Source organism: Tripterygium wilfordii, chromosome 3 (genome assembly GCF_013401445.1).
Source record: "Tripterygium wilfordii isolate XIE 37 chromosome 3, ASM1340144v1, whole genome shotgun sequence".
Classification (NCBI taxonomy): domain Eukaryota; kingdom Viridiplantae; phylum Streptophyta; class Magnoliopsida; order Celastrales; family Celastraceae; genus Tripterygium; species Tripterygium wilfordii.
This window is the reverse complement of record NC_052234.1, coordinates 6833121-6905209: the sequence shown is the minus strand read 5'-3', so window position 1 is coordinate 6905209 and position 72089 is coordinate 6833121. Positions and strand designations below refer to the sequence as shown.

The 72089-nt window shown below is 37.1% G+C and overlaps 2 protein-coding genes and 1 long non-coding RNA gene across 3 annotated transcripts; 1 reads left to right on the top strand and 2 right to left on the bottom strand.

Annotated features, from left to right (window-relative positions):
- The first annotated feature begins 26662 nt into the window (after nt 1-26662).
- On the top strand, nt 26663-30120 carry LOC119995567 (type IV inositol polyphosphate 5-phosphatase 9-like). The gene is made up of 8 exons (XM_038842081.1): nt 26663-26847; nt 27018-27125; nt 27611-27917; nt 28011-28199; nt 28350-28367; nt 29099-29212; nt 29602-29753; nt 29880-30120. The coding sequence occupies exons 1-8, from the start codon at nt 26663-26665 to the stop codon at nt 30118-30120; spliced, it is 1314 nt and encodes a 437-aa protein (XP_038698009.1).
- Nucleotides 30121-42944: 12824 nt separating this feature from the next.
- Nucleotides 42945-44749, bottom strand: LOC119986961. Its single transcript, XR_005465350.1, has 2 exons — nt 44553-44749; nt 42945-44463 (listed from the first exon to the last, which is right to left on the bottom strand). It is a non-coding gene; the product is annotated as an uncharacterized LOC119986961 (long non-coding RNA).
- Nucleotides 44750-50127: 5378 nt separating this feature from the next.
- Nucleotides 50128-51305, bottom strand: LOC119995566 (cytochrome P450 71D9-like). Its single transcript, XM_038842080.1, has 3 exons — nt 50865-51305; nt 50571-50740; nt 50128-50464 (listed from the first exon to the last, which is right to left on the bottom strand). The coding sequence occupies exons 1-3, from the start codon at nt 51303-51305 to the stop codon at nt 50128-50130; spliced, it is 948 nt and encodes a 315-aa protein (XP_038698008.1).
- Between the last annotated feature and the right edge of the window lie 20784 nt (nt 51306-72089).

The following is a 72089-nucleotide window of genomic DNA, read 5'->3' as shown; positions in this document are numbered from 1 at the left end:
AAAGGCAATAGCCCATGCAGACAACTTTGTCACTTGGCACATTGCTATCTCAATTCGACGGGTAAGCGTAGACCGTGCCTCACGATTCTCTACAAGTCCATCAAGTAATGCCTCATTCTCATCTGCTAGCCTGACCATCTCAGTCCGATTATGGTTTAGCAACTCTTGATGTAACACTCTTAGCCGCTTAATTTCTTCATTCATTCTTCTCATGGCTGCTTCCATTGTGACATTTGCTTGCTCAATTCTTTGGTGTTGGGACTTCCACGCTTTAAGTTCCTCTAATGCATGTGACATCCCCACTTTTGCCCTTTGGAGTTCAAATTGTATTTGTAGGTTATTTTGTTCCAGCTGCTTCCTCTTCTTACTCACCATTTCCAGTTCTTTCATTTCCTCCATCTCTTGTATCTTTGCTTGAGAGAGCTCTTTTTGTGTTAATTCATACTTCCTTTTATAGCTTTCGGCTTCTTGAGTCATCCTCAGTAATGCTTCTTCCAAATTCTGAATCTTCTTCACAGTTAAGTCCTCGACTTCTTCAGTGTCAGGCCCTTTTCTTCTGTGACCCGTATGCTCATTTCCTTGAAACCTCAATTTATTTTCCCCTACTATATTCTGAGGTATCCTTGTTCTTTCCTTATGGGTATTTCCTCCTTGGATATGATCTTCAGAAATAGTTTTGCCCCTCTTCTCATGCCATTTAAAGTAAATTAGGGTACCATCTGATGTGTGCTTGCCTCGATTCGTAATCTTGAGATTTTTCCATGCCTGAAGTATTTTTCGTACCGTAGGTACAATCAACTCCAAATCTTCTCCATCATCATAAGAAAAATCAAGATCTAACAACCCATGTGTTGCTGGAATACAAGGATTAGACCCTATTTGCCTAAATACTAATGATGGTGCTTGACTGACAGCTCCCCACGGGCCTAAAAGAGGGACCCAAGGAAAATCTCCACACCTATATAGAAATGTGTCAGGCAAAAACCGAGGTGCTTTTCCTTCTACACTGCGAACATCCAGGGATTGCAAGATCTTTTCCCATTTTCCAATATTCGGGTGGCCAGGTTTCCACTTTGCCTCTGTGAACTCCAATATCGGTCTCCTTTCTGGCCGCGTATGATCCTTCAAGCCAATCTTTGGAAAATCAAGCTCCCTACAATACTTAATGTGACTTACTAACCAGATTCCGAGCAAAGCTGAACATCCATTGAACCTTGCTTTTATATTGCGACGACAAAAGTTGAGAGAACGAATCGTTTCACATATTATTGCAGGAACTGGGTTCACACCGCGATCTACCTGATTAAAAAGCTTGATCACTCTCCCTTCCACATATCCTTGAGTGCAAGGAAATAATATAGCTCCATATATTGCAAGTGCCAATGCTGACTGTCTCAATGTTGTCTTCGGCTTTCCCTCCACGTATTTCATCAATTCCTCAATTGGAAAACACCACTTGCTCCCTTTGAATGAACCCATCCTCTTGACATTCTCACTCTCACATCCCAACATCTTGGCAATAATTTTTTCAGCTGACATGTTTTCCTGGAAGTAATACATTTTTGTATTATGAGGCTCCAATTGTAGTAACTGAGCATATTCCTCAATTGTGGGTGAGAAATCTATTTGCCCAAATGTGAAGCACCTATATGCGGGATCCCAATATGAAATGGCTGCTTGAAGCAATGTCACTGGTGTATCGACCCTTAGCAGACTCCCTATGAGACCATATTTTTTTGAGAACTCCGGGCTTAACTGCGGACTTTCCTTTGCCCATAAACTTATCAGACGTGGCAATGTGTGACTCTGAAATTCTGTCTTCATTACCCTTGGTAATAAGACATCCTCTTTCAAACTATCTCCATGCTCGGATTGCATTCTGCTCAACTCATCTCTTACGTCATAGATGTCCACCTTTTCATATACGGACACCCTTGACGCCATCCTGTTTCAATTGAAAGATGTTTTGACAATATTATCAAACCAAATTGCAATGACTGTGCCTATGTGAATTTCATGGGAAAGGAAACCAGTAATGGAAATTACAATTAAGAATGTGTACAACAAAACATCAGCCGCAAATGAATAAATCACACAAAAATAAAACATGCCATTATATGGGGTAACCTAACTTTCTGGAGGTTTCGGCCATGGATCTAGGGCTTTATAAAGTGCAGGGGTAAGTTTATCTAACTACTCCGCGAGGTCCCAGATCATGTTGCTTTTAAAATCCCAACTATTGAGACAAAAGCTCCTCCCTTAACTTTTAAGGGAAGTCGATCCGGTGAGGATATCTTCCACTATCCATGCGGAGACGGAATCTCACGAGAATAGTGGTCAACCCTCTCTAATACTAAAGGTAGAGCCCGGGTGGTAGGCTACAGTGAGTGTAAATGTATGAGATGACAAATACTTTACCACAACAAAATAAATCAACATCCCTAACATATAAAGGAAACAAACAATTAATCATACAAAAAGAAGTAACCGTAGCCAATCAATTTAATCATATGGGTTTGACCCTCTTAGGTTTAAAAAACCTGGTCTCCCCAGCAGAGTCGCTAGTTGTCGCAACCGGGGTCACGACGCGGACCGGCGTTTGAGGATGAAAAATGTTTAGAGTCGCCACCAATTGATTTAAGGTGCAATTGGACACCGAAAAGACCTGCGAACCAGAGAAAAGGGTACGGGGATCGATTGAGTGTGGGGAAGGTGTTAGGCACCCCACAACTCCCGTTTGAAAACGGTTACCCGGATTAATCTAATGGCTATCTTATGGAAACTTGCTCTTTGCAAGGTGTAATTGTTAAAGTTTGAATTATTACTTTCAACACACTTATCAACTTATGATAGTGTTTGAAAAAAAGCTTGGAATATTACTATCAATTTATGATGATTTTTATTTGGAAATAGGTTTGAAATAACACTATCAACTTATGATAGTTTTGGGAAAAGATTTGTAAGAATACTATCAACTTATGATAGCATTAAAAAAAAAAATTGTAATATTACTAAAACTTATGATAGTTTTTATTTGGAGCCACACTACCAACTTTTGGTAGATTTAATTTTAAACACCAACTTATGGTGTTAATGATAAAATGTCCTACCAACTTTTGGTAGGTTTAATTTTAAACACCAACTTATGGTGTAAATGATAAAATGTCCTACCAACTTTTGGTAGGTTTAATTTTAAACACCAACTTATGGTGTTAATGATAAAATGTCCTACCAACTTTTGGTAGGTTTAATTTTAGATACCAACTTATGGTTTATTTAATAAAATGTCCTACCAACTTTTGGTAGGTTTAATTTTAAACACCAACTTATAGTATAAATGATTATTTGGAAAAGTGTCATCTATCAACTTAATCTATTATTGCTAACTTATGGCAAATTAATAAATGAAATCAAATAAGGTCCATAATTCGAATAAAGGGAATCAACTCATGATTTTCTTAATTGAAATGACCTATATTCAATTTTAAACTCATATACTTATAATAAATAAACAAAAATCCAAATAATTAATGTCCAAGTTATACATGTTAATGGGGGTGATATACTCAACATAAGGGCCAAATATACATACTTAAACAAAGAATAAAGAATATCTTAAGCAAAATCCTAAAATTATTCAAGTTCTCCTTGATCCCGGCCCAAATGATGTTCAACTCAATCCAAACCCAACAAATAAACACAAAAATGGGGGTCAATATGGGTATTCAAATATAATATCAAACCAAACACATACTTAAAGATTTACATATACATATAAACATATATACAATATATGCATATACACACATCCAAACCATGTATAAATACACACATACCGTACACATATAAACATAAATCTCTAAAAAAACCTATACAACTTATTCCTAATGTTGCCGGGTTTTGAACAAAAAAACATATATTCAAAACATCAATTATACTCAAACCGGACATCAAAATATACTCAAACAAACAACAAATATATTCAGTATATTAGCATGCCATATTGACTGATTATGAATGAGTCAAATCCAAATCCAGTATTGCAAAACCAAGTCCAAATCCCGTACCAATACCACCGATTATCATTCTATATAGAACTTGAAAATTACAAGACCAAATCCGGCACAAAAACCAGCAAATCTATTACAACTAGCAGGGTAAAAACAAGGAATAACCTTAGTCAATCATCATCAATATCGAACAAAACAAAAACCCACATCATGAACCAAATCTATGAGCAAAAGGTTTGAACAATAACGTAAACATATTGGCAACGAGTCCGAACAAACACATAGAATAAAACCAAATTTGAATCAAGGAATTTGAGTCATTACCTTCTCAAGGAGACAAAGAAAACCAAACTTCTTCTCTTCTTTTGCTCGGTTGCTTCTCCAAATCTCCTCCTTTCTTCTTTCTCTTCTTTTTTGTTTTTGCTTCACCAAAAAACCAAAGTCTCCTCCTTTCTTCCTCTCTCTCACGCCTCCTCTCTTCCTCTCTTCTTTTTTTTGTTTTTTCTCCCCTCAAAGTCTCTTCTCCCCTCTTCTTATTCTTTTTCTTTCCCCAATTTGTGCCACATTTCTCTCTTTGTCTCCTTCTTTTTATTCTTTTTCTTTCCCCAATTTGTGCCACATTTCTCTCTTTGTCTCTTTCTTTTTATTCTTTTTCTTTCCCTAATTTGTGCCACATTTCCCTCTTTGTCTCTTTCTTTTTATTCTTTCCCCAATTTGTGCCACATTTCTCTCTTTGTCTCATTCTTTTTATTCTTGGCTTTTTCTTTCTTATTTTTTACTTTTCCATTCTTCTAGCAAAAACAATAAAAAGATTAAAACAATTCTCTTATTTTTAGATATTTTCTAAGATTTGATCTTATCGGGTCAAGATTTGAGTATTTAAGGATCCAAGAAAGGGATTATGAATATCTATGTGCTTATAGGTCAAAGAAATGAGTTTTTGCATTTTTTGTGTTCTTTTCCTATTTTTTCTTTTTCGGATCGGACGAAATCCGGTTACTACACTAGGTTCAATAGTATACCTTAATCCTTTTCTTTTTTTTAAGCAAATGAAGTGGGTCTAGACTCCACTTAACAAAGACTCTTGCCGGTCGGAAATCTTGTCGGGGGCTCGCCGGAGTAGGGACCGTTCGTTCAACTTGAGTAGTGGTGGATGAACAAGGAAAAACTTTTTTTTTTCTTTTTGCAAAATCGATTTATCGGGTGAAGGTCTGACCTTCACTTTTTTTTTTTTTTTTAAAAATCTCAATCTTTTCCCTCTTTATACTTTTGACCCCAAATTGTTTTAAATATCCTTTAAACTCTTTTGAAATTTCTTTCTATCCTTATTTTTATTTATTTCATAAACTAAGTCCTATTTAATATTAATTTAATTTTACTTTTATCTTCTTTTATAGAGACGGGGTATTACATTCTCCCTTCCTTATAAAAATTTCGCCCTAAAAATTTACTTACGTACCCGTGGATATGAACAAGTCGGGATACTTTTCCCGCATCTTGGACTCTAACTCCCACGTCGCTTCCTCCATCCCGTGATGCAACCATAACACTTTTACTAATGGATTACACTCGACCTCGTAACCGTCTCCCGTTTATCCAAGATTCGTAACAGTTGTAAAATTTAATCCCCATCTTTTTATACATCTAAAGTGGACCAATCCAACACATGTAATATTTCCTCAATACCGACACATGAAACACGTTATGAACCTTGGACAATCATGGCGGAAGAGCCAACCAATATGCGATCAATTCAATCCACTCTAAAATCTCAAACGGTCCAATATACCACGGGGCTAGCTTCTCTTGCTTACTAAACCTCTGAATTTCCCTATGTGGACTCACCTTCAAGAACACCTTATCACCCATCACAAACTCCAATGGTCTTTTTCTTCGGTCGGCATAAGACTTTTGCCTATTTTGAGCCGTAAGTAAATGTTTTCTAATCCCCTCCATCACTGCCACCATCCGCCTCCACCACCGCCATCATCTATCTCCACCATTGCTCCTCCACCACCGTCACACCTCCACCACCGCCATCATCTAACTTCTTCGTTTTCTTATTCTTCAAAATGTAACATTATACAATCAAATAATTTGACTTATTTTCTTAATCCTCTATGTTTTGAAACTGTAAAACTATACAATCAAGATATTAGCGTTATTTGACGTAGATGAACTTTTTAATGTCTATGTTACTGTTTAAAACAGTAACATGATGCAAAAAAAGGGGTCAACTTCTGGTCTTCCTTTTCGGTGGTCGTTTGGGATGGAATCTGGCTGGGCATTGTGCATCTCAGTGAGAGGAATCTAATGGCGGAGGCGGTGGTGTAGCGAATAGTCGTCAAAATCGTTCAGATTGGAGACTTTTTCTTTCATGTTACAGTTTCAATGTTATTGTTTTGAAAATGTAACATTATATAATCAAATAATTTGACTTATTTTCTTAATTCTCTATGATTCGAAACTGTAAAATCATACTTCATAAAAAATGTAAAACCATACAATCAAAATATAGCATTATTTGACGTAGATGAACTTTTTAATGTTCGTGTTACAGTTTGAAACAGTAACATTGCGCAAACAAAACGGCCAACTTCGGGTTTTACTCTTCGGTGATCATTTTGGACGGAATCTGGCTGGACATTGTGCATCTCAGTGAGGGGAGTCTAACGACGGTGGTGGCGTAGCGAACCATTGTCAAAATCGTATGGATTTGAGACTTTTTCTTTCATGTTACAGTTTCAAACAGTAAAATGAACTGGTATATAGCGAGGGTAGTGACGTAATTGACATTTTTATGGGTACTTATGTGTCCTTGTGTTTTTTGAGCGGACCTAAATATCCAAAATTCTCCTTAGAAGTATCGGCCAGGAATTTCCCCTATTTAGTCACACCCTAGTTTTTATTAAATACACCCCTTGTTAATAGTAACCCATAAAAACTCTAAAATTTTATAAATACACCCAAACTACATAAATATGAGACATTTTACAAACACACCCCGTAATCAGATCTGTCATTACCGGCCATATTGTCATCTATTGAGGTCACTCTCGAGATGAAGATTGTCAGAAACGTGAAGTTCCTGCTCGTAGTTATCCCAGAGTCGGTATTCGAGACCAAAATCTTCCAAAAATACCTTGTTTGGGATCAAACCCGGGTCGTCAATTTCTGGCAGCGTCACTTTTGAACTTGATTTTGGCGATTACGGTGGACTAAACTCATCGAGGTTGGTCGGCTTTAGTTCGTGATGGCTTGGGTTTCAATTTGGTGGTAGTGGTAACCGGATTGATGCTCAGATGGCGACGAGACCATGGTTGGCCGTGGGTGCTCGTGAGGAAGAAGAAAGAAATGGTGAGGGGGTGGGGTGTAAAGAGCATATGTCTTCACAAAAAGACAAAGTCAAAGTAAAGTCAACAAAGTCGGGGTACACTTAGTAAAAATTAGGGTGTGACAAAAGCTACCCATTTAGTTTTTCTTATTGGGCCTACCATTTTCATTTTCTAATCTTTGTTTAGCCCATATCTCTTTTCCTTAGTACTTAGTGACTTTAATTCAAAGAAATCACTTGTATTATTAATTGGGGAAATTCTCAGTCGGGTTCTCAAGTAGGGATTTTTGGACATCTAAGTCCGCTAGAAAAAAAGTTTAGACATTTGAGTACCCATAAAATGTCCAAGTACATTTCTACCATATTATCATTGCACTGACGAGACTAATGATGAAAATCACGATACACGCCGCACGGCAACCTCAACGAGAAGAATCCGGTGGATCAACTTCATCTCCAAGTGGCGGAGAAGTTGAAAATACACCAGTGTCCCATTTCGATCCTCTTGAGTCAATCTCTGTGCCCTAAATTCCAAGATTTTCAAGAATTACATCTATATTGATTGTTGCCATCTTCTTTTTCTTGAATTTTCTTTGTTTTGAGTGGCTCTAGAAGTTTGTACTTGAACCGACGGTGGATGATGGTCTTTTGTTTCTTTAATGGATCTGTGTGAATTATAGTGACGTGGGGACTCATCATTTAGCCGCCTCCTCTCCATATTCACCATAAAGAAGAGACCTATAATTTTGAATGAGATGATGATGATGGTGGTATTGGTAAGAAACAAAAATATGGGGTTAAGAGAGAGAGTTTTGAGGAGAGACCACTACTGTTTTTTTCTTGCTTTAAGTACTTTGTATCTTCTTTTGTTTGATTGATTCTCTTGTTCTACAATGGATTTTCTAGTTTAAGTTCGGTCTGGATTTTGAGGTTTCTAATATTTTACACACAAATTTTAAGTCCCAAGATCTATTGATTTCCGTCTCCCCAAGTTTGTCCTTACCGGAAAATCACATGTGGGTCTTTGAACACATGTGACCCTCCCTCCCCCCCAGTGACCAAGCATTGTCCATTGTCATTTGACAGTAGCTTTGTCTTATAGATATATGCGAGAATTTATTTCAGGTATTTGTCTGAGTGGGGCATTTTGTCAGTATAGTTTTAGATTGATATTGGAATTAATTACAGATTAATAAGAATTGCAGGAGTGTTTGCTAACTTTGCTTTTATATGGAAAAAGTAACATTAAAAACTCAATTTCATTGACATATAAATGACGTTGAAAAAAACACAATTCCTTGTGGGACACGAGTAAATTTTAGTCTAATGTTATTATTTCAAAACAAATTTTCGTCGTATGTGAGTATAATGCTAATATTTTTTTGACATTGTTTGACAAATGTTAGTCTAATGTTACTGTTAACAGTAACATTAAAACATTATTCGTCCATTTTGAGGCCATATTAAGAGGAATTTGACAAAAATAGAGTGAGGTTAGCTCTTAGTCTTGATTACCATATTGAAACGAGTCACCTAATCAAATTTCTCACGATTCTAACAATGTTGTAATTGGAGCAAGTTGAATAAGTACTAGCTCTATGTTGGTCTTTTGTTACTTTGCTCCCCCTTCCGCATAGATTGCCAAATGTACCTTGATTTTTTTTTTTCATCAAAAAATCACATCCTGTAGCTATGGTGATTAGTTGCCTTAAATCTACCTGCTGGTCTATTGTTACTTAGCTCCCCTTAACTTGTAATCTTCATCCTCACTAATAATAGAAAAAAAACCTTGCTAGTAGGCAGATTTTCACTCTCTATCTTCTTTATCACTAGGGCATCTTTCTCACTTGGCATTGGAAGCTTGATTATTTCCATGGTCATATTTGTTTGAGGTGACGATAACGAGTCTCACAAAAGTCACAAGAGAAGACCTGACAAAGATAATGGTGGAGGTGTGTATGGCGGCGGTGGTAGAGATGAGGCGGAGGTGATGGGGGAATTGGTGCATCCAAGAACATGGAGGATGAGATCGATGAATGGAACGTAAAGAAATTTGTAGGTCCTATCTCAAATCTGGCTACCTCTGAAATTGAATTTATTAGAGTCAATGTGTACAAAGGGTCTTTATAATATACAATGACAGAATTCAATATAATATACAAGATCTGTATGTATTGCCCGTATCATAAGGGTCCGGATCTATATTTGCCAATTAACAGTGATTACGTAGTTCAATATTACAAATTATAGCAATGCAATATAGAACTACGTAATCCAGTTATCAACACGAGCACTAAACGCGCGCACACAGAGAGAATAGATATCTATATTTATAGAAATATATACATTTCTATATATATTTGTTTTTCTTGTGTGTTGCATATCTTCACAATTTTTTCTACTAAACCCTTTGTGCAAAAAAAGAGAGAATAGAGAGAATGAGAGCGAAAAGAAGAGGTTGCCCAAAGTCTTTTCTTGGATCACTAGTACTTGTTCAGTTGAGAGGAGCATCTTGCTTGACACCCGGACCTTCCTCCCAACTCAGCCCGCAAATCGGTCACTACGAGGACTATTCGGCCTCACAACCTGCACAGTTAGGCACCCAGTTTGGCCAAGCGTGCTTGCGCGCAGAATTGCTCGTGTGGGGTCCGACCTCCAACGCTTGAGCGTCTGCAGTCCGACCCTTATCCAGTTCGGCCAGGCAGTTTGGCCCCACTCAGCAGTCCGATCTTGATCTTTGTTTCGGCCTAGCAGTCCGACCATTCTCAGAAGTCTGGTCTAGTAGTTCAGCCGAGCCCAATGTGCACTTGCCTGTCCGTCCATTGCTCAGTTGGGCCACGTGAGCACTAGTCTGTCACCACACCAATTCGGCCGTGCTATACCTGTGACTATCTATTGCCGTAGGTTTGGCAACGCACGCCTTTTGGACTTTGTTTAGGTGTCCCACTATAAATAGCGAGGTGGACCTTTAAAATATTGTTTTGTGGAATTGCTTGGCGTTTGTTGGAGCTTCTGGTTGTTGGATTTCTTCTTGGATCAAACTTTTACTATAAGCTTCTTGTTCCTTACTCTCTTTGGCTGGTTTTGGGCTCTAGTTACCATGGAAAAATATTCTAGTTCTGTTGGAGATATAGTGGAGCTTTGTAGATGGGCAAATAATTATGGCTTTCCTACTGATTGTGAACTTGGAATTGCCCTAGAGGGCAATCCTCCTCCTGGATGGGTCAAGTTTTCCATAATGGTTGTAGTTGAGGGTAGTCTTCGATTCCCTCTTTCGGAGTTCTTCAGGGAAGTTTGTCCCTCTATGGTTTTGGCTCCTCATCAACTTAATTCAAACTTTTATAGAATAACCAATGGCATGGACATTCTCAATAGGATTTATGGATTTTGCGTGAGGTTGGCCGATCTTGAGAGGACGTATATCATACGGGTTTCAAGACAAATTTCATCTTTTCCCGAGAGAGAAGGATAAGCATCTTATACACTGCATTCCTTCTCCCGCTAGGCATAGTGAGGATAAGTTCTTTTTGATCAGAGGACTCAGTAGGTAATATAGTTTTAATGTGGAGAGTGGGTCGAATGTTGTTCCTCGAGTCAATAGCTCGCCAGGTTATTTTAATTTCAATTCAGATTATCTCAACTCTTTTTTTTTAAGTATAAGTAAGTTTATTTTTTATGAGCTAACCAAGCATGGGTTTTGATTTTAGGTCATTCCCCAATCTTTCAGGATATAAAGGCTCGGGGACAATGCTCGACCTTTTATGAGCTCGGGGAAAATGTTCGACCTTTGATGGGCTAATTAATAGTGTCTTGGTCCCTTCAAATGAAACGGCCCAATCGTTAGGTTCATTTGATTTGGAGGGTTCAACATCTATCTTGGACATAGATAATTTGGATGTTGAGTCTGGCGAAGTCGGTCTTCCTCATTATGATTTTGCTTTGCGTTCTGATAGTATGTTCTTCGGCTTTTCATAAGATGTCTTTCCCTTTAATATTTATCTTTGGCCTAACTCTTAGTTTTCTTTTCTTATTGGCTTTCCTCCAATGTCGTTTGAAGATATGACTAGGCCTTTGATTGCACTTTTCTCTAGGTCGACTCCTAAGGCTCGTAGGCACAATATATCGTCCTTTGCAGTACCTCTATCTACAGCCCTTGCTCCTTATCCACCTGTCTGTTATGGGAAAGGCTTAGGGATTAAGAAGTTGCTTCCATATTTAGACGTGGGAAGAAGGAACTCGCCTTGGGTCGTTCCAAGGAGATTCACAGGGGATAAGCTTCTCCTAGCCACCCCGAGGTGAACAATTTGGTACTTACTCCGAGGATCGATGGTCGCCCACTTTCAAAGAACTACTTAGTGAGAGATCCCAGGGTTGGCCACGCTCGTTTCGTTGCTGTTGATATTTCGATTGACCAGAGTTGATTGCATATTTTCTCTATGACTGAACTCAAGGATAGCCCTTCTCGTTATACCTTGTAGGTACTTTGAAGCCCTTCTCCTTTTTTGGTTTTTTCTTTTATTATCATTTGGTCGTGGCACTGAGAATTTTTATATTGTAGTGTGCCCAGTCTCTACTTGAGTACCAGTAGAGGTACGAGATTGAGTGTGAACGACATGCACAAACTATCAAGGATTATGACTGTGAAGGTTGATCTAGCTGTTCTACCATATGCCTTTGAGTCTTCATACATCTACGACTACCAATACCCTTGCGAGATAGCCCGCTGAGCCATTAACAGTATGGGACCTATAACTTCCCTCATGGATTTCATACAACAACTAATCTTTCTTCTTTGGATGGACGCAAAGCAAATATGGGCCAGTGAACGACATCCTATACAATTTTCCTTTCGGAGACAGCCAAAAGTGTGATGACTTCAAGGTGAACTTCCTAGTTTGTGTCTTGTCTTCCAGAAGGGAGCCATCTACCAAGAAATGAAAAATGGGATCCATCTAGCTCGGTAGGTAGACTTGGTTTCTCCTGGACATCAACTATGATAGTTCATTTGACTCTCTCCTAATCGGCCGAAGTTAAGGTTGCCAGGGCATTCGTATGACTGTTCTGTCCTCTTGGGACTTGCTGAATCTCAAAGTCTTATAGTTTCTCAGTCAATTTCTTTGTTTTGGCTAGATAGGCAATCATTGATGTATATTCCCCTTTGAGCTGTCTAACTATTAGTTATGAGCCGAAGAAATCGCCATTCCCATTGCCCCTAATTTGAGTGCACTATATAACCCATAAAAGAGCGTTTCATACTCTGATTCATTGTTGGTCGCGTCAAACCCCAATTTGATGGCCTGCTCCATAATAATGCCTTATAGAGAGGTCAAGACTACCCTAGCTCCACTCCCTTTTCTGGTTGATGAGCCATCCACCACGACTTGCGCCTTGATGGTCGTTCTTAGGACAAAGTAAATATCATGCTGGTCGAGCTCTGTCGCCTATTTAGTAATTCTGCTAGAGAGGTTAGCTCGACTCAGGATGCTTCTGAGTGGGTAGGCTATAACAACTTTAATGCAGTGATCATGAAACTAATGATTGAGTTTCCTAGAAGCTCTCACCAAGCAATACAACAAAATTTCAAATGGCATATACCTTATCTCAGCATCCAGGAGTGTCTTTCTAACATAATAAATTTGTTGTTCTGCCTTCTCTTAGACCTTCAAGAGAATGACACTCACACCAATCTTCGACATTGCCAAATACATTCTCAACTTCTCTCTCCAAATAGAAGTGGCTAGAAGTGGCTCCCTGCAAGATTTTGAAAAAGTGATGACATCTATCAGAAGACTTGCTAATGAATCTATTGAGACCATCTGTCATCCCAGCCAACCTTTGGACTCCCCAAATTTTTGATGGTTGCAATTTGATTCGGGTCAACTTCAATTCCTCTTCGAGTCACATGTTGGCCAAGGAATTTGCCGGAGCTTATGTCGAAAGCACACTTTACCGTATTGAGCTTGAGTTTGTAAATTTCCAGCATATTGAATACAGACTAGAGATCTAAATGATTGTCTTCCTCTCTAACTTTCTTAACAACTATGTCATCAATGTAAACTTCGACTGTATGCCAATTGTTCCTCCAAACATCTTCGTGACTAGATGTTAGGTTGCCCCCACGTTCTTTAGCCTGAAAGGTATTACTTTGCTATAGTAAGTGCCTCTTAGAATGATGAACGATGTATTCTCTTCATCCTCCTCGCTCGTAGGAATCTGGTGGGATCCCCTATAGGCATCAAGAAAACTCATCCTTTAACTTCTAGACGTTGAGTCCACCAACTGATCAATCTTTGACAATGAAAACATATCTTTTGGGCAAGACTTATTAAGATCCGTGAAGTCCACACAAACTTGTCATGTTCCATTATTTTTCTTAACCACCACCGTATTTGACAACCACTTAGGGTAACCCACATCCCGTATGGCTCTACTTCAATCAATTTCTCTACTTCTTTAACCACGACTTCAGCATGCGCCAAGGTTGACCTCCTAGCCTTCTCGATGATCGACTTCGAGTCAGGCCGGATGTTCAATCTATGGCTCACCACCTTTCAATCGACTCTTGGCATTTTTTGAGAAGTCCAAGCAAAGACTGATATTTCCCAATAGTAGTCCCAGAAGGGACTCTATCTGTTGTTGAAAAATTCTTGCCTATGAGAAAATACTTGTCAATGTTAGACCCATCAATATGGACTTTTTCAAGTTCCTCAGTCGACTTCTTCTCTGGATCAATTCCTGGCTTAAGCTTAATCGATGTTTATTCTATAAGGATACCTACCTGATGGGTCTCCTTTACGGCTTGGGTACTAGTAGCCCCACTGTTCTGCTTCGATCGATCTCCATTCACATCATACATCTTACCGTTACAAAGAAATTAGAGATTTTTGGTGATAAGTTAACGGCACGACTTCCATGGCATGAAGCCAAGGTATTCCTAGAATGGCATTATTGGTTGTTCTCCCCTACACCACCAAAAACTCTGTGTACAACATCTTCAGCCCAACACGAACCCTTGCTCGAATCATTCCTAAGGGGTAAACCTGATTGCCATTAAATTTGACCAAGCATGCTATCTCTGGGATGAGGTCGGCATGACTTAGTCCCAACTTCTCGAACATCGGGTAATAAATAATTTTCCCGACACTTCCCTGATCAATCAAAACTCGCTTAGCAACATAGTCACTGACCCTTATGGTGATCTTGAGGGCATCATTATGCACGGGATCCACTCCGACTAGATCTTTGTCTGAGAACGTGATGTCTACTCCAGTCCTTTTCATTTTCTTTATTTCTTGGCCCTCGGCCGTTCTCGTCTGAGAAGTCATACTATTCATAAAGACCATGTGCCCCCACCTCTCTAATATAATCACATTGATTGTCCCCTTTGGAGCATTATCATCCTGCCCCTTGTCCATAGTAGCTCTTATGGCTTTATCCCAAGTCTTACTATTCTTAGTTCTCATGTTCTTCATATACTTTGATAGCTTCCTTTCTCTTTCTGGCTCTTCCAGGTGTTCCCATAGATTGTCACACACCCCTATCATGTGACCCACATCTCTATGGAAGGCGTAGTACCTCTTTTTGTCCCTTTGGTCTGGATCCCTTGTGAATTTTGGAAGACAGACTATGAACGGTTAATCCTTGATCTTGTAGAAGAGCTTGTGGATTGGCATGTCAAACTCAATAGTATTGGCTAAACTCCTCCCTGACCTGCTGTGTCGACCCGACCTGAGACCCTTCTACCATCCTGTCCAGATCGACCATTTTGAGAATTTTTTTCCTCTCTTCTTGGAGAGGACAATCATTTACCCTTTCGAACTTCAACCGTCGCGTATCTCCCTACTGTGTCTTGCAAGGTTGCTATGGTGTTAGGCTCATACAACGTTAGAGACTCATTGAGCTTACCTCCGTCCAGTAGCCCAATCTTAAAGGATGTGGCAGTTATCACACCCTTCCAACTTTGCACACACCTCCAGGTACCTAGACAAGTAATCGAAGACCTCCTCTCCACTGTTCAGCTTCATGGTAAGCAAGGTACTGAGGATCTTTGGTTCTCGACTATCGACGATGAAGCGGTTGATAAACTATCTTGCCATCTCACGTCATAAGAAAATTAAGTTTGAAGGCAACTTGTGAAACCATCGCGAGGTGATTGCCCCTAAGGATGATGAGAAGACCTTGCACAAAATTGGCTCATCTTCTTCCCACAAAATCATTTTCCGCATATACTGGTCCAGATGGGCAACTGGATCACTTCGACGATTGAACCTTTCAAATGTTGGCATAACCAACCCCTTAAGAACCTCTCTCTTTTTGATCTCCTCGGTAAAAAGAGAAGTCTTCATTTTATCGAGAGCCTTAATTGCTCTTTGTTGGGCACCATAGATGAGGTTAGCCTTTATAGCATCAAACTCATCACTATACTTGACTGACCTTTCATCCCAGCGCTTAGTTACCCAGGGATTGCTATTAGCATGATGGGAATGTTGATCCTCCCCGTGCTCTCCCTTTCTCCACGGAACCCTTTTCAGGGTTCGCCATTTATACTCCGTCTTGGTGTATGAATGTCTACCTGGTGAGTGTCCCTACTCAGAAAAAGAACCACCTGTTCTGTCAAACGCCTCTCGTCTATTGCATAAGGTGGGCTATCAAGACGGCGCTTGCCTTTCGCCTGACTTCTGCTAGCCCTTGTCTCAAGGACTCTAAATACTCAGTTATGCACTGGATTTTTGCCTCAACTTGGTCATTGGTTGGAAGTGTTCCCTTTGCGACCTTGTTGACTTGAGTCACGTTGGCACCAGCATTCTAGTGGCCGTCATCTCCATTCTCTTTATGGCTATTTCATTGATGGGATCCTATTCCCTTTGCTTCCAACTCATATCGCATGGTCGCCATGTCACTTTCAGCTTGGTTGTTTCTGGAAAATAGATTATCTCCCACTGTGGTTGCCAAAATGTAGTGAATAAAAACTAACCACCACGTTGGCTGAACACTCCTTAGTGCTACAAGGGACTGTTCGGTTGACCGCTCCTCCGTGATCCTACTATCCTTATCCTGAAAACAAAGATTGTCAGTGAGACTGAAGATCGTTGGTCTACTGTGGGCACTCGACGCTTAAGTTGGCCTCCAAGACAATCAACAGCCAAAGTAATCACAATTAAAGTGTAAAAAAATGTCGTACGACTTTATCTCTCTTTTATAGTGGAGGAGTTTCATTCCTTGTACAACTTTCTCAGAGTAAGTTTGGGGATTTCCTTCAATCAATAAATTACCTAATTTAATGATAAAATAATTTTCAAAATTATATACCTATTATTAATAACGTGGTCAACCTATTGCAACGACCAATAGCCTTACGTCATCGTGTGCTTAAGGAAATATATACCCACACCAACCATATATTGCTTTGACAGAAGCTCGTGAAAGACTACTTGTAAAAACCCTAAAAGGCAAAGGATGACGAGCAATAATTTTGAATATGGTAAGTAAATGAGATAGTGGAAGGAGGGAATAAGGTATTGGGAAAGAAGAAATTTTTTGTTTGGTCAAGTAAGTTTTCGAAGAAGGTGAAATTTTGAACACTATCGTAGAAAATTGAGAGGTGCCCCAAGGAGGGTTGAAGACGAAACAGAAACAAAAAAATCATAATTTCATTTTTGAAATAAAATTGTCGAAAAACTTGAGGGAACAAAAGCGCACCACTTGAAAAATGGAATTATCACCATAATTCATTGAGTTTATAATGGCAATTGATATTGCCATTTTTAGCCATCTCAAAATAACCTATAATAAGGTTATAACGGCAAATGACCCAAACCCCACTGTATAATTGTTTGTAAAAGATGAATCTATTGTAGGGAGAATTGGGTTGATAAGGTCTATTAACGACTTTCCTGCCTATGATATGTTGTCTGGATGGATGACTGCTAGGAAGTTTGCATGTCTTTGTTGTATGGAGTACCTTGAAAAATGGTAGGAAAAATTCATTATTAGACGGAACAAGGATGCATTTTTTAAAAATTGAATGGAGAGATCAAAACCTCCTCCAAGTTTGTCTGGAGAAGAAGTGTTGGCAAGAGTTCAGAATTTTCTAAAGATTACTGAGACCAAGCCATTATCATTATCTGGATATGGCCAAGAACATAATTGGACCAAGAAGAGCATCTTTTGAGATGGACATATTGGCCTAACAATTGATGTGACATAACCTTGATGTTTTGTATATTGAGAAGATTGTTTGATAACGTTTTCAATATGTGTATGGACATTAAGAAAAAAACGAAGGATGATGCTAAGTTCTGGTTGGACCTTTTCACATTATTGCAAACGTAGAGCTTTAGAGTTAGTGGAATATGATAATGGTAAATCAGTCAAACTGAAAGCATAATTTTGTCTCAATATGGAGCAAAAAAAAGTTGTGTGTGATTGCGTCTTCAATTAAAGTTTCCAAATGATTATACATCCAACCTAGTCAGGTGTGTAGACATGAGGGAAGGAAAGCTATTTGGGATGAAAAGTCATGACTATCATTTTTTCATACAATAGCTACTTCCAGTTGCATTTCGGGCATTACCCTATCCCATTTGAGTTGTTCTTACTAAGTTGAGTTAGTTTTTTGAGATATATGTTCGACTATGCTATAAGAAGATCAATTGAGCATCATGGAGGTCAACATTCTTGTGATCCTTTACAAATTGGAGCATATATTTTCCCCGTGTTTCTTTGACTCCATGGAACATCTCCTGGTACATCTATCATTCGAAGCATGGATGGGTGGGTCAACACAATATAGATGAATGTATCATTTTGAAAGAATATAAATTATTTAATTGATTTAATTAGGGATGTACATCGGATATGAAAACCCGGCCCGACCCGGGGCTTATCAGGTAGACCCGAAATCTTTTTTATCGGTCCGGGTCAAAACCGACCCGATAATAAAAGAACAAGGTCGGGTTTCAAGTTATTATTTTATTAATTTTTGGGTAATCGGGTGACACGATAACCCGATCATATAACAATCATACATGAGAGGCTTGAATGGTTAGTGGGTTGTTTCATACTTTTAAAGCCTCTTTCCCTTTAGTTCTCTTTTATGTTTACGATGTGGGATGTGGAACTTCAAGATCTTATATTGTCATTGATTCATTATCACCATTCTTCCTCCTCATCTTCCATTCTTCCTCTTCTATCTCATCACCATTCATATCAAGATGCCCCGTATGCATGTATATCTCATCATTTTGGGGCTCCCTCTTTTCTCTCTCTATCTTCTCCATCATTACTTGATCATTCTCTTCTATGCGTGAGACCACCCATCCATTTTCATAGATTTTTTATCTCTATATTTCCTTGGTGAATAAACCTCTCATATACTTGTGAATTTGGAATGAAGATTGCTATAAATGCAGTGTAGAATGTCCAAGTATTAGCATCATGGCTGGTACTTACGTCAAAAAATAACTGTACTATAATTAATCCATGACTTTTTATGTTCAAATTTCAAACTTTCCAAGTAAATTGGGCCTTTTTTCAGTAAGCTATAGCTTCCTACTCTATCAAACGTCGACCGGCTTAAATCAAGTACCTTTGGGCGCTAGCTTTTCAAAAGCTATATAGCTTAATGAGAGACACTAGTCATATAGAATTTAGATTCCTTTGCTTGCTTTAAGTATCCTGGTTGTTTACTATTTCCAAAATCATCACTACAAGTTTTTTACTCATTTTAATTTTAATAAGGGTATTTTTGTAACTCACATATATTAACTCTCCTTAACTCTACCTCTTATCCAAGTAAGGGTAAGTTAAGATTGTCCCTCTCCCATAACTGCCCCTCACTTAACTCTCCCTCCATTAACTCTACTCTACTTTTCATTTTTCAATCCAAGCAAAGTCTAAGTGAATTATAGATGTCATTTGTATATGTGTTGCAGACTGTATACAGACCCCTCCATATATGCCCCTATCCCACATGCACCCACCACCCAGATCCGGCCATCGGACACACGGGTTGGCGGTTGCTCCTTATCCCAACATATTGGGGTTTTGGATAGCACATGGTCGATCGTATGTGGATATGATCATATTCTGACTCTGTGTAAGTACATTTTTTGTTACTCTTATATGTTATACATTAATTACAGAAATATTTACGTCACTAATATGTTATTATTTTTTTAATTTCTAGTTTCGAGCCTTCTTCCATTCATAGGATGATCAGTTCGATCATGAAGGGCAAGTTCGAGCATGCCGCAAATACATGGAAGAGTAGTACTAGTGAGTACAAGGATTTATATTTTGTGGAGTTTAGTAAGTATAAAGTATCTTACAAAATTGTGTTCTTTAATTAACATATGCTAACTAATGCTAACTATTGTTATTTGAATTTTATATTTTGCAGAAGAGATATAAGTGGGACTCCACTTACGATCGTGAAATAAAGAGATTGGGGAATAAGAAGAGTGGGGAATTATTTTGGGGAATGATGGAGAAGGTTCAAAGTGGGAGAGACAAAGGTGAATGGATGCCGGAGAGAGTCAGAGATGAGAATCACACGATTAGGATGGACCCAAAGTACGTGAAGCGGTGAAGAAAAGGGAGAAGGGAAAGATGAAACGATTATCTGACATTGGTGGGATACCGGTGGCTTTGTTCCACACTCAGAGCATTATAAGAGATTGTTAAAATTTATAATTTTTAATCAAGTTTACATTTTCAATTGTTTATCTATGATAAAATAAAAATTAACTTGTCTTTTAAATTACATTGCAAAAAGAAGAATATGATCGAGATCCCATCCATGTTGAGGTCTTTCTTCGTACCCACTAGAAAAAGGGTATGCAAGACTTCGTTGATGCACGAGCAACAAGACATACGTAAGTAATATAAATTTTATTAAATTTGAATATATTAATATGATATTTGATATTATAAATTTTTTACTTTTGATACAGGATGACTGTAACAACTTAATGGAAGGCCAATCCACACAGGCATCGACCTCTGGGAGTGGCGGCGAGCCACCTTTTGAGCAGTCGGATGAGAATTATATATTCATGGAGGCGGTTGGGGGTTCAATACGAAATGACGTGTCTACGGCCTTGGATCAAAGACGCGTCGTCTGCACTATTCATCATCTTCCTCTGGCGGACAATCCAAATCGCATTCTCAAGATTTTCGATAGGAGATAGATGAGCTCATGGGTCGGATGAACTCCGAGTTATGAGATTAGTTCATAGGTCAGATCACAGATCAGTGAAATACGATCAGTAGCTTGCGACATGAGTGGGGAGGAACAAAGACGGATTGTTTCTGAAGTAGAAGCGACATTCTTTCTCAATCTGACCATTGTGAATTTCTTTAGGGAAGTGTACTTCTTTCCCATAGACGGCGCCAAACTGATGATGTCTAAAACAGGTCTACCCTATCAGACAAATCAGTCAAGTCAGACTGAGCTGGAATAACTAATTTCTCCTTTGCTGGTACGTGATCTCTTCTTTCCTTCCTGCACAAGAAGCGAACGTAAGCTTCGGTAGGGCCCCGAGGGTGTACTCGGGGGGACCTCTCCGATGCTCAAGTCAGTACAGTACTAAACTTGGGAGGATGGCTCGTTGCTTCGAGCGTTGCCTCTTGCTCAGTAAGTATTTTAGAATGCAGGAGTTCGATCCCTTACCTGAGGGCAGAGGTTCCCCTTTTATATGAGTTTGAAGTGTTCGAGTTGTAGTAGGAGTCAAACTCTCTCTCATTGGTTTTCCAGAGGGTTTCTCGGATGGTAAATTCTATCTGTATCACTCTCCAAAGGGGAGTAGGACTCTATCTAGAATTGGCGTCCTATGAGTACTCTTCATTAGTTGAAGCTTCGTGCGTAGATGCTTCTGTAGTACGGTTATCGAAGTGTGGTCTTCGGTCTGATAGTGCAGAGGTATACACTTCGGTCAAGAACCGAAGTTTACCCTTCGGTACGTCACCCACATTGCCCTCACTGGAACTTACTCTGCCACGTGGCCTTCTCCCATTAGTGGGGGTATTTGGGGAATATCACATTAATTAAAAAATAAATAGTTCGTGTTGGAAAATACGTTCCTAATTTCTTTGGCAAGTTGCAAAGGATTATGTTCGTGGTTCATCGTTAAATGACAATGAATTTTTTATTCTATCACAAATGTAATTCCGTCGTAACTTTTTGTCTGAAAATTTTTTACTACAAGGGTTTTTGTGATGGAACTCCCTTAATTTACTATTTCCTAGTAGTGAGTTGTGTTTGTAGCAGTCCATCTTTTCGCACTAGTAACTCTTTGTCTGTTTTGTGCTAATCCATACCGATCATACAACTTTGTCTTCCTAAGCTCAACACTAGCTCATAGTAGGAAAAACTTTTATTACTAGTTTGATAGTTTGACCTATTATATTATCTATTTTACATCTTTTATTGGGCGATGTGAAACAAGATACTTAACTCCATCGCCACTCGATAGCTCGTTCAATACTACGAAGCTTGACACTATCCATAGAGATTTGTGGCACTGCCCACTCGAGGAGGTCAGGACAATCCTTAAATGGTACTTCAAACTCTTTGTGGTGATCAATAATTATTTATTAAACGATGATATTGATAGGTGTTCATCAGTACGCAAGCATGCCAACCATGATCGCTGTAGTCCATCCAATGTTGTATGTATGTACACATTCAAATTTGCATGAAAGTTCTCGAATATATAATCAACAATTTGTAATACATACCTAACGTGACATCATTAATTGTTCTTTATTTAACAAACATATACTACATACCAATAATCTTTATTAGTTTTGCATCCAAGAGTCATAATTTATGTAAAGAAGTTCAACTTGCATTATGTTTTTATCTTCACGGATGGTTTAACATATAGTAATTAGATTAAGTAAGACCAAAAATAGAGTCACATTGGTCAGGTTTTACCAACCAAATAATAATGTTCTACAATACTTCTGCCTTCCCATAACAAAACAAGCTTTTGAAAAGAAGTTTAATAAATATTGTCATACTTTTCCACTAGATAGGATCCTAATCATCAATTAATTTAGAGAAAATATTTGTTTTGGACGTTAACTCTTTTGTCTTAACTACCAATTTCTACATATTTTATACAATGCAATGCACTGTAATGTTAATCTAAACATGTATGGCCCTAATGTTTTATCATATCACTATCCTTCTCTTATATTTCAAAAGTAAGGAGTCGATCGTTTTATAGGTTAATAAGGAAAACTTTCTTTCTTTCTTTCTTTTATAACTGATAAATACACTATATAAGGTTGCCCCTTTGGACATCTGATATGAGCATAAACTTAGACCGTCATGTTCGCACGCATAGAAGTTTCCTACCTATATAAAGACATGATAAGTTGAGTCAAAACCTAGTGCATGGCCACAAGAATATTGCTCCCAATAGAAATCGAACTCATAACTTCCCGAGTCTATACAATTTAACCCCAAAGAGATTCACCAATTAGACTATTACCCAAGTGATTTAATAAAGGAAAACCTTAAATGTCATGGTTCTAATGGTTGAATCGGATCAAGATTTCTATTTTCAATCAACAACTTTTAGATTAATTTGTTTTATTAAGTTCAAGTTGCTTCGAATAGTTATTTTTTCTTAACAAATATTAAAAGTCTATATAAAAAATTGACACCAATAATGTTATGTATGTGCCGACTTTGCAGCTTGAATGTTGTTTGATAGTTGTTAGATCCGGAAGTTCAAAACACCTGTTTTTATGTCGGTAAGAAAACGAACACGTTAGCAACGTTCACACGATACACATATATAAATTGAGTAAAAACAAATCGAGTCAGTGTGATTTCACCTCTGATCTTAAAAGTGATTAATTTCTCCATCTATGTGCTTGCAGTCGTCCCAGTAATTTCACCTCAGGCTTCATTGGTAACATGTTAATAGAAGCACACTGGCCAACCCTACCCAACCTACCCTGGCCCTTGAGCACAACCCAAGTCTAAGCTCATGTAATTAAGGCTTTCTCCCACAAAACCACGGGTGCCCTTGGGCCCAAGTTCATGCTCCCTACAAGGAGCATCATAATTAAACTCATTCTTGAGTTCCAAAATTTTCAATGTGGGATTGGATACATACCACCATATATATACACCAACTTACATAATTCCATGCGGATAATTTTAGGATCAATTTCTCATTCACGCATTATTGATTTTTGTAATGTAAATGTACTACGCTCATTTACACTCGGGGATGTACGTACTCAAACTTCGACCCATCCCAAAAGGTGTGGGTCCCACATTTAATTGTCCCCAAAGTAGACTCATTTATATGCACCAATATCCAACAATAATTGTTAGAACATTATAAAGTAAATCTTGTCATTAATTATCATCAAACAATATATGTAAGAATTTCAATAAGATCTACTTTCTAGAAGGGAAAAAAGTATATTTGAAGAATTACATGTGAAATGTTAGAGCTCGTTTATTGTTATATGCCAAATTTTAGTATTCATTTATCAACTCTAGAACAATTAAGATTATAAGAATTTGCAGGTAAATTACTTAATTATGAGTTTTTTTGGGCATATAATTTGGTGTCAAAACCCTTTATCTTTGCATAGAGTATTGTACAAATTTCAATTATAATATCCACATAACTTAGGCATTTGATGCCGTGATTTTTTTTTTTTTTTGAAACAGTGGTTTAAAAAAGGGTAAGATTCGAACCCACGATCTAATGGGTGGATGATCCCTTATTGATGCCGTGATTCTTGATTTGAAGATCGTCTTCAAATGTGCATAAAATAAACAAAAAATAATTAAAAAATTGTATTCTATAAAAAAAAAGTTTTATTTTTATATTCTAGTGTTGGATGGGAGAGAGATCCATTGAAAATGACAAGGGTCACTCTCCATGAATACATTTTTATATTGGTTAGTGTTTCTTACCATTACAGCCTATCAAATACAACCTGCTTCTACTTTTCAATTCAAAAATATATGAATTTACGATTTTATATAGGGTACTACTGCAAATAATTTACGATTTTATATATCTTATGTTGTGATTGTGGGATGCCAAAAAACATATGAATTTTCCAAGATCAATATTATTTGCACCCCATTTTTTACAATGTACACCTCACTCCAATGTATTTTTAAAGGATTAATGGAGTGTATTTAATAAAAAAAGATATAAATAATGTTAATCTTTTCGAAATGTTAGGTTAGATACTATTGTAGCATCATATGCATAATTTTTTTAATAATACCCATTAAACGACAAAATTTCACCCAAATTTGTTTAATATTTCTTCATCTTATACCTTAATATTGATATACAACAATTTGCTCTAGCATCTTTAATCTGCGATTAACTTGCTTCTAAATTAAGATATATATGAACGTAATCGAAACAAATTAGAAGAATTCAGACCTTGGGAGCCTGACGGGCTGGTCACAACTTGGGTATTTACTCTTCCAAATCAAAGAGGTTATGGGTTCGAATATGGAAGATGAGATATTTTTCTGAAATAAAACCGTGAGGGGAGAGGAGGAATGTCTGACATATATCCTAGAGTGGACAATACCTTTGTATGTAAAGACGCATCCGTATAAATTGGTCACTTGGGTACTCACTCTCCCAAAGTAAATAAGTTATGGGTTCCAATGGAAAAGACAAAATAATTTCTTAAAATAAAATCGTGAGGGGAGGATAAGAATGTCCATAGAGATACCAAGATGGAAAATACCTTTGATGTAACAACGCATCCACACACATATAGAGCACTGCTCAGGTGTGGAATTCCACACGTGAGCAAAGTGCGGACCTCCCTAAAAGGGCAGGTTTTAAAAACATAACAAGTGTGGGACCCACACATTCAAAACCTGCCTTTTAAGGCAGACCCGTACATTAGGCTCTGGCACCTGAACAATGGTGTGTGTCTAAATATATATATATATATATAAAATAATTCTCACATAATAATCTAATATAAAGGTGTAAAATAATGGTGATTTTTTAAAGATGTGATTTATTACTATTATTTGATTTTGAGCTCACATAGTTGGTTCATATTTTATCATTCTTGTGTGTGTATATATGTATGTATTCTCATAGTGGGTCGACCGCCACAGGAAATAAAAAGGAGAGATGTTTCTAGATATCTCATATATGTCATGGCCATGTGGCCATCCTCGATACGCACAGTAGTCATTGGCACAAAATACACTGCAATAAAATCTGATTAAATATGTTAGTAGTCCAAGAGAGTCCAAATATTTTAAACGAAATTTTAAAACCTTTTACCTCTCAAATAAAATATTAGATTTTAAAAAAATTTACATATTCAGAATCAGTGCATAAAAATTCTTTCTAATAATATCAATTGTTGATGAGTTTTATTGGTAAAATCTTAATTTCATTGTTTTTTTCAATGGAATTTCAAAAACTAATGAATTCAGAATTAAAACTAAATTATGATTTAAAAAACAATGGAATTTATATTAAAATAATAAATTTTAAACAATCAATTCTAAAATAAAATAGTAGAATAAAGCTATTACATTGACTTGATTGACTCTTATGAATTATTAAACTGATGGGTTACATGTAATTTTCATAAATGTAAATGTAATTATAAGTAGACATTACTGTCTGCACATAATATGTAGAAAGACTATTTATAAAAATTGAATGTAATTTTAGTCTGCAAGTTTATCAGTGGAGCACATTTTGATTTGTAAGACTGTAACCAATAGCAGGTATTGTGTGTATATATTTACAATATCTTATTGGTGCGTAGTTTTTGTGGTGGAGCCAGCAGCAGGTAGCAGCTACAACTTGCACTTTAAAACATAAGCAATGATGTGAAAGATTCAACATATCCTTCTAAACCACTGAAAACACATAACAACAACAACAACAACAACAACAACAATAATAATAATAATAATAATAATAATAATAATAATAATATAACTAAGAGAAGATGAGAGACCCGGCATGCATGTTTGGATGACACCCATTTCACGTCACTAGGGCTTCCTCTACCCCCAACTTGCAGAGGTCTCTCTCCGTTACTCCCTGATCACCATCATCTCTATCTACTTATTCTCTTATCCTTACCTGCACCAACATCACAGCACTCTCTCTCTCTCTCTCTCTCACACACACACACGCACACACATAACAACACCACCATGTTCAGCAAACAAAGTGAAGTGAGCACCTTCTGATTCTCACTGTTCTTTACCTTCCTTCATTATATATACATATGTTAATGTCCTCATGACTAAGTGTTTAATGTTTAGGTGATGTGGCCGAGATTAGTAGCTAACAAGATTCTGAAGAAAGGACTGGGAAGCAACAGCTTTGTTGCTGATTTCCCCAAAAGCAACACACAACCTGATTTGCTTGAGGTTCCAAGCATTGAGCACCGATCTCTCAGCTCTGATAGCATCCTCAATAATATTAATCACAAGGATTTACAAACCTACAAGTAATTAATCATTCAGCAAAATGAACTTTTCTTCTTTTTTAATCCTGAATTTTATAGATATCTCTAACTAACAACATATATATATATATATATATATATATATATATATATATATGTATGTATGCGCATATATAAGAATCTTTTGTGTAATAAATATTTGATTGTTTCAGGGTTTTTGTTAGCACGTGGAATGTTGGCGGGGTTACACCAAATGGAGATTTGAATATGGAAGATTGGCTGGACACATTCAACACCCTTTGTGACATATATGTTCTTGGGTAAGTCCTCATGCATGTATATATATGTGTGTCATGAATCATGATTCTTTGTTTTTGCTCATGCACCCTTAATGCCTTTTTCTTTTTCTTTTTTTTAATATATATACAAGGCCTTTAACTAGTGACCGAAGGTTTTTTTTTCTTTCTTTTTTCAATGATTTTTAAAACCATTACTGCAAAAATTAATGTGATCGTTTCATAAATAAATGCACTTAGTTAAAAGTATAAAAGAATTGACGTACCCAACCTTTTGTTTTTAACTATATAAAAACAAGAAAAATTAAAAGGTGGCAGGTTAACTAAATTATCCTAACTGATTTTCTTTATTTGAGATAATTTAAGATTGATTTGAGTTTTAGATTGGATAAACTTAATTAGTCTTTGTTCAAAGATAATTGTTTTATAAATTTATGCAGCCTATCGACCCTGAAATATTTGGAAATATATTTCTTAATTTCAATGATATATGATGATGTTTTATACAGATTTCAGGAAATGGTACCTCTAAGAGCATCCAATATTCTGGGATCCGAGAATATGGATATTTCAAGGAAATGGAATTCACTAATTAGAGAAGCTTTGAACAAAAGGAAATGTAACAAAGAAGATAATATGCAAGTGGAGAGCAGCACTACTGATTGTCTCGACGATCAGGACTTCTGGTGTATAGTAAGCAAGCAGATGGTGGGGTTATTGATCTCAGTTTGGGTTAGAAGAAACGTTCGTCCATACATCCGACATCCCAGTGTCTCGTGCGTAGGTTGTGGCATTATGGGTTGCCTAGGAAACAAGGTACCAAGTAAAAATTTAATTGTTGGATGAAAATGACAAATATGCTATTTTTATTTTTATTTTTCTCTAATTGTAAAAATTGTGGCTTTGCAGGGTTCGGTATCAGTTAGATTTCAGTTACATGAAACAAGCTTCTGCTTTGTGTGCAATCATTTGGCTTCTGGGGGCAAAGAAGGTGACGAAAAGCATAGGAACTCTGATGTGTCTGAAATACTATCTCGTACATACTTTCCTACAAGCCTTTCACTCCATTTGCCCAGAAAGATTTTAGATCATGAGTATGTATAAATTTTTAAATTTGATATACTTTCAATTTAAACCCTCCAAATTTTCTTTAAAAAATCCATTAATTCTTGATCAATCAAACCATCCATTTTTTTTAATTAATTAGCTTTTAATTTAACTTTATTCAATTTAACCTTTTTAATTAAGGCATCATGCAAAATCATGGTTTAACTAATAATAACTTTGTTTCATAATAAACCATTAGAGTGATACAAGAATAGGCAATTAAATTTTGTGCTAGGTACTTATTTAAAGAATTGACCGAACTTTGATTTGTCCTTGTAGACTTTTTGGCCGCCAGAAGTATTGTACTATTTGATTTCCTGTAATTATGTTGGTACCTTTTAGGTAAACTTCAAATTTTGGGTTAATTTTTTAATATTTTTCCTAATTTGTGGGGCTGAATATATTTTGATTGGCAGCTAATCCAGCTAATTTAAAATAATTCATTTTTTTATGCTGGTAAAACCGGCCATTGTTCTATAACCAATTAACTAATATTCTAATAAAAAAAATTTTAAAAATAATTTTTTTTTTTGAAAATAAAATAAAATAATTAGTTAGTTAGTTAGTTAGTTAAGCCCATAAAGGTGGTTTAATTAATTAATCGATTAATTTCATAAAATCTTAGTGATATCAGCTACTAATTTTTTAAAATTTTTTCTAATTTGTGGGGCTGAATATATTTTGATTGGCAGCTAATCCAGCTAATTTAAAATAATTCATTTTTTTATGCTGGTAAAACCGGCCATTGTTCGATAACCAATTAACTAATATTCTAATAAAAAATTTTAAAAAATAATTAGTTAGTTATGCCCATAAAGGTGGTTTAATTAATTAATCGATTAATTTCATAAAATCTTGGTGATATCAGCTACTAATTATGGTTGACTCAGTGCAGTCGCGTGATTTTGCTTGGAGATTTGAATTATAGAATTTCTTTACCAGAAGCAACAACCCGATTGTTGGTAGACAGAGGAGATTGGAGTACTTTACTAGAAAATGATCAGGTAATTAATTAAAACATTCATGCAATTAATATTAAAATTACTATTATCTATTAATTGTATCTATATGACTATATAAAAACTAATTTCAAACTAGTCTTAGAACCTGCACAATAGTATTAACAAAAAAACAAAATATAAATTTTAATAAACATTATATTAAATTAATTATTTTAAAGATTATACTCAAGTTAGTATCTATATATATATATATATATATATATATATATATGCTTATAGAGTTACCATACTAATCACATAGATTTTTTTTATTATGTTTTAGTGAAAAATTATCTCATTGCCTAGATTTTTTAAGTATTGTATGTAGATAGATAGTTTAGGATTCTAATTAAACTTATTGAATTGTCATTTGGAATGAATGAATTAATTAGCTAAGGATGGAGCTCATGGAGGGACGAGTATTTGAAGGTTGGCATGAGGGAACAATCCAATTCCCTCCAACTTACAAATATTGGCCAGATTCTGATGTATATTTTGGATTCACTCAAGCCAAAAAAGCCCATAAGTGGCGATCTCCGGCATGGTATATATATAAAACTATACTTAAAATCTCTAATTACTTAAATAATCGGCTTTCGGGACTTTTTAATTCAACTTTAATTATGAATCTATGTTAAAAATTGTTAGTTATTGTTGTTATTACGTGCAGGTGTGACAGGATAATTTGGTATGGGGAGGGACTAAAGCAGTACTTGTACACAAGAGGTGAATCAAACTTGTCAGACCATAGACCTGTCAAGGCAATATTTACTGCAGAGGTTAATGTCTTAAGAACACTGAAAGGAATCCAAAGCTTCTTTCTGTCAAACAGATTTGAGAGATTTACACATCAACTATCCTCAAACGAGGGAGTCAATCTTTTTGATGGAAGCTCAAGCTTCAAGTTTTAAATATACATACATATATATACTCAATATTATATGATATTATAGTGTGATGTTCTGTTTTATACGTATATTAATATATAGAAAAGAAAAGGAGCTTGCGAGTCTTCTGTTCCGTTAACAATTACTCAAATTATTTGCTATTGAGTGTCCAGAGTACCATGCAAGTATCTGAGTACTCTCTTTGCTGTTCCAAAATGAATAGGACTTGGTTTCTGTATATATCTGGACAAAAGACTAGCACAAAACACAATATCAGGTCTTGTGGTGGTCAAATACAGAAGGCTGTCCACAAGACTCCTATAAACACTAGCATCAGCTCTTCCTGAACCATCCTCCTTCTACAGTTTTTCATTTATAATAAGCGGCATCACAACATGATTACAACCCAGCATATTATGTCTCTTAAGGACATACTTAGCAGAGCTTGTTTGGGAGATGAAAATTCCTTCAGCACTTTGTTCCACTTCAAGGCCTAGGAAGTCTCTGAGCAATCCAAGATCACTCATCTCATATGCCTTCGTCATGCTCGCCTTGAACTCCTGAATCAGTTTACTGTCATTTCCAGTGATGATTAGATCATCCACATAGATGAAAATTAACACTGACTATTCCTGTTTTAGACTATATAAAGTACTTTCAATTCTACTTCTCTGCAGGCCTCTCTTCTTAAACAATTTGTCCACTTTAGAGTACCAGGCTCATGGTGATTGCCTTATACCATATAGAGCTTTCTGGGTGGCATATATAAACTTCCTCCTCTAGAGTGCCATTCAAGAATGCAGATTTAATATCAAACTGGTGTATCTGCCACCTCTGTAGAGCAGTAACAGACAATAAGATTCTAATAGTTTCCAGCCTTGCCATCGGCGTGAAGGTTTCCTGAAAGTCTATTTCAGGCTTTTGGGTGAAGCCTCTGGCCACCAATCTGGCCTTATACTTTTGCACCCTACTATCAGGGTTTAGCTTCACTTTGTAGATCCATTTTGTAATGGATGAGCAATACTTTTCATTGATACAATTGTGAATATATACATGTAATATTTGTAATGTGAACACAAGATTTGTACAGTCATTTGAGTCTTAACTATATTCTATAATATCCCTAGTTTGTTGTTAAGTTTCCAAAAAACTGATGACTAGTAACAGCCTTGTATTATGCACAGCTACTATTTTGGCTTGACTTCAGGTGTGAATGTATTACGCATAGCTTTGATCTTGGCTGGACTTTAGGCGTGAATGTATAACGCATAGCTTTGATCTTGGCTTGATTTCAGGTGTTAATGAATCAATAGAATCCTCACATTATGATCACGTCTGACTTTGTCATTCTCCGGATGCGTCGCCATCTTTATTTTCATCACTGATTGTTTCTAGTTTTGGACATTCTCTATTTTCATCACTGATTGTTTCCAGCTTTGGACATTCTCTGATACATTTTACCCCCCACAACTGAAGGATCGAGTTTAATACAAGAGGGGAGGTGAATTGTGTCTCCAAATTCCAATTGGAATATCTTTTTCAATTTAAACAAATTAATGACAATTAACAAGTACCACACAAATTTGGACTCTAATGATTATCCTAATCAATATTCAATCCAATGCAAGATGTGATACAATATAGTGAGTGATCAAATATCAAATAATCAAGAATTGCACAAAATAGATTTTCAAACAACACACTGCGCACAGATTTTTCAACTCAGATTTCACCTATCAAATGATGTTGAAATGCAACGAAATTTTATATGAAATGTCACAACACCTTAATAAACAATATATCAAAATTTCAGATCAAAATTCAAAGTTTAAGGCAGCCTGCTAATATCAGACAGATTAGGGTTTTGAAAATCCTATAGTTTGAAACAAGTAGTAAATAGAAGCAAGTAAACTAGGAAATCAACACAACGATTTATAGTAGTTCGGAGACCCTTCTCCTACGTCTACTACCTAGATTCACCAACCTAGGATTTTCCCAACTCCACTAAGGTGTGGTTTTAAGAGACCCACAAAACTCCTTACACCAAGGGTTTCTAAGAACTCCCTCAAACTTCAATATTTACAATTTGCCCTAACAAAGGGACTTTCTCAATGGGGTTTTCAGGCAAGTTTCTCACAAGTTACCTCAAAGGTATTTGGTGTGGAACTCTCAAGATTACAGCAACACTCTCAAAGGTAGGATTTTAAAAACAAGAGAGGTTAAGATTGTAAGTAAACAAAGCCTAAAGGATATAGGAGCTTCCCTTTTGCAAAAGGAAGAGTAGTGAGAAGTCCTTGATTGTAGAGGCTTATATTGGAGAAGATTGTCATAGCAAATAGCAAGAAAGCTTGATGATTGATGAACTTGATAGCAAGAAGTTTCTCTCAAGGATAATTTTCAATTTGCTTCTCCTAGTTGAATGAAAGAGAAGACCCTTCTTTTGTGTCAATACTCTCCTATGCGTGCTGCCATTGGATCAAACTTCAAGAGTTGATCTTTACCATTCATTGCAGCTCCTAATCTTGACCATTGATGATTTGAGCAAACAAATCTCCACCATAGAGCATATAGACATTGGAAGTTTGAGAGAAAAGGTAGAACCTTTCTTCCATAAGTGTTGTCACAAGCACAACCCTTGGATCAATGTATGTCTTCAAATCTTGACCATTTAAACTCTCGTTAATTCTTAGCCATGGATGCACATTGTACTATGCCATCTTGTCCCTTCATTTTGGCTCCAAGACTTCAAAAGTAAACCCTAGGCAAGGGCCTTGTTTGGTTGCACCAAACTTAACTTCTTGGTAGCACAAGTCTTGAATGAAGAAGCCAAACAAGGAATATACGACTTCTAATAGAGAGTACAAGGCTTGTCCCATATGTTTGTATATTTTTGGTAAAAGCCTTGTTGGACACGTCTCCATGCTTCACATGATCGGGTCCAATTTGTCACACACTTAACACAGCTGCACTCTTCACTTGATAAATATCAGTTGTATCTCCATGAAGACCATAACCAATAGCCTCAATGCTGGATTCATTCAACTTGATCAAATGCCTTAGTGGAGAGTTGGCGAATTTAGGATTTTTCATAGTTTCCTAGAGCTCCAAGCTCATTCTTAGAAACTGGACTTCGAAAATCTTGAACATACTGAATTCTGAGTCATATGAGACCACAATGATGATTAACCTACAAGGAATAGGAGGTAGAACTCCCCAATTGCATGTAAGCTCAAAGAGCTTCATATGAAGCGCATAGGTTAATTATATTATAAAAACAATCCAGAAAATTCAGATTACTGCATGGTAAATCATTTTATACGTATTAGAATGTTCCTATAAAATTTCATAACCTTCGGAAATCATTTGGTCACTCAACCAAGCAAATAGGTTACTAATAGCGAAAACCGATATATTCTAAGTGTAAATTCAATGTCATTTTACAAACTCAGTGTAAATGACCTTTTCTCTTGAAATTTACTAATCCAAATATGTTCATAGTGATGAAAATAAGGTGCACACGAAATTTCTTTTAAATCGGAGTTCAATTGGTTCACCACGTTCACAAAGAACACACATGCATAAAATCAGGTAAAACATAGTTTTGACGGAATTTAAGCATATGACCAAATATATATGTGATGCACTTAATTTCTCATGATTATAGTCCTAGAACATATATTAGACCTTCATGTGCATGTGGTTCAAGTGTCAAGTCATTTGGACCTAATTTGGTTAAGATATGATAATTGGAAAATTAATGCTCTAACTTAGTCCATTCTAGTTTATTTGCAATTCTGAATTTCCAGCAATATATCAAGCATGATTAAATGTCAAATTCACATAGTATTAGGCAAAAGCCTTACTTCAATGATATATTCATGTAAGGTAATCAATAAGATATATTCATTTAAATTCAATTCACTTAAATTAAATATTGCTTTAATGTTTCATTATCATTTACAAATGATTTAATATCATCAAAATTAGACATGTGGAACCATAGGTCCAACAACAACCTCTCTACCTTAGGCTCTACTCACCAATTCCTAGGTATATCATACTGAGTTGTTCTTCCATGGCTTTCCACCATATAAGATCTTCCTTAGCCTGAGCAAACTTCTCTGGTTCCTTGACAACTAAGTTACATGATTCATAGATTTTAGTTAGATCCTTCATCTTCCTTGGAGGTGATTCATATCATCAGTCTCAATAGGTACTGATTCATGTTCTTGAAATGGCTCGTCTTCATGTTTAGTTTGATTATTAGGCAGAACTACATGACTTGTGTCAGTATGAGTAGTTTCATCCTTCAAGATCTCAATATTCCCCCCAATGGATTCTTCGGATGTTTTCAATTTTAGTATGACATTTCATCAAACACCGCTGTTGGGATTATATCCTAAAAACATACCATGTATGATGACAAATTTGAAATTTATGAATGTTGCATTTGTGTTTTAAATGTTTTATTTAATATTTTATTTATGTATGAATGTTCTATCAATGTCTAGGGATGCTATTTATAGTAATCTTAGATACTTAGATCACTTTATGTGTGAGTATAGACAGACACAAGATTCACTGTTACATCCTAAATAAATTAGTCACAACTAGATTAACAAAGCTAGGCACTTTGTTGATATAGGTTGTAGTGCATGGACATCTCCAAATAGGGGAGTTGTTTGTCTTGACTACTCGAGAGGATTCTCGGATTGGTGCACTAGTGTATGTAAGGCAACATACATTGACGGACTTATATAGGAAATAACAACCAAGAAAGTACTATCAATGAGTTGTTGATCCTATAGTTGTGGGAGAACGATATCTCTTAAGTTTGAGTAGGTCAATACTTTCACACTTATAGCGTGTGCATTTTGATTCATCAATGAGTGAGACACGCACTATTGTCAATATACTCAATGGATTGGATGTATGCCAATAGGGTGTGGGAGCATACCTACAATATAGTCTTTGGGTTACGGAAGTGTAAGCACCCACCTATGAGGTTCAACCAGAAATTGTGCACAGTGATCTTTATGGATTAAGCGTTGGTATTTGGATTGATCGACAGGTCAATCTAATACGCTTAGTGGATAGATACAAAGGAATCGAGAGTTCAGGGAAAATATGGACTTTGGAGTGTTTGATAGTACACAAACTCTCACTACAACTTACCATGTGTTGCATAGAGGATATATTCGTACACATCTCATAAATTAGGGAAAGGTTTCTAATAAGAAAAGCCTTGATGTAAGAATCATACATGTAACGCCCCGACCCAGAATGCATTACTTTTGGTACCATATTAATCAAACCACTAATTAATTCAATCATCAAACCATCGAAAATTTCGATAGCATCTTCCCGTATTACGGACGGTGCCAACCTAGAGTAAACGCACAGCAATATCACAAATATATTCGCAACCTAGACAAGGTCTCAAGCCATCTAATAATTCATATCTTAAATAAGTTCTCAAGTCTAAGCAGGGCCTCAGGTCACCTAACAATCACATATAAATTATCCACACACAATAACATATATATCAAGCAACCAACATAAGGAGCAATCCTGCATGCATAATCAATCATCAGTACCTGAAGTCCATAAACCCGATTCGGGAGTCCTGATCACACGGAGCACCCTCCCAACCATCCAACCAACCATCGAATTGAGGTATCATACAACATGTCTCAACTAAAAAAAACAAGTATGACAAAATACTAATAACATAGTCAAATTCTAGAACCATCTAGTCCTATTATTCTCCAGGGACTTATCCATGTCACACATGCTCCTCCTGATCCGTAACCCTGGTATCGAAACTAGACTCACCTACGAGAAGGGAATAAGGAAAGGAAAAGGGTGAACAAAAGGCCCAGTAGGGAATAATAACGAATGAATAATCAATAATAAGGTTGAAATATTATAGAAAAGCACAAATACAACAATATGATAACTAACATCATGTATACCCAAAACACAAGACGGGATCCTAACTTGGCCCACTGACATCCCTATACTCATCGGGACCCTGAATAGCCCAACGACATCACCGCATGGTGCTTCAAGCGCATGTGAAATCCTAACTCGGTCCACCGGCGTTCCCTACTCATAGGAACCCTAAACAGCCCACTGACATTCCACATTTCACATCAATCAAACCTAGGAGATGTACGAGTCCATACCCGACATCTATCGTGCAACTACAATGCATGTCCAACATGGTTATGCAATGAAGTATACATACAACCTACATATATACTATTACATGATGAATGTTGAAGAATAATTCATGCTCAATAAAAGACTGAACATGTAGGGTATGCAATATAACTCAAGTCATACAACAAAGAAATCACAATGGGGTTGTTCTCCCTTAGGGACAATTAAGGCGAGAACGAAATCATAATGAACAATGGGAAAAGATAAACGTTCTTAATAGGAGGACATATTCAAAGAAAATAGCAAAGGGGTGAAATTTCTCTACCTCGCACTCTAAAATTTGTTATGTAAATCAATACTCAACCTTGAATTTTCCGGCCTCAAATCAATCTATTATTTGGCAAGCCCATCCTCCAATCAATATACAACAACTTCAATTTCATATATCTAACACAAGTTAACCCAGTAACTCAAAAAACCATTACCTTTTCTTACCCAAGACTTTCCAAGTTCTTGAACTTCACCTATTCAAGCTTGCTACTCCAATCAACAAAAGAATCTAGAAACACAATCATAGACAAGTCTAAATCAATCTATCAAATCACTAATTTCATCTAATTCGAAGATTATCCCCTAAACCCACAAAACCCTAGAATCCAAAATGCCCCAATCTCTAGATACTAGCTTTTAGATTTAGGAAACTTACCAAGGTTGTAGAAACAAGTAACAGGAAGGAATTCAAACTTCCTTTAGGTTTCAAATGATGTAGGACAAAGAGAGGAATTTAAGAATATGTAGGCTAGAGAGAGAAGTCATGAATCCAACTTGAAACAACTTGAAAGTGAAGAACCTTACCTTGGTTGATGATCTTGGGTGATGGAAATGAAAGTTTCTGATAGAAAATGGGGTTAGGGTTCGTTTAGCTCGAGTTGTTTTTGAGAGAAATGACGAAATGGATATTTTTTAAAAAATTGACCCCACGCGTACTGGGCATGTTCGATCGATCGGAACCGCTCCCGATCGATCGGAATTGGCCACTGTCCATATTTTCCAGTGCCAATTTTCGATCGATCGGAGCCTAGTTCCGATCAATCAGAACTGGGCACCTGCACTACTTTTCACATATACTCAGTTTTTGAAAACCTTCCATACACCCCTGATTCCCTCGGTATTAATTTCTAATGACTTTTACCCTTATATTAGACTTCAAACATGTCTACCCCGCTCAAATGGATATATATATTTATATAATCAACACATGTTGGTCCTTCATACTTTCTAAAAGAAAAATAAGTTCGGGATACTATAGTACATCTCTGGGAGTTCATCCATAGTTCATGTGGTGTCAGACGAATATTGGATTGAAATATTATTCCTAGTCATAGGGCTTGGCGGTAAAGAATAATATTTCATGAGCATAGATTTGTATGTCCTGCGGAGTCCCCTTGGTAGCCCTATTTTAGTCTTTTGTCTTATTCAAAGAAGATTAGCAAAATTCACCATATCATAACGGTTATCAGGATATTTACAAAAATAGAATTTGTATAACAAATAGTTATAATTTTATTGGGTATTGGTTTTCCAAAGATAACCCTAAGACAAAAGTATTTTTGTTAAGATATACAAAATTCTTGTAAGTGTATTTATGATAAAAATAACAAGTCTCGAAATTTCGATTTGGATTGTAAAATAAATAATTTTACATTAGTCGAAATTAAATCAAGAATAGACCAATGACCAAAATAATATTTGAGCCTTAAATTCTTGAAAGATTGGGCCAAACTAGGCCCAAATCATGATTTGAAAAAGCAAAGCATAGAAAGCCCATTAAGGAAGCAAAGTCGGCACCGATTATACGTGTTAACATGATTCTCGATTTTCTTAGTTTCTTAATTCCAATATAATATAATTGGAAAACTAGGGCTTAGTGAGACTAATTATTTGTTTATATAAATACTACGAATATGCTCACATATATATGCAGCCTTTTGATCTCTTTTGAGAACTAGATCTCTACCGAAATTAGAAAAAACAAAAAGAGAGCAGCTAGTGTGCGACACTACCACACTCGGCCAAAGTCAAAAAAATTGGCCGTGTGTTGAATGTCCCAAAGATTGCCATGTCCTTGATTTTGATTCACCACCAATTGGTGATCCTTTTTTTTCTCATTCGCAAGGAGATTAAGGGGAATAACAAGAAAACGACATAGGCGTTCCAAGTTGGTAGAGACCAAGACGGTGATTCGTGCGTTTAAGAAAAAAAGAAAGTTAAGGGCCTCGATATTGAAGAGATTGGTTATTTTCTAAACAGCCTCATGCTATGTTTGTGTGATTAGATCTAGAATTAATTTTGTATGGATATAAACCTAGAAGCATGCTAGGATTGATTACCAAGATTAAAACTAGATCTAATATGTTTGTATGCCATGTTAAAAATATTATTTGTAACAAAATAAATTTTTAGAAGCATGCTAGGCAAACATACTTGGGCCATGGGGTATATATGGGTTGTAGGGTATCGTTCGTTAAAATTTTGACTTGTAGCTATGCTAAGACAATCTTAGAAAGCTTCCGCTACGTGTCTAAATTAGTTTTAGCAACCAACAACCACATCTCTACGGATGAGAAGTTTCTAATATTCAACTTCAAGCACCCTATAAGCCTTGGAATTTGTGCTATAGCCAACAAAGATGCATCTTCTACTTTTCATATTTAACTTAGTTCTTATGCTAAAATATGGATGTAAACATAAGCTTTAAAATACACTAAGATGATCACTAATGCCTTGACCCCATTTCATACTTACAAGGAGGTCATTTCACTGATTACGTTGGTTGGACAAAGATTCAAGACATAGTGTGATATCCGGCTTGATGGTTGAGGTGAGCGCTCGCATGTGTCATCACAATACATACGGGCACTTATGAAGTCGCCTTCAATTATGGTGGGGAAGGTGTTAAGCATCCCATGACATTTGTTCGAGTAGGACAGTAACCATCCAAGATTCGGGGAGTTTCCAGTGCTACTAGGACTAGAAGAAATAAACATGCATGAGGTAAAGGGATTTTAGGAATCAATCAGACTATGTTCGCAGCCTGTACGACTCTATCTAGAGATGCACATGGCTTTTTAGTGGTGGAATGGAGCCTCTACTATCGGGGGATATTTTGGTATCTAATAAGATGATATCTATTCATGAGGTGATGGTGTGTAATGAAGAGTAAGAAAATGCGCAAGCTCATGAAAGATAGAGAAGCCATGAGAGAGTGTTGGATTCGTGAGACACTGCCTATTCTTGAGTGTAGGATGAATAGGAGACACGAATGTTCGCAATGATACCTTGGCAACGCCTATCGTGATGCGAGTGTGTAAAATGTGAGTAAATGATAATGTATGAGATGACATGTATGATAGTGATGACATGAAATGATGTTATAGTTCATGCGCAATGCTATTAATCATGATACATATGGAAATGAAATATGGAAGAATGATGTACGTATGACGTTAGATCTAGGGAAGATGAAAGAAAATCGAGCTTGCCATTCTATCTATTTTTGAGTGGTAAATAGGGGACAAGGGTATGTGCAATTCATGCGAGTCATCTATCAAGATGCTAATGTAGAGGTGATGTGAAAAAAAATGTATGCAAGACATAAAATGCAAGAACAATAGATACCGTCTGACTCCCATCTTCTTGATAAATCAGTGGTCACTAGGGTATTTCCCCTTTTTGATGCAATTAGTTTACATGATGTTGGTTTAAAGTGTACAATACAAAAAATTAGCGATTTTCCAACCGCTGCACCGGTTGAAATAGAGGGAAAATCTGTTGGAAATCTTATTTTCCAACCGATATTTATCTGTTGGTAAATCCCTCGTTGGAAACTTAACTTTTTTCCAACCGTTGATTAAATCAGTCGGTAATTTGCAACTGGTATTTCCGTTGCAAACGTTTTACATTCCGTTAAAATTTTTTTGGTGGGTAAGTCATTAGAAATTCTAGGTCTGTATTTCCTTACGCAACCTCTATTAATTTAAGTGCAATTTGTCTACAAATCTGTCCAAGTTAGGGCTGCTAAAAACTACTAATTGAAAGCCGCAATTAAGCAATAAAATATGTAAAAAGATCAGTTCATTCAAGTCATTCCAGCCACAAACTTCAATAAACCGATGTCGAAACTCTCAAGCTATTTCATGAAATTAAGAAAAGTCATTCATGCCGCAAACTTGCAGCAAAATGCATAAAAAAATCATTTCATTTCATGCAATTATGCAGTAGTTGAAGAAAAGTCATTCAAGCCACAAACTCCTTAAAAATTATTAGTGTAAGTTTATGAAAGCTATCCATATCGACAAAAATAACTAATTGGACATGATTAAATAAAATTATTTTCACCTCTCAAAAGGGTACATCCATCTGTATTGAAGTGGTCTACCCATAATTGCTTCATATGGCAAATGAATCGATAAATGTTCCATTGAGTCAAAGAAGCCTAGTAGAGATATTCTTTCTAGCTTGCATAAGATAATAGGAACATTTTGTTGCATTTGCTGTAACTCATCCACTTGTAAAGTTGTTGAGCATAAATCCCAAAATAACTGACTCAATTCAGTTATATATTGGATTCCATATTGGTTCTGGTAAAGCATTAAAGGCAATTGGAAGTAAACACTCCATAAACACATGGCAGTTTTGACTTTTCATACCAAACAACTTGCCATCCTTCATGTCTACACACCTCGCCAAGTTTGACGCATAACCATCAGACATTCTCAACCCTTTTACCCATTCACATACCGCTCGTTTTTGATCAATAGTGATTGTAAATTTTGCTTTTGGCTTAATCACTCTACCATTCGGCATCTCTTGAAGTTCCAAATCCCTTCGCCTACAATATTCTTTCAAATCCATTCTTGCTTTTATATTGTCTTTGGTTTTACCCTTGACTCCATGATGGTGTTAAGCACGTTATTGAACACATTCTTTTCTATGTGCATGACATCTAGATTGTGATGAAGCAAATGAGACTTCCAATATGGTAATTCCCAAAATATGCTTTGTTTCAAACAATTATGTTGTACACCGTAACCACCCAATTTATGAAGGTCATTTTCGGTTACTTTGGGAAGAGATTGTACTTTTTCTAACATTTCATCTCCACTCAACCTATTAGGCGGTTGTGAATTCTCAACTCGATTTCGGAAGAAAGAATCCTTATTTCCTCAAAATGCATGATCCATTGGCAAGAATTGGTGATGACAATCAAACCAAGAATTTTCCCCCTTGTTTTTCAAAGTAAAAGCCTTTGATCAATTCATACAATAAGGGCACGTTAATTTTCCAGCTATGCTCCACCCTGACAACATTACATATGTAGGAAAATCATTGATTGTCCACATTAAAGCTGCTCTCATTTGAAAGTTTTGCTTTCTTGAAATATCGTATGTTAAGCTCGTCCCATAGCAGTTTTAGTTCATCTATCAAAGGCTGCAAATATACATCTATCTTACTCTTGGGGTTATGCGGGCCAGGAATAATGCAAGTCAAGAACATAGACGAAGTAGTTGTACACATCTTAGGAGGCAGATTGTATGGAGTAATAATTACTGGCCAACAGGAGTAAGGTGAAGATGATTGACTGTAAGGAGTAAAACCATCAGAACATAAATCAAGTCTAACATTTCTTGGCTCAATGGCAAAATCAGGATAAGTTTGATCAAAATGTTTCCAATATTCTCCATCTGATGGGTGACACAACACACCTTCCTCTCGTCTTTTCTCATGGTGCCATCTCATGTGACCAGCAGAACTCATTGAGGCATATAGCCTCTTAAGTCTAGGAATGAGCGGCAAATAATGCATCCTTTTAAAAGGGACATCTTTCAACTTTCTCTTACTACTCCTATTTCGCTTAAACCGAGCAAAACCACAACATTTGCATTCCCTCAAATTTATATTCCTTATAATATAGTAGACATCCATTAATACAACAATCTATTTTTTGGGAGATGAGACCAAGTTTGGAGACTAATTTCTTTGACTGGTCAAAATTAGAAGCTATGCAATTGTCGGGAGGATTTGTCTCTTTCATGAGTTGTACCACTTCATCGAAACATCATTGTGGCATGTTATAATCAGATTTAATACTCAACATCCTAACAGCAATTGACAACTCAGAATGGGTAGATCCTGACCACAGTTGTTTTTGAGATGCATGCAACATATCATAAAATTTTTGAGCATCCATATTTGGAGCTTTCTCAATATTCTGTTTATATTGAGTTGTAAAATCAGGGCCAACAACATCGAAAATCATTGATTGATATCTATTCATTTCTTGATCATCTCCTAAGTGCAAACTACTTGAACTCGATATAGATATATTAACCCTAACATCTGTTTGACGATCTTCCTCTCCATGTGAAGTCTAATACCAATAATTAGGTGTAAACCATTTTCTATAAAGATCAACCCTCACTTCATCAGGAGTTAAGTACTGTGTTGTGAACATAGACACCTTAAGTTTCCCTCACTTAAAAATATCGGTTGTTGACATGCAAAAGAAATAAACTCCTCCACCCCAAGTAAAAACTTCTCTACAAATCCCTTTCAGCCTAGAAGAAGCCTATTATACATCCATTCATGATGCTTAAAAATATCCATCCTACATAGTGTTAAAATTTACAAAATCTGAATATTCCCTCCTTTTATTGATATTTGGAGAAATTAAAATAAACTTAAATGAAAATACAATAATGGAAAAATCTAGCAGCAAACAGAACACAGTTGGTAGCATTGCATACATGAGGTACACATAGAAGTTCAAAAAAAAAAATATGAGAAAATAGAGACGCGACACAAGTCTACTCATGAAGTGCCCTCAACATCTGAAAACAAAGGAGGAAATCTAAAACATAGCAGAATATCCTATTGTAAAAGATGCAAAACCCTTGAACTGTGTACCAAATAATTTTGTTTTCAACTTAAATTTTATCGTGATTATCATCAAAACACTTCATCCATATGAGAGTAATATGAACTTTGTTAACTTTGACAAACAAACAGAGTAAAAAAAAAACAACTTTATAATAGTTAACATGTTCCTTTCCAAGACTTAAATGCCACATCTCTCCTTCTAGCCCAAACAATATCAAAATCATAACATTAGCCAAAATTGACTATAGAAGGGAAGGTCATACACACACGAATATAGAATATGTCCAAACACATGCTTAAGCTATCTGAAAACAATCTTTTCTAAAGTTTTTTTTTATCAAATGACTGATTTTATTACAGAGAAGAAAGATGTAAACAACCAACAAATACGCAGTATGCCAAGATAGAGGCCAAAGATCCAACAAAGACCCTTCTAACAAACACGTAACCACTACCAAGAGAGACCCAACCATCCTAAAAAGGGGCCAAAACCCTAACAAAGACCCCCCCAAACACAACAAGCACTTAACCTAAGAAACACCACACGATCACAACTTACAATCCAACCCAGAATCTTTTCTAAACTTGTTTGAGCATAAATTATACTAGTAAAGTTTCAATCATTGAAACTCCAAAACAAATCACAAATTTGGGAAACAAAATTAGGTGAGTTCATTAACACAAAATATAAAGAATACAAACATAGGAAAGGTGAACATCCACAAACAATGATTCCATTCAAAGGTTGTTCCATCTACATGTTAGTACTAGAAGATAATACAAAAGGTTTTAAGAGATACAGTTGGTTTATTTCCCTTACCTTATAATAATTGATTGATTCACTTCATCAGATTATCAAACCCACAAAATTAAAAATCAAACTTACAAATTTTCTCATATTTTTAGGGAACCAAGACAAGAACCAAACTCCTAATGGAGGACTAAGAGCAGGAACCCAACCTACTGCACCGAAAAATGAACAACAAGAACCCTTGCAAACCAACGCAACACCGAACATTGAAACACAAAGAACCCAAAATCACACCCAAAAATAAGAATTAAGTGAAATCTAAGCCTAAGGTTTGAAATCGACATCAATAAAAGTACCATACTTGTTCACTAGAGAGGCAGCGATCAAAGATTGGAAGGGGTTGCGCTATGTGTTGCTGATGGAGGACTCTGAAAGGCTTGCGGGCAATGCGCGATGCGTTGAAGATGACAATCTTATGGGCTGAATAGAAACTCGCAGAGTTTGATTTTGAACTGAAGGTATCAAAAAAACAAACCCTAAAATAAGCTTTCAGTTCGCAGATCTGAAGAAAACTACATACGAAGTATACAAGAAAGTTTACCAGACGGTCTATGCAAACCAACGTCAGAAGTGGGTGTGGTGCAAACATAGAGAGATGACAAAAGCGAAGTGGGTGTGGGGCAAAAGCGAAGGAAGAGGAAGGGCTTTTGGTGTCTGAGAAGAAGATGGTGATGATGAAAGAGATACACTACTGCACATGAAATAGCACTATCTGTTTGTACTAAACTCGAAAGGCCAGTGAGAGGCACAAAGATGCATATGTGTCTTAAACTTCTAGGGATTTCTGTTTTATTTTTAAGTGTTTAATCTAATGGTTGAAATGGATTTCATAAGCCAAATCAAGGGTTGATATTAATTTATTTTCAACCAAATAACAAATCAATTTCCAGCTGATAACAGTGGTTGGAAAATAAAATATAGAAACATACAAAATTTAGTTTTCAACTGAACAAATCAGTTGGAATATAATCTAAATGTTAAAAAAATAAAAAAAGTAATTTCAAACCAAATATTCGGTAGGAAACATAAAATAAAATAAAATATAAACCAATTTCCAACTGATAATATCGGTTGGAAAATAATCCAGGAAACTACAAAAAGAAAAAATTATTTTCCAACCGAAATAATCGGTTGGAATATAATCCGCTAGTTAAAAAAATAAAAAAAAATTATTTTCCAACCGAATACTCGGCAGGAAATATTTTTCAAAAAATAAACAAAACATTATTTTTTTCGAGCCGCATGATCGGTTGAAACGGTGGTTCGAAATTTTATTATTCTTACCAATTTTCCACCCAATGTTCCATTCATTAGAAAATCCCCATACAATCAAAATCGGTTGGGAATCGGTTGGAATTTTCAACCGATTATACCGGTTGGTAATTCTTGAAATTCTTGTAGTGGTACCTACCTAGGAAGTGGTTGGATGGAGGTAGATCTTGGTCTTTACCTCTTATTCATCTTTATGGTGCCTACAAAGATGTAGGATTAGGTGATTTCTAAAGTAAGATGGCTTGAAGCATCGTTGAATATCATTTGGCTGCGAGAGAACTATGCAAAGATTTTGAGATCTTTCACCTTCTCCTTCTTCCAGTCTCTTTCTCTTCTTCCTTATCTCCCTCGAACCGGCCTCCTTTTCTTGAGCTCCTATCCCCCTTTTTATCTTCGTTTTTATCCTCATTTTCTATGCCCTTCCATCTTGGTTGTCACATCATTGGTTCCTCTTTTGGGATTAGGCGGAAAACTTTTCTTCATCCGGAAGGAAAGGAGGGAGTTTTAGTTTTAGCTTTTGGGAATTGGGTTGTTCAAGGGGCCAAGCCCACTTTTGAAGGAATGGGCTCTTAGAAGGTCTTCGAAACATGAATTTATTCCCACTGGGCCGCATATAGGACTTTGCACATCTTGTGCTGATTTGAGGCCCAAGGGTAGGAGGTTGTATGTCGCTGGCCGAATAAAATTGGGGTACTCATATCCACAGATATGATTGCCACTTTATTATTTCCTATCCTTTTGATATGTTTGTCACTTTGTTTCTCAACAGGAGCTTTAAATTGTTTAAAATTTTCAAATATTTCTGACATTTTTTTGAGAAAATAAACCCAGACCATTCTGAAATAATTTCAATAGGTACTTAGAGTGATTCAAAGATGAGACTTGCAAGGGTCCATGATAGCATGATATTTCACATATTTTTATACCTCACTTTACACTTGTTTTTTTGTCTCTTTTAGTTGAACTAAGCATGGATTCTACATAACTTCTCATTATTTTGATTTTCAGAATATTTATGAGAAAAAGTGATGAAAAAAGGCTTGTTTAGACCCAAGTTCAATGCTTGCTTTGGGATGAATCCAATACGAATATGGGAAAGAAGACTTGCAGCTCAAGGAAACGGAAGGAGGGCCGACTATCTGCAATTGAAGGAAGAGATCATGAATGAAAGGTTGGGGCCGGCACTTGCGTTAGAACGTATTTACAAGTGATGACAAAATAGGGTTTGGACTTTTGGCTATTAAATGAAATAAAACCGTCGAGAGTTGAGACAAAGCAAGTGGCAGTGCACTAGAAGCAAGAGATTTGAGTTGCACGTGATACTAAAACAAGGTTTTAGTATTGACATTCAATTGGAAATCAGTGCATGGAAAGGAAGCCGATTGGTATTAGAAGAGTGCATGTAAAACAAGGGTTCGTCTTTGCATTGAAAAAAATAATACTTTGGCAACTGTCTTGCACGCAAAATAAGGATTTGACTTGCACCAGAATAAGGAGAACGAAATAAGAGCAATTGAAGGAATCCGAGTTGGATAAGGAAATCAAGTCAAGGAAGTTTTTGAAGATGTATAAGGGCATGGACAACAGCTTTTGGGGGGAGAGAGAGTCGTATTCTTTCTGACTTTTATTTTTGGTATTGTTCTTCTCTCTAGTTTTTCTTATTGTTTGGGTGTGATGTAACCTAGCATGAATATTACAAGCTATTTGATTTGATGATTGCTTGATTTTGGTTCAATGATTCTTGTCTTTAATTACCATGCTTATAGTTTATTGTTTGTTTGATTGTTTGATCGCCAATTGAATGCTCAATTAAGCTCATCTAGCTAGGACAAAGGAACGAACCAAATTCACGTGTCTTAGTGGAACCGGAATTAAGGAAATCAATTGCTGACTGTCATTAACACGGTTTAGGAGATTGATTGGTTATTATAATTCTTTAGATCGTAATGAGTTATTAGCATTGGGTTAATGACTGCGAACCAAACATGATTAATCCATTGTTAATAATATTTATTGGTACCGTGAACGAACGAACGAATATATTTTAGAAGGAATCAACCTTTGAATTGGAATTATAATTGTGCTTGTGATATGATTGCTAGGTGAAATCATTACCCTAGGCTTCTCTTATCTCGTTGACAAAATTCTGAATTTTGGTTCTTTGTTAGTTAGGTTACTTACATCAATCATTCTCCCATTATCTTATTTTCATTCAATTCATTCATTAAGTTAGGTACAATAATTAAATTAACTTTTCTCTGTGGGATTGACCTTATACTTGCATACATTGTACTATTCATAGACTATTGTGCACTTGCGAGAATTATTACATCAGTCAACACAAGTCTGTGTAGACTAGCTCCAAAACTTCTTGTGCTCTCTGTGTTGCTTCATGAGGAAAAGGTAGCATGTGCTGCTTTCCCATGAGGCAACTTTCAATGCATGTGATGCAAATATGATACGCTAATTGAATAACAAGAAAATAAAAACACACAAAATATTTATAGTGGTTCGACTTAACTCAAGCCTACATCCACTCCCCAAGTCCCACTTGGGCATTTCCACTATGCTTGTTTATCCAGTGCAACTCCTCACGCTTAATTTCAAAGTAATCAAGAAATTTGCTGCACTATTGGATATTGGATCTGTGTATTAGGTTGCACTATTTATGCCTTATAGGCCATTTGACATGGGCCACATGGCTATTTTATTTTTGTATATTTAGCAAGTATACTGAGTTAGTGTATCATGCCCATATGTTTGACCCAAAAACCGAAAATCGACCGTAATAACTAAAAACCATTGGACAGTTTTCATGTCAAGATAAGCTTGACCATTGGTTACTAGTTTTCTATATCTAAGAAAACCAAAATTTATGCCCGGGTGTTCCAATGTAAAATAACCTACCAAACAAACCGATTCGCAGCCCTAGGGGAAGGCTTTTGAAATAAAGCTTGCAACACATGTGAATAGAGAGAGAAGGCTAGATGTGATGTTGTACTTGTTGTCCCCTTTGATTTCAACTCTCCCATTTGCTTTTCTCTTTCTCCCTAAGTATTCTAATTAAGATGCAACAATGGTTGACTTGTCTTCTTTGCCATGTCAGCTGTCACGACACATTCGTTGACTTTGACTTTGATTAGCAAATCAACACTTATTCAATTGTTCCCAATTAAGCTCTAAGATATCATCGGCATACTTTAACTTATGTTGACCATGAATTTGACTTTATTAATCATGTTTGACCATGATTAAACATCCATTAGGGTTCAGTCTATGTCACCATATTGAAACTTGGTTAATTCGATCATCCTATGCATAATTAAACTCTAGATATGCTATGTAAGCCTTGTTAGGGCTTCTTGCAATGTTAGTCCATGTTAGTTCTATAAATCAATATCAATTAAGCACAAATGAACTGATAGAACATAAGTCTTCAATTATAAGCAATTCGGGTAGGCACATGTAAGTTTATCTACACTAAATTTATATGCATTACTTTATCTACAATAGTTTTTTTGCATTTTACTGTTGTGGTTTTGTTATGGTTGGCATATATCAAAATTTATTTGCACTAAATTTGTATGCAAGATTTTTTCATCTTAGAATATATCGACAAGAATTTACATGGTTTGACAAAAGTCTACGTCCACGGACAGCAGAGATCACGCATTCACTATGTTGGAGAAGATTACAAGGAGAAAACTCACCAATTACAAAGAGAACAAGCCCACTCTAGATGCTATATTTCTCTCTCAAGTTCTCTCTGTGTTTTTATCTCTCAAAACGGTGCATCTCTCAATTTTGCAACTCAATTACTAAAACCCTACAAATAATACATATTTATAAGGTCTGTCCCAATAACAAATCCGAGCCTCCTATCCAGATAGCTTAAGGACCTGTTTCGATAGGTCTTGATCTGTCCCTAAACAAAAATACCTACTATTTGGACAGTTGCTCATCTGCAACTACTATTTGAGCCAATACTCCACAATTAGGAGATTAAAGTTCGGCCCTCTATATTAACATAAGATTACTCACTAAGATATTTGGAAGAAGAGACGATTCAAGTAGGCAAAGATTTTTATGGGCATTATTTTTAGTTTCTTTAATAATTAATCAAATAAATTATATAGAGACTACACGCGTAGTGTGTTGGCTCTCGACTAGTTATTGTATCTGTTTGGCAGTGTGTTTACACTGCATTTAGGTGCACCTCACCTCACAGCACCATAGTTTTTTGTGACACGCCAAACGCTTTTACAGCAGAACTCACCTCACAGCACCACAGCTTTTTACCTCACAGCACCTCACCTCACCTCATAACACTCCCAAACGCTTACAATATATGTTGAATTGTCCCACGTAATCAAATTAGGTCAATTATTTTATTTTAGATTAATGTACAATGTAAACGTTAAAGTGATTTTATATTAATATTATTAGTCATCTAATATAACCGTAATTTAGATACATCAAACGCACCTCACAGCACGGCACCACACCACAGTTTTAAAAGTGATGCGCCAAACAACTTTTGCGTTCCAACTCACCTCAGAGCACCACAGTTTTATAACTCACAGCACTTCACAACAGTTGACAATACTGCCAAACAGCACCATTATTAGTATGAGAGGAAATGAGTTCAAATCTTAAGAGGTAGGTTATCACTATAGGCTTCATTTTATGTGCAATAAAAAAAGGCATTGATTGATTCATCTAAAGAGTTTTATTATCATGACATTTCAGTCTTTCAATAACAACCCTAATTATGTTGAAAATTGAAACATATCATTTTAAGAAAGAGCACGTGCATGATGCCAATTTTAAAGCTCATCAAGGCTTTAGGAGCGATAAGGGGTAGGAATTAAGTAGAGATAATCTTTTCTTCTCATTGTTATGCCGAAGAAATCCTTCATGTTAACATAGTCAGAACAAGTCCCGTTAGGGAGTTTCCAATCAAAATGATACAACAACTGCGAAAGCATAATCTCAACATTGGCAAGACCAAACGTCATGCCTGGACATATCTTCCTTCTAGCACCAAATCGAATGTACTCAAAATTCATCCCCATGAACTCAATAGGATTATCTAGGAAGCTCTTTGGGTAAAATCTTTCAGCATCAACCCAATACTCACTGTCTCTTCCAATCGCCCACACATTGACTAGTACTCGAGTTCTAGCAGGTATTTCATATCCATCGATCAATTGTCGTTCTGCATTTTTCTCTTGAAAGTAAAAGTGGAACTAGTGGGTGTGATCTTAGATTTTCTTTAATGACTAACTTCAAATACTTCAGTTCAGGAATCGTAGTTTCATCAAAACTTCCTCTATCGTCGAAAACCTGCCTTACCTCTGCTTGTGCCTTTTTCATTATACTTGGGTCTTTAATCATTTCTACCATAGCCCAATCAACAGTTGCTGAGGATGTTTCACCTCCACCAACTAACACATCCTTGTAAAGTGTTTGTATCATATTAGCATATTGGGTTGAATTGACAATTTAATAGTAGGAAATTGAATTAACTAAATTATGATACCTAACTATCAAACATTGGTGTAAATATGAACAAGCAAACCTGAATTACTGTTTTGATATTGTTGACCGTTAATTGGAATTCAGCATTGGGTTTGTGAAAGTTGAGAAGAAGATCAACCAAATCTTCAGCTTGTTCGCAAGATTTCCCGTCCATTGGCGGTGTTGCCTTGGACTTAATGTGTTGGTTTATAATGTTTTGAAGAATGTTGGAGCTTCTCTGGTGAAAATTTTCCAATCTAGAGGTAACCCCACTAATCCAATGAAGCAATTTCAAGGACGAAAACACATCTTGTATATTGAATCCTCCTATTAGCTCTGAAGATTCCTTGATAACCGATATGAGCTCATCCTTCTCTTTGGATTCACCTCCCAAAGCCACCCTTGAAACAGCTGTATACGTTGATGAGAATACTTTTTCAATCAAGTTGATAGGTGATCCTCCTGTCGCGTTCGAGACAACCCAATTGATCAACTTTGACATCTCTTGTTCTTTTATCGATCGAAATGACTGGATTCGTTTCGTTGTGAAAAGCTCCATTGAGGAGATTTTTCGTAGCTATCTCCAATATTCACCATATGGTGAAAAAGTAATGCTAGTGAAATTGTAAGTAATGATTTTCGTAGCATTTAATTAAGGCCTTGAAGCAAACACTATGTCATGAGTTTTCAACACCTCTTTCACGTACTTTGCAGATGAAAACAACAAGAGTAGGAACTTCTCCAATTTGTAGGTACATCAATCGTCCATACTTCTTGACCAAATCGCATAGAGCAAGGTGGGGTTCAGAGCCAACCATTTGATGTAAGTTTCTGACCGACACCAAAGTGTGTGTACTTACCCAAGTGTAGGGTATCGACAAGTAATAAAACCGGCGAGTCCGGTATCGTATCCACAAGGAAACCATGTAAATTTGGTGGTGGAATGAAATGCAAACAACTTGCTAACACTAATAAACGCAATGAAAAAAGCAAGTAAATGAAATGGGCAGAATGACTCGATAGCATAGGCAATTCGTAACCAAAGTAAGCAAGAATTGGATTTAAAACAATTGACTAAAAACCTTGTCCCTAATCCATCCCGATGGCTACTCGATTCTCATACTCAAGGTATCATTGTAAACACGCACAACCATACACAATGCATTATGCAATACTATTAATAATGCATATGCAAAAGGAATTGGGATGTAAGACTTTGATTCTTACAAGGAGGCCACCGAGCCTCTTGGTCTACAATGAATGCAAAGGGATAAACATCTAATTTTATAGATTAATGTTCCCCCTTGAGGCTCGGCTTAGCTAACACCTTAGTTTCACACTCAAAGACCAATAAACCATAACTCTCCCATGCACATTCCATAATTAACCCAAGATCCCATCATCAATACACATAATTGATAGCGCTATGCAATGGAAAACTCAATTAATTAAGGAAATCATGCATTGGGATTTCATAATTCTCAATCAAGCATATTAAATTGAATCCCTATACCAGAAAATCTAAGAACACAATCAACATGATATTCACATACACCTAATCACACAAATATCACGAAATTAAAGAAGAGAGATCGAAGCTACGACTTCTAAAGCATACCTTGAGTAATCGAAACCTCGCACCCACTGTTCGGGACTAGAAACGACAAAACAAACTTAGTTACTTATCATAATGAACATAAACATCAATTTTTTAGAAAAAAATCAATGTTTACAACCAAAATCACAAGGACTAAGCAAAACCCTAGAGAGAGAGACAATGAGGCACAATGTTATAGAATGGAATGAATAAGGTAGGCTGGAATGAATAAGGTAGGACCCCAAATCTTAGGGTTTTTCCTTCTTTTTACAATAGAAAATACCTAATTACCCTTACATTATCAATCCCCATTGGTTACAATTAAGAAATACTCGAAAAACACTTCAAAAATCTGTGTTGCAACTGTTGGTTTGCGACGAGGTGTTCGGATGGCTTTTTAAGGTGTCCGGACACCTGGGCTTCATCAAGTCTTCTTCATAGGCTATGTTTCATTTTTCAAAGGAGGTTTTCGGACACCATACTTAGGTGTCCAGACACCTCACTGCAAAAATGCCCAAAAAAGTCTTTCAAATTGCCCGAATTAGGTTTGATTCCTATAAAACCAAGGGGAAACATTTGTAAGTGTAAAATTAAGCTAAAATGCAATATAATACATTATCTAAGTACTATAGCATCCTAATTAAAGGGCATTGGAACCTCAAAATAAAGGTCCAATCAGTTTCCTATAAGAGGTAACTTCCATGGCGAGGGAGGTCGTTTTGACGTTGATTTGGATCTTTTCACTGGTTTAAACACCATCAACATAAAGAAAATGAAGCATACAAGAAATGGGAAGCAGGATGATTGGGGTTCCATGGAGAAAGTAGAGATTGCGATGAATAAGATAGCCTATGAAAATGGCTCAAATTCAGAATTTTTCTTCAAGCTCAACATGGCTAACACCAGTGTAGAGCTTGAGAGGGGGTGTTAGGAATAACAAACTTTCTACACAACATCGTTTAATCTTCTCACTAGACGTTGCCATTTTATCTCCACTTCTGACCGTTTGAGACTGATTTAACAGCTGCAAATAGATTACTTTATTTTGATTTCGAACTTATGCACTCCACAGTCTTCTTGCTCCTCTGGCTTTGTATGGTTGTTATATTTGAGCTTATACTTTCTTTATTCTGTAAGCTTTCTAAATGGCTAAACCATACTTTATGTCCTCAAACTTGCACGATTTTCTCGTTTCTGTCCCTAAAGTTTAAAATTTACCCCATATATCCTTAATGTTACAAAAAGCAAGTTGTTTATGTCCCGAAATCAATTTGCCGATGAATGGTAGTTAGCGTTTGCTTATCTGGCAATCGGAGATCCACACTAGCATGTCCACGTCATTATTTTAAATAAATAATTTAACATGTCATTTTTTAATAATAAAAAAATAAAAAAATAAGTTAGGCATCTACCCTAATTTCTTATCAGTTTAAACCCTTGTTTTCGTGACTTCTCCATCAAGAGCACCTTTCAACCTCGTCATTCTTCGGAGCCCATCAGTTGTCTTTGTCTTGTCTCATGCCCATGAAATAAAGATCATCTTTGCACAAAAAATCACCATAAGAGTTCGAAATCTACGAGGAATGGATGACGGTAGCTTCATTGGAGTTTAGATTTGGTAAATAAATTCTACCTGTCTTCGTTGTTATTCTTCTGCGTCCCTTTCTGTCATCGCCCGTTCCTTTATTGGTTATGAAATGGTGTGAATTAGTGACATTGATGAGATTGAAGAAGGTGCTCTTGCTGATGAGGGTACTGTCATTTTTGGTGTTGGAGAAGAGCTAGTGAGCCTTCCAATTCTAGTGATTCTGATTTTGAGCTTGGAGATGTTCCAACTGAAGAAGTTGATCATAAAATTGAAGGTCACATGATCATTGATATGGGTATTGAGGCTGAGGTAGAGCCAATAGTTAATGGTTATTCGAGTGATGAAGATAGAGATGAGGATATTTTCAAGCCTATCATTGACTCAGTTAGAGGACAGAGTAATGTGGACATTGATGAAGAAGAATTGGAAAGCTTACATAGTGAGGAAGAGAATGACATTGAAGTTATGGAGAAGGATGAATCTTTTCCTACTTGCAAGCCTCTTAAAGACATGTCAAATTTCAAATGGGAAATTGGCATGGAGTTTACTTGTAGGGAACAATTTGTGGAAGCTGTGGGCACATATGCAGTTGTTTGTGGAAGAAGAATGAAGTGGGATAAGTTGGATCATACTAGGGCTAGGGTTATTTTTTCAACTTGTGCTTCTTATTTGTATACATCTAAGATGACAAATGAGGATACTTGGCAACTGAAATCTGCCAACCTTCTTCACAGTTGTACAAGAAGCCAGAAAGTTATAATGCTGAATTCAAAATGGCTTGCTGCTAAGTTAGTACCCAAACTGAGAAGGAATCCTAAAATAAAGTTGAGAGAGATAATAATGAAGGTCCAGGATAAATATGTAGCTTCCATTAGTCTATGTCTTGTTGCTAGAGCAAGAAAGAAGGCCATGGATGTTGTTCAAGGTAGTCACAAAGAATAGTATAAGAGGTTGCATGATTTTTGTGGTGAGGTGTTGAGGTCTAATCCTAGGAGCTCATGTGGATGTATGATTGGAAGCATGTAAAAAATCATTCTCTTCATGCAGGCCAATTATAGGGATAGATGGATACTTTTTGAAAGGTGCATATGGGAGGAAAATTTTAACTGCTATAGGTAGGGACCCTAATGACCAAATGCTCCCTATTGCATTTCTTGTGGTGACAAGGAAACAAGGGCAACTTGGAGATGGTTTTTTGGTAGATTACTTGAAGATATTGGGTCACACACAACTAATAGATGGACTTTTGTTAGTGACTAGCAGAAGGTGTGTGATTGACACCATTTTTTATATTTATTAGTTCCTTAAAATACACAACTTTAAATGATGTTTGTCTCATGCAGGGTCTTGGGTTAGTTTTGGATGAAGATTTGCAGGGCGTGGATCACAGGTATTGTGTTAGACGTATGTATGAAAATTTCAAAAAAGTGTTCCCAGGTTTACAGATGAAGGAACTAATATGGAGGGTTGCTAGAGCTACCTACCCCCAAGAGTGGATGAGGGTGATGAGAGAAATGTAGCATATCAACCCCAATGCTTTTGTAAGGCTCATGTCAACTGAACCCAGGTTTGAGACCAGATATCACTTCAATTGACATCCAAAATGTGATACCTTAGTCAACAACATGTCCAAGACATTTAATAGTGTCATATTGGCTGCCAGGGAGCTTTCTATTTCCTCAATGTTGGAAGCTATCATCAATTATCTTTTGAGCTGGTGGTCAGACAACATAAGATTGGGAGATTTGAGGGAGATTTCCTACCTAGGATACAAAAGAGGGTAGAAAAGAGTTGGAATATGAGTGGGAAATGGGTGGCTAGGTGGGTTGGGTACTCTAAGTTTGGTGTGAGTTCAATGCATGATAGCTTCATAGTGGAGCTAGATGATAGAGATTGTAGTTGTAGATTGTGAGATTTGACTGGTATTCCTTGCTATCATGCAATTGGTTGCATAAACTATAAAGAGGAATCGGTGTTGAGTTATGTTCCAAAATGCTTCAAGAAGGATGCATATGTACAATGTTACTCACCTCTAGTATATCCTATGAATGGGCCAAAGTTATGGCAAAATACTGGATTGCCTGACATCATCCCTCCACCTATCCAGAAAAAGCCTGGAAGGCCAACTGTATTGGTGAATAAGGAGTCAACTGGAGGAGCAACTGTTGGAGGAAGGGGAAGAGCAAGAACCACCAGTAGTAGAGGGAAGGGAAGGGGGACAATAATAGGACATGGTGTTGGTTTAGGAAGAGGAGAAAAGGGAGGTAGGATGGGGCCAAGGATTTTGAATGGGAGAAGAGCAAGGGGAGGAAGGTCTACTTTTATAAGAGATAGTGGTCCATCACAAGCTTCAAGTTCAAGCACAGTTCCAAATGATATTGGTCCATCCCAAGCATCAAGTACTATCACTTTCCCACAAGAAAGTGTTATTGGTACCTCGCATCTTTTGGGATGTAATCCCTCACAAGCTAAAAAAATCAAGACGTCTAAAGGTAATATTTTAAATATACTTTATGCGCATGCTTTTATAGTGATTTTCTTTGTTTATTGTCCTTTGTTCATTTGAATTTTTTCATGCAACAACTGGCTAGAACGATCCAACCCCACATGCAAGAATTCTTGGAGTCCAGCCAAATGAGTATGTCCAGAGGATATGCTGAAGAGTCCACCATATGCTCAAACAATGCCACTACATTGGATGGACAAAATACTACAGCAGAAGATGATGACATTGGATTCTCTTTATCATTCCTTGATGTTATGAATGATATGGATGGACAAACAAATTGCCAATCATCCAAACAAAGAAATGTTAGGGAATAGGGATTTCCAAGTATGGGTGGTTAGTGTCATTTTGATAGATTGGCAGTATGTTGTCAATCACTACTATTAGAATTCCTACTGACACTATTTTTGTGGTCTTATTGTACTCTGTTTAATATATTATGGAACAATGTTTCGGCGTTTATGTGTGCTTTTGAATGGCCAAGAAGCTGAATTTTGGTAACATATTTGCTATCTACTAGAACGTTGTGCATATGGGAGGGTAGAAGTAAAGGTGTTGTCAAAGTGTTTCCAAAACCATGAGTAATGAAGTTATGCTTTAAAGATTACAGGTGGTGGCTAAGTTCGAAAATAGCAATACCATTCAATTTTCAAACAAATCCCATTAACAATTACTAATAACAAACCAACAGCTAAAGCATTACATACATTCATATTTCCCTAACCTGGAAATCGCCAACAACATCACACAAAATGGAAGCTCAACTCCTAACAGCCCACTCCCAGCTCTACTAGATGAGATTGCAGCCTTCCCTTTATCTATCATCATCTTCTTCGGAAAAGATTCAGATATGTCTTCATTGTCATCACTAAGCACGATAATCTCCACCTAAAACTGAACAATAAAACATGTTTCACACAAACATCAATCGACATAATGGTAAATTTACCTTATTTAGTGAGGACTTCTGGTTTTGCTCGTCACAATGCTTACAATCTCTCTTACTCAGCTTATTCAGCAGATAAACATCATAAGTGTATGTGTTTGTGTGGTCTACATACACATGCACATACCCATATTCCACCCCAATCCATCCCATCCCAATATATTCATCTTCATCTTCTAGTAGCTTCAGACCATGATAGAATGGTTTCCAGGGCCTCGAATACAGAATTGCAATATTGACAAAATCGACACCTAAACCTTTCATCCACTAGCTCATTTCCGAACTACCCCACTCATCCATTCTAACAACCATGCACGTGTCAATATACCCTCCAATGTATTCTCGATTTTGAAAGTCCAAATACCCTCACGGATGAACAATCATCTTGAACTTATGGATTGTACTAATTCTGTAAAATCAAAAAAGCAAAGGGAAGGATAAAGCTAGATCGACCTTACCTGAAGAAAACCTTCACTCTCACAGGTAGCAGAACGACGGGCTTTGAAGAGCGATAAGGTTGAAATTCCATCGTTTCGGGCCCCAAATTGATTGTTTTATGTTTTAGGGGGTCTTTTAGCAATTTTTACATTTTCGTGCTCTCACCATATTAGGGTTGTAGCCGGCCCTAGGGGTCATTATCATTCATTCTATCAATATATCAGAAAACCCTAGAGAGTTTCTCTCAAGTTTTGGGTGGATTCCCGTGTTCTTTCGATCAAACGTTGGTTTGATTTGTGTTTTCCTTCTATTTTATTGATCTGCCTACATTAGTTGGTATCAGAGCTAAGGAGTTTGCCTTGGATCTATGGCTAACAATGAAGGAAGAGATTGAGGCTGTTTGGGTAGTGATTGAGGCTCAACGATAGTAGATGAAGGAGTTGCGCGAGATGCTCCTGATGCAACCTGCACAGCCTGTGCCACCTAGATTGGATGACCATGAGGTACCTACTAGGAGGTACCCATAGTAGAACCAGTGGCCAGACCTACCCGTGATGGTAGAGGAGGATGTGGTGGTCGTGTTCCTGTTCAGCAATATCAATAACCCTTACTTGATGATTCAGATTTAGAAGATGGTGAAGATGGGGGTTATGTTGGTTACCAAGCTGCTAGGCAACATAGACCTTTTGAGGAGTATAGGCTTAAGGCAGATATTCCTACCTTCAATGGGAATCTACAGATTGAGGAGTTCCTGGACTAGATTTCTGAAGCAGAGAGGTTCTTTGATATGATAGAGGTTCTTGAGGAACGGATGGTGAAGTTGGTGGCGTTTCAACTAAAGGGAAGTGCAGCTGTTTGGTGGGATCAATTGTAGATTAATAGGAGGAGGCAAGAGAAGGCTGTTGTTAGGGTTTGGCAGAAGATGAAGCAACTGATGCTAGAGAGTGCGAGATCAAGGCTGTTTGGGCAACGATTGAGGCTCAACGATGACAGAAGAATGAGTTGCGCGAGATGCTTACTAGACTCATAACCTTGATGCAACCTACACAGCCTGTGCAACCTAGACTGGATGACCATGAGATACCTACTGAAGAGTTACCTCCAGTAGAACCAGTGGCCAGACCTGCCCGTGATGGTAGAGGAGGATGCAGTGGTAGAGGATGTGGTGGTCATGTTCCTGTTCAACAATATCAATAACCCTTACTTGATGATTCAGATTTAGAAGATGGTGAAGATTTGGGGGTTATGCTGGCTACCAAGCTGCTAGGCAACATAGACCTTTTGAGGAGTATAAGCTTAAGGCATATATTCCTACCTTCAATGGGAATCTACAAATTGAGGAGTTCCTGGACTGGATTTCTGAAGTAGAGATGTTCTTTGATATGATGGAGGTTTCCTGAGGAACGAATGATGAAGTTGGTGGCATTTCGACTAAACGAAAGTGCAGTTGTTTGGTGGGATCAATTGCAGATTAATAGGAGGAGGCAAGAGAAGGTTGTTATTAGGGTTTGGCAGAAGATGAAGCAACTGATGATGGCTAGGTTCTTACCACCAGATTATGAGCAATACCTGTTTCAACTCTACCAGAACTGCTATCAAGGTAATCGACCTATTTTTGAATATAATGCTGGATTTAATAGACTGTCTACACGCAACAACGTAGCTGAATCTTAGATGCGAAGGGTAGCTAGGTATTTAAACGGGTTGAAGCCATCTTTGAAGGAGAAGATTGGGTTGCAAGTTATATGGACTATTGATGAGGCTTTTAACCTAGCCCTCAAGGCAGAATTGATGGAGAAAACCATGGAAAATATGAACCAGAGGTGCAGTATTACAAAGTCTTCTTACTCTCCGTACAAGGGGAGAAGTTCACAGACACCAACAGTTAGTCCAGTGCCAATGACGGAACGTACCACAGTGCCTATGACACAAAGAACTCAGGCTGGAGAAGGAGGTAGTAACAGAGCTCAAGGAGGAGCTAGGAATACCAATCCTAACCCAAATCCTTATGCGAAGGTAGACCCAATTAAGTGCTATCAGTGTAACAAACCAGGGCATAAATCAAATTTGTGTCCTGATAGGAGGCCAGTTAATGTAGCGGAGTATTAAGAAGAGGAGGAGGATGAGCAGCGGCTAATAAGGAAGAAGAGTATGAGGGTGCTAAGTTTGCTGAGGATGAAGGTGAGCGAGTAAATTGTGTGGTGTAGAGGATTCTGTTATCTCCCAAATAGGAGGATACCTCGCAGCGTCATAGTATTTTCAGATCGCATTGCACCATTAACCAGAAAATGTGTGACCTTATCGTTGATAGTGGCAGTTGTGAGAATTTTGTGTCCAGGAAGCTAGTGAAACATCTGAAATTGCCAACAAGGAAGAGGTTGGTTATTTTCTAAATCTTCTAGATGCCATGCTATGTGCTTGTATGATCGAGATTTAATATTGTTTAGATATAAACCTAGAAGCATGCTAGGATTATTTACAGACGTTTAAAACTTGATCCAATATGTTTGTATGCATGTTAAAATATTATTGTAACAAAATAAATTCTTAGAAGTATGCTAGGCAAACATAGCTAGGGTCATGGGGTACATATGGGTTTTAGGGCATCGTTCGTTAAATTTTTGATTTATACCTATGATAAGACAATCCTATAAAGCTTTCACTACGTGTCTAAAATTAGTTTTAGAAACCAACATCCGAAGCAACAACCGCCTCCCATGGCGAAGAACACTCTAGGTCAAGTGCCTTATCTGTCTGAGACGCTTTATCCACCAACAACTCTTCTTCGACAACAACCTTTGGCTTGAGTGGCTTCTTTTCCGATGCCTTCTTGATCCCTACAAAATAACAATGCACAATATTAAAGGCAATCAATGTAAGAATTGCACCTAACTTATGAAAAATTATCTCACCAATAATTTTGAGGAACTGAACACCCTCGGGCACTAACTACAACAAAATACTCTTCGAACTCCTCTCTACATTAGGAAAATTCCTGAGCTTCTTGGCCGCAGAGGCGAGCTGATCTTCCTCTCCTTTCTTTCTTGGTGGATTCTTAAGGACTGTGAGTGAACAAAAATGATTAAGTCAACGAAACGCATAACGACGAACGCCATACATAAAACTAAATCAAACAAACTTACTGCCAAGCTTCACTCAGCCACGCGAGAAACCTTCAGCACGCTGAACATCGCTTTCCTGTGGGCAAAGAAGTACTCATTTTTCCACGTACCGTGATCGTTCGATGTCAAATCTGGGATGATACTAGGAACATTTCTTTGCAAAGAGATCATGCAGCGACTCTTTTCCACCTTATGCTCTTTGAACATATAAATCGACCAAAGATCCTCCACATCGAAATTTTTGCCGCCAAATAAGCTGCCTCAACCTTCGATTCAAGGTTGCAAATGGAGGTAAAACCCTAAGAAACTCCAGAATATCCACCTTCATAGCGGGAGACTTCCCCTTCTCTTGTCTGTTGCCCTTATCCGACATACCAACCTTGACCACTGTTGAAGTCTTGATCGACACGATCCCTTTCTTCAACATCTTAATTGACCAAAATCATACCCAAACAAAAAAGTGAACTTCAATGAACTTCTCTCACTAGAGCTCTCTCTCTATCTTTCTAAAAGCATTGATGGATTGGAACTCTTGGAGTCAAAAATAACAAACGACCCCAACTATTTATACTAAGTGTCTGGGGGGCTAAACGGTAGAAATCACCTATCATAATGGGGTGTGTCATTTCAAGAAGTGGTGCCCCATCAAATGCACCCTATAATCACATCCCACAACCATTCAGCTCTTTTATCTTGTCGTTTTAGTAACACACAAATCAAAATGCACCAAATCAACAACAGACATAACTCCCCTCCTAAAAACATGCAACAACTGATGAGACACGACTCTCTAGATGATCAACGCTCATCTTTTCGTAACGTACAACCTTCAATGTCCATAATTACCATATTCAGGCCTTGGATGCCTGAACGAACCCAAGTCAGTCAACATGACTACTTGAGCAACATTCCAAATCGATCAACACCATCACTTGAGCGATCCAAGTCGGTCAATACGACTACTAGAGAAATAATCCTAGTTGATCAATATGATCACTTGAGCGACATTCCAAGTCGATCGCCATGGTCATTTGAGCAACATTCCAAGTCGATCAACATAATCACTTAAGAGACCCAAGTCGGTCAACACGACTACTTGAGCAACAGTTCAAGTCGATCAACACGATTACTTGAGCAACATTCCAAGTCGATCGACACAATCACTTCAACTATAACCCTAGTCCGCTGACACAACTAATTGAACAAAGTTTATGAAAACAACAATTAACTACTCTCGCAGCCAGAACTACAACTGACTTAAAGAGTGGGGGACAAACTGTAGTGGCTAAAATTCATCTTGACCTACTTGTTAATCAACACATAGTCCAAACAGCCAAATCGAACGTTAGTCAACGTAAGACACATCGGTCAATATAAGTGTTATGAGAAGTATAAGGGGGTATTTTGATAATTCCAATTATTAGGTTATTATGAGTAGGTTAAAGTTGTACTATATATATATATATATCCAGTTGTAAATAAGAAAATATAATCTCTTTTTTCCCCCTCTTACGGCAGTTTCTTCTCACCATTGTTAAACTTCAATCTATCTACTTGAGTCCATTTTATCATTATCTACATGGTATCGGATCTTGGTCAGCTCTCTGTTTTGTTGATCGTTGCGGTTGTTGCTATCCAATTGTTTATTTCGTCGATCTACGTTGGTACAGAGGTCGAATACTTTGATACAGAGGTCGGATCACGAAACTCCCACCTATGAAAAGCTTCATCAGTGATAGGCGAGTCTCAGTGAAACGTCAGTAACCTAATCAGAGAGGTGCGTATCTCCCACTTGTCGTTGTCAGTAGACACTCTATCGCCGAAATGTGATTTGTTTATGTTTGCTTACTGAGAACTTGCTAGAACTACCTCCATCTTGCTCTTTTTTTGCTCGGTTCTTGATGGGTCTTTTCTTTTGGAGTTGGTTTGCCCATTTATGTGATATGGGTCTTTGTGTCTTTAGTTGTTGAGCAAGGGAGGTGTCAGATTTCTATTTTCATATATGAATTTGGTTTTGATTTTTGTCTCAAATTTCATTCTTTTCTTTTTGAGGTGTAGTGGCGTGATATTTCATTATGAGTGAGGCAAAAAAAAAAGTTAGCATCATTGAGGTGGCTGCATCTTCTACCAATTTGACTGATTCCAATTATCAACATTGTTGGAAAATTATTCAGGTTACGATTCGAGGAATGGACAAAGAATATCATCTTACCAGTACAGCACCCGACCCTACTTCTTATGCTACTGAAAACAAGGAGTGGATGCGTGATGATGCACGCTTCTATGGTCAATTGTTAAATTCAATGGACCAGAAGGTCTCTGAGTTGGTGACGTATTGTGATGCTATGAAAGAAATCTAGGAGTATCTAGGAGTCTTGTATTCTGGAAAGGATGATATGAATTGATTATATGATGTTGCATTATCTTTGTTTCAGACTGAAAAAAAGGATTCTAATCTTGGTGATTACTTTTCATCTTTCAAGAAAGTATGTGAGGAGTTTAATGCTTTGATGTCTTTGGATTTAGACCTCAAAAAGAGGAGACAACATCGAGAGAAGTTGGTGATCATTGTCTTTTTTAGTGGGATGATATCTGAGTATGATTCGGCACGTTCTTAGATTTTTGCTAGTTGAGAGACCTCACTCATTGAGGCTTTTTCACGTGCTAATAGTTCGGTTAGGCCTGCCTCTTTCACATCGAATATTTCTAAGAGGTCTAGATTAGTTGGTCATACATCTTATGATACTAGTGGTGGCCGTGGGAGTCGTGGTATGTGGTTGTGGTTCTGATGGCAAGTTTGTGTGCTATCATTATGGAGGAGTGAGTCACACTCGTTATAGGTGTTGGAAGTTTCACGAAAAACCACCACAAGTTCGCTCTGCAAATGTAGTTTATGGGATGGATATGGGGGTCCAGGATTTATGTATCTCTTCTGAGTCCCCAACTAAGGGGCGGGTTAGTTTGCCTGTTGTAGAGTACTCTCGTATCATGAGTTAGATATCTACCTCTGCTCCTACTTCTACTGCTACTAATGCCTCTGTATTTATGTTAGCTTCTCCTCGTACAAGGGTTATTGATTTCCGGTGTTGTAGACTATATGACTGGGAACACAGGTATTCTTGATACATAGTCCTCCATATCATCTGATCCTGCTGTGCGTTTTGCTAATGGAACATTTATGGAAGTAAAGGGAATTGGCACTGTATCTCCTACTTCTACTGTGCACTTGGACTTAATTCTAAATTTATTTTCATTTCCATTCAATTTACTATCTATGAGTGTTCTTACGAATACGCTTAAATGCTCGATAACATTTTTTATGATCATTGTGTCTTTCAGGATTTGTCTACGAAGCGGATGATTGGTAGGGGTCACCTTACTTCTGGAGGACTATATGTATTGGATGTTGGACCTCCATCTTTGCTAGTGTCAATTCCTCCTCCTCTAGAGTTTCACAGTCGTCTTGGTCATCCTACTCTCTCCAATTTAAAGCTTTTGTGTCCTTCTTGTTCTTATTTACAATAGTTGTTTTATGAGTCCTATCAATTTGTGAAACATCATTGTAGGTACTATGTGTCTAGGAGTGTTAAACGAACTTGTGATCCTTTTGACTTGGTTCATTTTGATATATGGGGTCCATGTCCTATTATGTTGAAGTCTAGGTAACACTATTTTGTTACTTTTGGTGATGATTATTCCCATGCCACTTGGGTATATTTGATGAAAAAGCGTTTAGATCTATTTTCTATTTTTTGTTCATTATATGCTGAAATTTGTACTAAATTCTCTTTATGTATTCGTACTCTTCGTAGTGATAATGCTAAAGAATACTTTTCCACTACTATGTCTTCCTTCTTGTCAAGTAAGGGTTATTATTCATCAGTCTTCTTGCCCTGATACCCCTCAACAAAATGGGGTTGCTAAACGTAAAAACCGCTATCTTATGGAAGTTACCAATGCTCATATGTACATATAGGTATTTTGCCTAGAATTTACATATATTAGGTACCCCTTTACATGCATTTTCTTGCCATTTTGAGTTAGTTGAGGATTGATATTGTCTAAGTATTTCATTTGTGCTCATTTCAGGTGTTCGAGGCATGCATTGAAGAAACAGAGCAAAATCGAGTCAAAATCAGTCACTTTTAATAACAAAGCCAAATCCCAATCGATCGGGATTGGATACCAATCAATCGATCTATGTAAAGCTCAATTTCCAGATTGTATTTTTGATCGATCGGTAATATTCCCGATCGATCTTAGTTGCTATTCACATCACTTCAAATTTCATGAAAAAAATCCGAATTCAAGTGGGTCCAAACCAAAACGACCCCAACTTGTATGAGAAACGACATAGGAGTTTAGGGAGGTATAAAAGGATATATTTAGGGTTTTAGAAGGATTCTCTCCCATTTGGGAAGAATCCTTGGAGGCTAGGGCTTAGGAGAACAAGAGGAGGCAGCTTTAGAGTTTGGACAAGAAGAGGATTTCAGGCGGTTTCTTGATTTCTTTCTCTAATCTTTGTAACAATGATTGCTATTCTTCATTATATGATGTATTTGTACTCTTTGAGGAGCTAATCCTCTTGCTAGGGCTCTAATGGAGCCCCACCTTGAATATTGAATGAACTTGTCGATTGTTTATGGGTGTGCTTAATGCTTTTGGATGTTTGACCATCATTCAATTGATTCTTTGCGTAGATTGAGACCAAAAGGAGATATCTAGGATTAGACTCTTACCATAGACATCATAGGTTGCATGAACCATAGGAATATAGGGGCATGACCTATGCAATTGCTACACGATTAATCCACAAATCTTAATGGGTATTTGTCTCTTGAACCCGATTGTTAGGAATAACAGGGGTTAGAGATAAAGGCACTTTTGGGGTAACTAGGAATGGAGATCATATAGGTTAGGGAAACCGATTGTATATGATTGAATAGGTAATTAGGGATTAACGAATCAAGAGAAATCTATTGGATAGGTGGTGGTGACATCAGGTGCCCTAGTACCTTGTCTCGTTGATGTATTTGTCAATCGCTTTTAATTACGTATCTTAGTGTTAGGTTACAATCAAATCCAATTTTTGATTCTCCATCTAGCATAACTTAGCTTTAATTGATATTAATTTGGATTGCCAATACATCCTCGTGGGAACGATACTTTACTCATACACTTTATTACCTGTACGATTTGTGCGCTTGTAAATATTTCACGTCAAGTTTTTGGCGTCATTGTCGGGGATTGAGGCAATTTTGATTTTTATTGATTTAGGTTAAATCTTGTGCTAATTTGGATTTTTCTTTGTACATATTTTTTATTTTATTTGTTAGAGTGTTTTACTGGGCTTGTTATGCTGCTTTTGTGCAGGTGGCAAGATGCAGAAATCTGAAATTGGGGTCAGAGGCCATTTTCAATGGAGTAGGGCAGATTTTCTTTCTTATTTTTCAACCCCAGCAGCTCCCGCATCGCATGATCCAGCATTCCACGATCACCACTCATGTCATTTTGTTCCTTACCTCCCTCTTTTATGCATATTGTTTGAAACACTAAGGACAACGTTCATTTCAAGTGTGGGGGTGTGAATCTAGGAATCTAAGTTAAAATTTTTTGTGACTTCAATGCCTTATGTCATGTCATCCTTGAGTGTATTTGGATGAATTTTGTGATCTTTGATGCATTAGCAGATCTTGCTATGGATTCTTCCCAATTGAGTTTTCCTTATCTTGAAAATTGTTTTGTCCAATTGTGCTTTTGTGATGTGGAACACTTGCTTGTGGGGTATGAAATATGACTTGACTTTGGCCATTTTTGGTTGTTTGAGATCAATTTGATTCTAAGTAGCACTACTTGAGCAATGAAAAGGAAAAAAAAATATAGAAGACGAAAAGAAAAAAAAGTTGTGTTTATGAATAATTGGTTTCTTTCATGAGTTTCCTGCTGAGTAACCGGGTCTCTTGCCTAGCAAGCAATGAGTTTCGCGTAAAAAGGTAGGAAATAAATATTAGAGTATCTTGGTGACTAGTTTAACCTCGTAGCCCTTTTGACTGGAGTAATTAGATCCTTTGGGGTGTCTCAACACCTAGTGCCCTAAGTCTACTGGATTGCAAGTCATTGGTCGAAAGCTCGTTACATGGGTCATTTGGAAAGCTTAAAGGGGTTGAGCATTGCACAAGTCACCTTTGAAAAAAGGAAAGAAAAGAGAAGGAAAAAAAATGTGAATAAGAATGAAGTTTGAATAAATGCTCATTCTATTTGCTTTTTGATTCTTATTGTTCTTGGAAGACTACATGGGCTTTGTTTACTTCATTATGAAGCCAAACATGCAAGTGCATTCCACATTGTTCACCATTCCATGATATTCTTTGGCATGGTGAATGAGATAAGACTCTTGAAAGATTGTTTTTATCGGTTTGATTGCCTTAATGTTTGGTTTGTTAGTGTGGATAGGGTTGCAATTGTGAGTTCATTTTATACTCTTGTTGATGACATGAATTTTGGCATTGAAGTTGTTTAATGTTTGTGGGTATCATTCTTGTAAACCCTCAGGAGACACAACTCCTCCTACTAGGGACACCTAGGGGTTTAAAGGCTTATGGTACATACTAAGTGTCACCGTGAGCCCTATGAAAATGGCATAGATTAGTTTCTTATTTTGCATTAGTGTTAGTTGTTTTGTTTTACTTTTGAGCTTTAATGAAAACCCTTTCTTCATTCTCAATTTGCTCAAAGGCGAGCAAAGGTTAAGTGTGGGGGTATTTATTATGCCTAGAATTTACATCTATTAGGTACCCCTTTACATGCATTTTCTTGCCATTTTAAGTAAGTTGATATTGCCCAATATTTCATTTATGTACATTTCAAGTGTTCAACGCATGCATTGAAGAAACGGAGCAAAATCGAGTCAGAATCAGTCACTTTAAATAACAGAGCCAAATCCCGATCAATCGGGATTGGATACCGATCGATCGGTTGAGGCAAAGCTCAATTTCCATATTGTATTTCCGATCGATCAGTAATATTCCCGATCGAACAGAGTTACTATTCATAGCATAATAAATTTCTTAAAAAAACTCTGAATTCAAGTGGTTCCAAACCAAAACGACCCCAACAGTCCGGGTGTTTGGGTGCACTTGTTATGTATGGGATATTTGTCCCCATCTCACTAAATTGGATCCTACGTTCTAGGATACTCTCGCACTCAAAAGGCTTATTGGTGCTTCTCTCCTAGCTTGGGCATATATCTTATCTCCTCTAATGTTGTTTTGGATGAGTCTACCTCTTTCTCCTCTCATACTCCTTCTTCCTCATTTTCATCTTTACCTTCTGATCTTGATGACTGTTTACTTTATGATCTTGTCTAGGTACCTGAGCCACCCCCCCTAATCCTAGTACTAGTTCCCCTAGGCCTAGTGCTCCCGAATTGACAACTTCTACCCGTGGCCCTCGCTCACTGTTTTGTTGTCTTCCATCAACTGCTTTGGAAGTGGTCCCTTCACCATCCCCTTCTTCACGATTGATCTTGACCCTGCACCAGAGACCCAATATGATGTTGATCTGCCTATTACTCTTCGAAAAGGGAAATGCTAATGTGCCACGTATCCTTTATCTGCGACTATCTCATATGCAAGGATCTCCCAGTCCCTTCAAACTTTTGCTTTAGCTCTTGATTCCATCACAGTTCCTCGGTCCTTATGTGAGGCTCTTTTAGATCATAGGTGGCTCATTGCTATGAAGGATGAAATGTCTACTCTAGAACATAACCAAACTTGGGATTTAGTGCCTTTACCTCCTAGTAAGAAGCCTATTGGTAGCAAATGGATGTATACTATTAAAACTAATCCAGATATTATGTTGCCCGCCTTAAGGCGCGATTTGTGGCCAAAGGGTAAGCCCAGACATATGGTGTTGAATACACTAATACCTCTCTCCTGTTGCGTAGTTTACTTCTGTTCATCTACTCATCTCTCTCGCTGCCACCTATGATTAGTCTTTATATCAACTTGATGTGAATAAAGCTTTCCTTCACGGAGACCTCCACGAAGAGGTTTATTTGGAGCAAGCACTTGGGTTTGTTGCTCAGGAGGGAATTCAGGTATGGTGTGCAAATTGAAGAAATTGTTATATGGCTTGAAACAGTCTCCACAAGCTTGGTTTGGTCGATTTACCGAAGCAGTACAAAAGTTTCATATACGAAGGTCTGCAAAAAATCATTCAGTATTTTACCATCAGTCTAGTGTTGGGAGTGTTCTGTTGGTGGTGTATGTGGATGATATTGTGATTATAGGGAGCAATGGAGATGGTAAATCCTCATTGAAGACATTTCTTCAAGGTCATTTTTAGACTAAAGACCTAGGTCCTCTACGATATTTTTTATGTGTGGAGGTAGCCACATGTAGGCGTGGGATATATCTATCCCAAAGAAAATATGTTTTGGATTTGTTAGAAGACATTAGGATGGTTGATGCGAAGCCATGTGATTCCCCTATGGTGTCTGTAGTGAAGCTTTATCTTGTGGGTCGATTGAATTATCTTGGAGTGACTCATCCACATATAATGTTCCTAGTTTGCATAGTTAGTCAGTTTATGTCTAGCCCACAAGTACCTCATTGGGAGGCTATTTTACATATCCTTCGGTATCTTAAAAGTGCTCCAAGTCTGGGTTTGTTATATGCAAATCATAATCATGTGCGTGTCAAGGCATTTTCTGATGCCGATTGGGTGGGATCCCCTAGTGATCAGAAGTCTACCACTGGATACTGTGTGTTTGTAAGTGGGAATCTCATCTCTTGGAAGAGCAAGAAATAACCGGTGGTAGCTCGGTCTAGTGCAGAGTCTAAATATGGAGCTATGGCCCACACTGTAGCTGAGATATGTTATGTAAGGCAACTAATGAAGGAAATGGGGTACGAACAGCTGGTTAGGTCTCGTCTATGGTGTGAAAATCAAGTTGTTATTCATATTGCCTCGAGCCCAGTCTTTCACGAGAGGAAAAAACATATTGAAGTAGATTGTCACTTTGTGCATGAAAAGGTATAAGTAAAAAAGGTTATGTTGAAGCCTATAGAGACTGATGATCAGCTGACCGACATTTTCACCAAAGCTCTAGCTGGTGCTCGAGTTAATTTCATATGTAACAAGCTGGGTATGATTAACATCTATGCTCAAGCTTGAAAGGGAGTGTTATGAGAACTAGAAGGGGTAGTTTGGTAATTCCAATTATTAGGGTATTATGAGTAGGTTAAAGCTATACTATATATAAATTGTACTATATGTATATATATAATTCCAGTTATTGGGGTATTATGAGTATGTTAAAGTTGTACTATATATATATATATATATATATATATATAGTACAGCTTTAACAATTGTAAATAAGAAAATATGATCTCTCTTCTTCTCCTCTGACGACAGTGTCTTCTTCTCACCATTCCTAAACCTCAATTTATCTACTTGAGTCCACTTTATCGTTGTCTACAATAAGATACGTCCGTCAACACCATATTATGTCGGTCAAAACAAGCCCAAGACAGACAAACCCATGAATGTCCAACGCTTTCGGGTTGTCCATCAATAGGCGCCCAAGTGAAAGTATTCAACAACATCAACAGTCGACGGACGACGCCCTATGCACCTCAGGTATCAATCACTTGACTCAACTATGTTGCATATCATACTCATGTATGCATACAATCTACACCTTATCGATCATACAACTGAACCATGATCTTCTACTTTGACTTGGCCACCCAAAGGCTATGGTCGTCTAAGACCATTGTTGAACCCAATCCCGATAAACTAGGTACAATCTTTGAGCCTAGCACGCCATATCAGGCGACCTGAAACCATTATCTGACACTGAGCCATCTGGCCCCAGGTATCCTTAAGGATTACATCCCTATCCATCCATAACCAACGTGGCACTCCAATACAGCTAGTATATCACTACTACAGCTAGTATATTTTTAAAACAAAAAGAAACGGTTATTTCACACGAATCCCGTCTGATCAAAACCCTAGTAAACTCTGCATCACGCGTGACTCTCATTGAAACCAAACCCCAGCAACTTGTGTTTCGAAAATTTCTTGTTCGCGACTGCCTCTGTTCATCATTCCGGCCTTTTATCATCGTCACTGGCTACACCCAACCTCGAATCATCATCACGAAATCGCTTTGACCTCAAATCATCCTCACAGAAATCACCATCAAAGGTATTTGAAGACATAAAAGAGTAGAAATCTTTATTCTGTTCGTATTTGTTCATCATTTCGACATGAATTTCGATGCTATATGTAATGGAATTAAGATCTCCATAGTTGGGAGAAAGTAGTCTAGTGATATGTGCGATTTAGTTGAAAAATAATGGTTTCTACATATTTTTTCATTTTCTTTGACTTTGACCTGAGATCCTGCACAAAATATATATTGAACCTTTCTCAAAAAATTGGGTACGGTGGGTTACTTCGTTTAGTCATATTTTCTGTAGATAGCTCAGTAGTTGGGTTTCTATAGACCATGGTATCCCACTGAAAGATTAAGAGCTTGAACAACTTGAATCATTGGTGCTTATTGCATGTACACATAAAGATGCTTATTACAACTACCTAAAACATTAACCTAAACCCATGGATAAAAATGAAGAGGTGGTTAAAGAACCAAAAGTTGTCAATGTTAAGGAGATCAAAGTTACTGAGAAAGTAAGAAAGCTAAAAAATGCAAACCACGACAGGAGATGCAAAACATAGCTGAAATTGGTGAAAATGGGTGAGAACTATATTTTCTTATGACCCTCTTAACCTCTTTATATTGAGTAATTTCAATTACATATGCTTATTACACTAGATAAGCAACATTACACTGTCCTATTACATTATTCTTGTTAATTACATGAACTTTTTACATTAAATCTAAGGCATTACAGATCATTATTACATTGAATTTCTTTATATTATCTCAGCACAATAGTGTGGAATAGAAAAAATTAAATTTTGTACTCTCATATGGTATCTCTCATTAACCACAAGATGGTGACAAATAATGTAAGTTTACAAACAAATGTACAATTTTCTGAACTATATTTCA

What these genes read in the sequence shown, in the direction of transcription:
- LOC119995567 (XM_038842081.1), top strand. Translation starts at nt 26,663, where the DNA reads ATGTGGCCGAGATTAGTAGCTAACAAGATTCTGAAGAAAGGACTGGGA. An exon ending in AAGGATTTACAAACCTACAA is followed by an intron (nt 26,848 to 27,017) that starts GTAATTAATCAT and finishes TGATTGTTTCAG; the next exon opens with GGTTTTTGTTAGCACGTGGA. An exon ending in CTTTACTAGAAAATGATCAG is followed by an intron (nt 29,213 to 29,601) that starts GTAATTAATTAA and finishes TGAATTAATTAG; the next exon opens with CTAAGGATGGAGCTCATGGA.
- LOC119995566 (XM_038842080.1), bottom strand. Translation starts at nt 51,305, where the DNA reads ATGTCAAAGTTGATCAATTGGGTTGTCTCGAACGCGACAGGAGGATCA. An exon ending in ATATCAAAACAGTAATTCAG is followed by an intron (nt 50,741 to 50,864) that starts GTTTGCTTGTTC and finishes ACACTTTACAAG; the next exon opens with GATGTGTTAGTTGGTGGAGG. An exon ending in CCTGAACTGAAGTATTTGAA is followed by an intron (nt 50,465 to 50,570) that starts GTTAGTCATTAA and finishes AATACCTGCTAG; the next exon opens with AACTCGAGTACTAGTCAATG.